This window comes from Muscardinus avellanarius, assembly GCF_963383645.1.
Source record: "Muscardinus avellanarius genome assembly, chromosome: X".
Lineage (NCBI taxonomy): Eukaryota > Metazoa > Chordata > Mammalia > Rodentia > Gliridae > Muscardinus > Muscardinus avellanarius.
In genome coordinates this window covers 115,273,661-115,345,749 of record NC_137792.1, presented here as the reverse complement: position 1 = coordinate 115,345,749, position 72,089 = coordinate 115,273,661, and the positions used below count along the sequence as shown (strand labels likewise).

Here is a 72,089-nt window from a genome sequence, read left to right as displayed (position 1 = left end):
TTTGTGTCCCTTGTATAGTGCAAGCGACTGCTTTAACTAGATGTTCTGGTCTAGTCCTTTCCAAACAACATATTTTTTCTTTTGTGGCAATTTCTGAATTACCTCCCACTGTCAGACTTAAAAGTCCTATATAAACAGAGATCTTGAATGCTTTCTGACCATTCCCTAACATCAAATGAATGACAAACATTAAAAATGCTAAAAAAATTGATTAATTTAACTTTAGGAAACTAAAATTGAAAGCATTCATTGAATATTGTTTTTCTCAAGATCATAGGGTTATTTCCATTGCTCATATCCTTAACCAATAATGGCAATCTCTCCATTACCACAATTTCCTGTACTTTATTCTATAAAAATTTTTGTTTTTCTAGCTCTTATATTTTAGTTCTCCAATGCTAGCATTACTATGCCCCCACTGAATTCATAAATCATAAATCGATACGACCACATTTTCATTGTTTCTCACCTTGTTTGTATCATCCTTCTCTACTCACTCAGCTAAAATTTCAGTCATAATTCGCACCTTACATACACACTCAGTTTCTCTCTCTCTTTCTCTTTCTCTCTCTCTCTCTACATATATATATGTATATATATGTGTATATATATATATATATATATATATATATATATATATATCCCCTCTCTCATTCACTCATTCACTGCATCATACCTCTACCCCATCTAAAGCCATGTATTTGCCTAATCACCTCTCTAGCACCATCTACTTTCTTTCACCAAAATATACTTTATAAAATCAGCTGCATGTATTGTCTCCATTTTTTTCCTTGCACCACTGCATTGAACGTTTCTCATATGACTTCCAAGCTGCTAGATCCAACAGTCATTTCTCAGTCCTCCTCTTAGTGGACCTATTAGCAGCATCTGGCACATTTGATAACTCTTCTTTTAAGCACATTTTTCTTTATTTAAAGGACCCACACTCATTTGGTTATCCATTAACTTTATGGTCACCCTCTATATATCTTTGTTCTCTCTGTTTTGCTAAATTTGGAGTTATCTTAGCTCTGGGATTTTTATTTTATGCTACACCTACTGTTTTGGTGCCTTTCGTTTCATAGCTTTAAATACTAAATATGTAATGATGATCAATTAATTTTGTGGTACTGGGGATTGAATTCTGGGAGGCCATTCTACCTGTAAGCTATACTCCCAGCGCTATTATTTTTTATTGTCAAACAAGGTCTTGCTAAGTTACCATACACTGGCCTGTGATCCTCCTGGATGACTCACTAATTTAAATATCCAGACTGAGCCAGGCATGGTAGCACATGCTTAAAATCCCAGTACTTAGGAGGTTGAGACAGGAGGATCACAGGTTCACAGTCAGTCTCAGCAACTTAGTGAGGCCCTCCGCAACTTAGTGAGACCCTGTTTCAAAATAAAGAAGAAAAAGTAAGCAGGCGTGGTGGCTTATGCTTTTAATCTCAGCACTTGGGAGGCTGAGACCCGAGGATCGCGGTTCGCAGACAGCCTCAGCTACTTAGTGAGGCCCTCTGCAACTCAGTGAGACCTGGTTTCAAAATAAAGAATAAAATATAGGGCAGGAGTTGTAGCTTGGAGGTCAAATGCCTCTAGGTTCTATCCCCAGACCCGCCAAAAAAAAAAATAAAATAAAAAGAATATAAGGTAGGGCTGGAGGTATAGCTTAGAGGTAGAATAGCCCTGGGTTCAATCCTTAATAATGCCAACAAATAATAATAATCCAGGCTACTTGGGTGTATTCATTTCGAGTCACCCCCCCAGTGGGGGCTGGATTTCTATTTTCTGTATTTCTTTCTAATAAACTTCCTTAAATCTTCAAAAAAAAATAATAATCCAGGCTAAACCTCTTCCCTGAACTCTAGACTTGTATATCTAACTGCCTACTTGGCATATCTACTTTGATGGTGAATATGTTTCAATGTTAATGTTTACAAAACTGAGTTCCAATACATATCCTTGTGAAGTTTTCCCACATCTTAATGAACTAAAAAAAAAACAGAAAACAATTTGGATTTATCATATAACATTCTTCATTGGATTTTTTTTTTTTTTTTTTTTTGGTGGTACTGGGGTTCCTAGAAACCAATCTACCTCTGGGCTAACTCCCAGACCTATTTTATATTTTTATTTGGAAATACGGTCTCTTAAGCCAGAGAGGCTGGCTTCAAACCTGCGTGATCCGCCTGTCTCTGCCTCCCAAGCGTGAGGATTACAAGCATGTGCCACCACGCCCGGCCCTTTTCATTGGATTTTATTTTATTTGATAAATTTTTTGGTACTGGGGGTGGAATCCTGGGGCTTTCTATCCCCGGGCTACACTTCTAGACCTATTTTATATTTGGAAACAGGGTCTCACTAAGTTGCTGAGAGCTTCACTGAGTAGCTGAGGCTGGCTTCGAACCTGTACGATCCTCCTGTCTCAGCCTCCCAAGCGCTGGGATTACAAGCATGCGCCACCATGCCCGGCTTTTCACTGGATTTTATAAAGTGTATTCTAGGAAATTTCTAGATATTGTTATTCCTAATAGCTCAAATTAAACACTTGAAACAGGGTTGGCCATTCTACATTTATCTAAAGTACGGGCAAACATGTGTTTGAAATTTTAAAAAAGATTCCAATATTTTCAAATACTATGTTGGTAAACTGAGAAATAAAATTTCCCCTTTTATTTTTTCATACAAATACTTTATAATAAACTTTAAAATCTAAAATATTCATAGTAATATTAAGAGCGGTAATGTTTTTTACTTTCTAATTTTCTAGTTTCATAGTTTCTAGTAACTTAGCCTACTTAAAGGTTCTATGAGTTATATTTGCATATGTAATTTTTTTAAGGTTAGAAACTGGAGAGGGATTGCGTGAAACTGAAGAGCTTCTGTTCAGCAAAGGAAACTATCAAGAACCTCAATCGAGAGCCAACAGAATGGGAGAAGATTTTTTCCACCTACACCACCGATAGAGGACTAATATCTAGAATATAGAGAGAACTCAAGAAACTCAACACTAAGAAAACAAAGCATCCAATAACAAAATGAGCAAATGAATTAAATTGACACTTCATAAAAGAAGAAATTCAAATGGCCAATAAATGCATAAAAAAATGCTCAACATCACTGGCAATCAGAGAGATACAAATCAAAACTACCCTGAGATTTCACCTAACTCCAACTAGAATGGCAATCATTCAAAACACAAACAACAACAGATAATGGTGAGGACGTGGAGAAGTGGGAACTCTAAGACATTGTTGGTGGGATTGCAAATTAGTGCAACTACTTTGGAAAACAGTATGGAGAATCCTCAGAAGAATGGGAACAAACCTACCATTTGATCCAGCAATACCACTCTTGGGTATCTACCCAAAAGAAAAGAAACCAAACTGCCAAACTAATGCATGTGTATCTATGTTCATAGCTGCACAATTCATCATAGCCAAACTATGGAACCAGCCAAGATGTCCATCAACAGATGAATGGATTACAAAACTGTGGGATATATACACAATAGAATTTTACTCAGCCATCAAAAAAAACCTCAATTACATCATTTTCAGGGAAATGGATAGAACTGGAGGACATTATGCTAAGTGAGTTTAGTCATTCACAAAAAATAAGAAATCCGATGCTTTCTCTAATATGTGAGAGTTAGGGAGAAATGAGTCATAGGAGGAACTCTAGATGAAAAAGGAGATCCTATAGAGCAAACAAGACAACCTAAAGGAGGAGAAAGGAGGGGGGAAGAGGAAAATCTCTAAAACACACAATGTACTTAAACATATCGAAGTCAATCACTAAGCCAAGCAAGGGAGGGAGGGACGGGGAGGGAATGGGGTGGGAATTGGGTAGGAGTTAAATCAGCGATGAGTACGTTTGTACACACAAGTTTTTACCCCAATAAGTTGTATGAATATAATGCGCCAATAAAAAAGAAAAAAGAAAAAAAGAAAAAAAAGAAAGAGGGAAAAAAAAAAAGAAACTGCAGAGGGAAAAGACTCCAATCCCTCTTTCTGTGCTAAACCTAGTTCTCACTACTCCCTTATTCAGGATGTTCAGAGTACAGAATCCAATTTATGTTAGCTATTAGGGGAGAGAAGGTCAATAAATTAGAAAATATCTGTTTATAAATTCCTACACAAATGCTTAACTCAAAGAGACATCATTCACATAGATTACTGCTGTAGATGGTGGCCCTTAAACTGAATGAAATGTTGAAGTCCTAGATGTGAGATCTCTACCTAGAGCTTCCTGCTTCAATCCTAAGTCAGACTTGCCCCCTTAAGATAGGCTAGGCAGGTCTTTTCTTTCTCCCTTTATACTTCTTCCACTCCTTGACAATTAAGTTAAACCAGAGTCTACTTCACATACCATTATTTATTTTTCTCTTTTGCTTCTGCCTGGCCATAGCCATAGGGTTGAAATATTAAACTGGAAGGATAGTCTAAATATTTTTAATCCAAGGATATAGAAGAGTCACTACCACCCCTACCCACTCTAAAATCTTTACCCTAAGTAATGCTATGACTTACAGATTCATACAAAACTGCATTAGGGTACTGGACGCCAGATGGTGAATAATAAAGTTAAATTTTAATTTCTATTCTACTTTGCTGCCTTACTGCAGAGAAACTTGGCAGGAAGAAGACATGAATGACAAGAAAGAATGCTGGAATTTCTGGGATTCTGCCTCTTATATCAATCAACAGAAATATAAACTTTTACCTCTATCAGAAATTATAATTAGTTGACTACAATGCACCAATAAAAATTAAAGTTAAAGCACAAAAAATGAATAAGATAAAAAAAGAAATGATCATTGGCTTCCCTATAATAATTCATCATTCAGTAATAGTTTCTCTAAAAATAGATTAGGATTCTAAAAAATAATTAAACTCTAGGTTTATTTGCATCTTATTGAATAACACTGCAATTATTAAAAATAAATTTCATTGTGTTTTACATAAACAAAGCAAAATAAATCTCCACAATATAAAATGCCTCCTTGAGCCAGTAAAGCCAATGACTACCATTTAAATACTTCAATATCTAACTTTGTACTGCCTTTCACTATATTCTTACCACTGAATAAGGTCATTTGTTTAAAAGGTGATTCAAAATATATATAAAAAGAAAGAAATTCAGGGAATAAAATCGAAAAATCTCTAGGAAAAAGATTACATGCCTGTAATTTCAGTACTTGGGAGGCTAAGACAAGAGGGTCACAGGTTTATGGTCAGACTCAACAACTTACTGAGGCCCTCCACAACTTAAGTGAGACCCTGTTTCAAAATTTAAAAATAGTAATATAGGGCTGGTCATGTAGCTCAGAATGCTCTTGGGTTCAATCCTCAGTAAAAGAAACGGTAAGGCAATGTTGTAAATAAAATGAGTAACAGATGGATAGAAGGCATTTAACAAGAGCAATAATAAATCCTGTGTAACCCTGTTCATTAAGAATTGTTAGAGGAAATGAAATTAATATGTTTCATACATTCTTTTTATGGGAAGCTAAAACAGAATATGTTATTAGAGACCAAGAATAGTAATCATCTTTCATAGGATTAGTATAAATTCAACTAAACAATATATGAGTCATATGTCAATGATTCTGAGAATGTATGAAATCCTTTAATGTATTATGAGTTACTATTTCAGTATAACTGATATCTTCAAAAAATGGATGAACCATGAATGGTATCTGTGGCAACTAAAAGTTAACTACAATATTTCATTTACCAAAACACCTCACCGCCTAACATTCTAAATATCTGGGATTGACTGGACACAAATTAAATATAGCAAAACAAGCCTCAAGTTTCAGTGTTCCACTTTCAATATATTTGATCATGACTAAAATATCTAGATTCTTCACTTGCCTATGTGATGGATAGGATAGCCACTGCCATGTCACTATGATAGAAGGAAAAGGAAACCAAAAATCAGACCTGCTTATTAGGAAATGTCTTCTATTGAATAGGAAGACTGGGGTTCCAGCTGATGTGAGCTAAGAGTGAATATAGATCAATGTATCTAATAGATGTGTCACTATGTTACCCCGCAGCTAACATGGTAGTAGTCCTTGGTGTGGTATAATGGTTTATGAGTAGAACCTTGGGGTACTGTCCTTCTGAGATATATTCCTATCTCTTTTTGATCTTGAAACAGGTTCTCCCTAGTTTACTGTGCACTAGATTTACTTGCTATTCTCCTCTGTCAGCCATACAAGTCCTGGGATTGCAGGTGAGCGCCACTACACCAGTTCTCATGTTCTTTTAATTATAATTATCTAATTTTTCTCTCTTTTCATTATAATCATCTAGAATTTTCAACCAAGTTATCTTTGCTAGCAGCTTTCATTGAGCACCTGCTGCATCATGCACCTTAGGAGTTTTAAAAGGTACCCTATGAAGTTGGGCCTACTGTTCAGGGTACTATCAGAAACCTTCCACATAAATTTTACAATATGAAAAAATAGCTCCCAAGCAACCTAAGGGGCATCACATACCTCACAAATTGTGTCCAAAGCATTTTTTAAAATTGTACTTGGGATGGAACACAGGTGCCTTCTACCTCTGAGCTACATCCCCAGACCCCCAGCCCTATTTTATTTTTCATTTTAAAACTAGGTCTGGCTCACTTACCATGTTCTGCTGGCCTTGAATGTGAGAGCCTCCTGTCTCAGCCTTAGGAATACTGAGATTACAGGCTTGTGCCACCATATCGGCTCCCAGGTTCTATTAATTATAAATCATCTATCCTCTCAGGTTCTTTTCATTATAATCATATTTTCTTTTCTAACAAACTAAGCTTTCTAGAAGCTTTAATTGAGCACCTATTGTAGTAATACTTGAGCAGCTTTACTGTTTGATACTGTTTGAGACTGTGAAAAATGCCCTATGAGTTGGATCTGCAGCTAGAGCCAGCGACCTCAGGGTACAGTCAGAAACTTCCTATATGCATTTGAAAGTGTGGAAAAATAACTCTCAAACAACCTAATGGGCATTGCACACCTCACATAATGAATCCAGAGCTGTTTTAACCAGGTAGGAATGCTGGTCTACTCCTTCCAATGGGAAACAAATGAAGGTCACAAAGAAAGTGGCAACAAAAAGTGCCTTATAAAGTACTACAAAAATAAAAAGTTTACCAGACCCTGGACTAGGACATTTTTTTTTGCCACTGAACTAAGAGACATCCAGATCAAGATACAAAACATTTTCAAGGAGAGGAGAAATGGAGTAACAGAATAACCCATAGCATCATAGCAAGTACTAAAAATCAAACTGAATGAATATTTCTACAGCAGCAAACTAAATTACGATGTCCTTTGGAAGAGCTGGTGGGAATTTTGGAACTAGCAACCAGGTAAAAACCCTAAAACACTGGTTTCTACAATCGAAAGACAATTAATCCTATTCTTGTTGGCCCAAATAATATTCACCAGCGTTTTTGGCTTCAGCACTTACGCAAAATGATTATTATAGAAATTTACCACATGAAACAAAAAAGTATTAAATACTGATCATCATTTGTTTTTCTGTTGCATTAAGATTGGAGACAATTTCTATTGAGTAATAACTCTAATAGGAATTATTATATTTTATTTACAAATTGAAAACCAATCAGATTTACTTAAGTTTCAGAGACCATGTTTCTATAAAATTAAGTGAATGTGGCAGCAAAGCTGTGTTTTATTTACTAAATGGGAAAAAGTGTTAATAAAGGAAACAGACAACAGTGGTCTGGTAAGCAGCATTGTACACCAGGCTCGGCAGCAGCCTCTAAGATTGCATTGCTGTGTCTCAGTAGAGGAGGGGAAGCTCCCTCTAAGTAGTCAAAAGACAAATTTGCCCCCAGCACCCCAAGATTTAGAGAAATAGAAACGAATCAACTTGCCTGGGTTCCAAAGGGAAAGTGGGATCTGAAGAGTTACACTGGTCATGCCAAGTTTCAAATACACACTAGTTGGGGGAAAACACTGCATTTCCTAAGCAGATGTAATTGGATTCTGAAAAAATACCAACAGCTGGAAGGGACTCTGATCCTTCCTAATCATCAGCAAATTGGGATTTCCTGTATAGTGCTGGTTTTCATTTTTTTTTGTTTCCCTCTTTTGGCAAGAAAGGGCTCATCCATTAAAAACAGATTACCTATCTTTTGGAATAAGAATAATGGCCAAGGAGACTGGGGATGATTAGATCAGAAAAGATTTAAAGTGAAATTTCCCCATAATTTATCTTAATCCCATATAAGAGAGGATAAAAATACTAATTTCAAACTCCTCCCAAAGGAGGAGAATCGTGGAGTAAGAGTTACAATCTGATTCAGATAAAACTATGAATCACAACAAATCCAAGTTGAACATAAAATGTACTCCTGACGTAATTCCGAGCTCAACATACCCTTACTCCAGACCCAGTGGAAGTGGTCAGGTATAGAAAAAGTATAAAATGACTCACTTAAAATGATATTTGAATCATAGAAGCTCCTGAATATTAGGGGGTGCACCTCAGTGTTTCCAGAAAGAATTACACGAGCTAATTAATATTAACAAATTTATTTTATTACCCCCAAAATTTGTGTTTCATTAAAAATCCATTTAATTATGTTTTGTTAATTAGATCCTTGTAACTCCTCTTTCACTCCCAATTTCCTCCCCCACTCGCACCTCTGCTTCTATTTTATGCCTTACATTTTCCTGTGTTTCTCCATTGATTTATACATCTGTTTTTATGCCAATACTATGGTGTTTTTGTTACTATACTTTGTTGTGTAATTTTAAAGAGGTATTAGTGTTGTATTTAAGAAGTGAATTAAAAAGCAGTATATAGGGTGTGAAAGAACATCTCATTTGAGAAAATAAAACTCTGAAAGGAAACAAGAAATCCTAAGTGAAAAATATAATAAATGAAATAAAATTTTTAAAAAAAGTATCACTAATATACTAAACCACATAGAAAACATTCTCAGGAAGACAGAATTAATGTACTTGAACTCTCATACACAAGATTGAAAAAGAATCATTCTGTGCCACATTATAATCAAAATGCCTAACACAGAAGTAAAGAACAGAATCTTAAAAACATGAAAATAAAAGTGTCAGGTCACACACACTCAGAGGTAATCCAGTAAGAATTACTTCTGATTTTTGAACCCAAACTCTAAAACTCAAGAGGACTTGAAATGATGTATTCCAAGACCTGAAAAAATAACTTCTAACCAAGATTGCTATATCTATCAAAAAGATCCTTTAAAAACAATAGAGAAATAAAAATCTTCCAAGATAAGCATAAACTAAAATAATTAATTACTTCTAAGCCAGCCTAAAGAAAACTTAATTAAAACTAAACTTCAGAGCCATAAAAAGGATAGATCACATTAGGAAACTAAGGAAAGGATAACTAAAAATAAATTTAAACAGTAGATATAAATTACAGTCAAAGGTTCTAACATCTCTCTATAATAACAATGAATTAAAATGGTCTCAACTCTGCAAAGGTGAAAGGATGGCAAAGGTATTTCATGCTAATGGAAACCAAACATAATTCAGAATAATTACTTTCATATCCAACAAAGCAGACTTCAAGCTAAAGCTTATCAAAAGAGGCAAAGAGTCACTTCCTACTGATCAAGGGAGAAGCCCAAAATGAATATTTAATGATAATAAATATTTACACCCCAAAGTATCATCATACAGCAATATCAAATCTGGTAAAACAATACATTCAGAATAGCCTCAAAAATATCTAGAAATTAATCTAATCAAGAGGTAAAAGACTTCTACCATGAAAATTATAGAACATTAAGGGACAAACTGAAGAAGTTTTAAGATGGAAAGACCTCCCATGTTCATGGAAAAGCAGAATAAATTGTGTCAAAATGGTTATAAGACCCCAGGAAATAAAGCCAAGAATCAATAAATGTGGTGGCATCAATTTAAAAAGCTTCTACACAGCAAAGGAACCAAACACATGAAGAGAGAGCCTAAAAAATAAGAGAAAAATTTCTGTCAGCTATTCCTCTGATAGAGGACTAATATCCAGAATATATAAAAACTCAGCCGGGCGTGGTGGCGCACGCTTGTAATCCCTGCGCTTGGGAGGCAGAGACAGGAGGATCGCGCAGGTTCGGAGCCAGCCTCTCTGGCATAAGAGACCCTGTTTCCAAATAAAAAATATAAAATAGGTCTGGGAATGTAGCCCGAGGTAGAAGGTCTTCCAGGAACCCCAGTACCACACACACACACAAACCCCCCCCCCAAAAAAAAATCACACCAAAACCCAAATAACCCAATAAATATGTGGGTAATTGTGCTAAACAGATACTTTTCAAAAAAAAGAAATATGAATGGCCAACAAATGCATAAAATATATTCATTATCATTAGTAATATGATAAATGCAAATCAAAACTCTACTGAGATTTCATCCAACTCCAGTTAGAATCGCTAACATCAAACTTAAAATCAATAACAAATTCTAGCGAGGATGTGGGGGGAAAGGAATACTTACACATTTGATGGTGGGATTATGCATTGATAAAACCACTATGAAAATCAGTATAGAGGTTCCTCAAAAGACTAGAACTGTATGACCCATCCATAACAGTCCTCAATATGTTCCCAAAATAATTGCCAGGCATAACTTGAGAGGCTGAGGCAGGAGATTCACAGATTTAAAGCCAGCCTCAGCTACTTAGCAAGGCTCTCTGCAACTTAGTGGACACTGTTTCAAAATAAAAAATACTGCTGGAGGGGTAGTTTGGAGGTAAAATGCCCCCGGGTTCCAAAAAAATAATTAAAGTCAGAGTACTATCATGATACATATTTATAGCAATATATTTCACAATCATGATACATATTTATAGCAATATAATTCACAATAGCCAAGTTATATAACCAACCTACACGTCCATAACATATGAACAGATAAAAATGGGATATATACACACAATGAAGTTTTACTCAGCCATGGAGAAGAACAAAATTGTGTCATTTGAATAAAAACAGATGAAACTAGAGAATAATTTGCTAAGTGATACTAGCCAGAATCAGAAAATCAGCCAGACATGGCACATGCCTATAATCCTGATACTTGGGAGGCTAAGACAGGAAGATCAGATCACAGGTTTGAGTACAATCTCAGCAAGTAGTGAAACTCTCAACAACCTAGCAAAACCCTGGTTACAAAATAAAAATAGAATAGGGCTGGGGGTATAACTCAGAGTTAGAATGCTCCCAGATTTAATCACCAGTAGCACACGTACATACATACACACACACCCCAGAAAATCAAGAACCACATGTTTAAATAAACACATTTTCTCTCACATGTGGAAGCAAGAGAGAAAAAGCAAATAATTGAGATGTCATAGGAATTTTAACAGAGACCTATAGAGTAATAGAAGTGGACTGGGGAAGGAGGATAGGGAGAAATAAATCATGGTAAGGAAAATAGAACAAATGTTATGTGTACATAAGAATTTATCACTATCAATCTCATGGTCATGTAAAATTACAATGTACCAACAAGTAATTATATAAAATATATTGATGTTTGGGTAACTTCCAAAAGTCTGAACGAATTGTCCTGGTCACAGAAAGTGGTAAACTTTCCTAGGTTATTCTAATATGCAGTCAAATGTCAAATGTGAGAATCACTACACTATATACTCATCTAATTTTCTGGGACCAATGATTTGTGAGAAAAATAGTCTATTCTTTTCTTTATAATAGATATATACATGATATCACACTAAAAGTACAAATTCAATTTTAGAAAAACATTTATCATGGATTAAAGCCAAATATTTTTATATAAATGCACAAAATATGATACAAATGAATATGAAGTTTAGCTCTTCCTTAAGCTAACAAAATATTTACAAAACAGACTAATTACTAGGGAATTATATTAGAAAATGTATTCCCACTGTGATTTTTTAGTTAGTTCCCCTATGAAGTTAAATTATAATTTAACTAAATTTTTCCCATTTGTGAAAGTAAATTACTCAAGTTGCAAATGAGGCAAAACTTACACCTGGCAATGATGTAAATCCAATTAAAAAGCAACCAAAAACGAACAAAGTAATAAAGCACTAAAAAGTATATAAATAATTCATGAAGGAGCATTTAGAATTAAGACGGTGTTTATCAGGGAATACTTCCTAGAAAATGGGAATTTTGATCTAGTGTTGCATAAAATGAGGAAATCAGTTCAAATGAGAGAAAAGGGAATAACATTACTGATACAAATCAAAAGAACAAACAAGAAGAGTGGGGAGAGTAGAGATTAGGAATAGAAAAAAGGGTAGTACATTCTGGATTTTGTAAACAGATTAAAAATAAAGAAAATAGGATTTGGAATTCAGTGAGTAGGAGTCAGAGAAATGGCAGATTGGCAGAGACCAGAGCAATGTAGCAGGTCCCCAAAGAGTAATGTAAACTAGTAGTTCCATATCACCAAAACGAGGGAGGAAGAATTTGAGAAAAATTGGGAGGCTAGACAATAATAACTAGGTAAAAATTAGTAATTTTTGTTTCTAGAGTAGCTGGATAGCTAATAAAAAATGTTTGCATCAGCACTGGTTATGCAGCCACTTATCCACCGTGGCTTGGAGGGAGAGAGGAATCTTTTCCCCCAAAGCCTAAAATCCAACCAGCCAACAAACAAGAGATACAGTAGATGAATGGATAATGGAAATGTAATCTTACTCAAACATAAAGAACAACAATATCATGTCATGTTTAGGAAAATGGATGAAACTACTGAGATCATCCAGTCTCAAAAAGTCAAGGGTCAAATATTTTCTCTCATATGTGGAAGTTAGAGAGAAAATAGGAAACGAAATGGATTTGAGGAGAATAATCACTAGAATAGTAAAAGGGGATGGGGGAGGGAGGTAGTGAGGGGTAAAGTAAGAACTGATTAAAGAGACAATTCAAATTATGCTATAGCCATGTATAAATATATCACCATCAATTTTACTATTATGTATGGGGATAGGTGAGTAGTGGGTTGGTACCTGAAGGGAAATACACAAAGACACATGTGCATGTTTGTTTAAATGGTTTTGAGTCTCCCTACGATATACAATTACAATATACCAATAAAAATATAAATAAAAAAGACAAAAACTGTTCAGTGTACCTGCAGTCTAGGCAGAGATCTGCCTTGGGAAAAGTCAGCTAAGCATGAACAACAGGGAGGGTGCTGGTCCCTTGAAAGAATCATTGAGGGAGTCTCAGGCAGAGAAAAACACAGGAAAGAGTGCCTGCAACCAGGAAGCTCATAAACATAGAAGAGACTCTTGGTTCATACTTCTAGCCAGCAACAAACAAGAAATTCATAGAAAAGTCTTCTTATTCATATTTTTCCTTATTTTATTCAGCTTTTTCCTCCCTTTTATTTTTGTGGCAACAAAGCAAATCCCCATTTAGATCTGAAATTTTAACCTTTGGAGTGTGAACAAAGGTGAACAGGGCCTAGATTGTGAATCAGAGAGGGGCAAGTAGGAAATTCTGACACATCCCACATACCTTCCTGTGGTTGGTCACTAAAGATATAAAATTTGGATATAATTTACACCTGAATAGACAACTCCATCCCATCCCCTTGCCCTGCTTGGAGGCCAAGAAAAGGGAAAGGCTGATAAATTTCTGAGTGACCAAAATTATCATTTGCGTCAAAGAAGTTCTCTCAAAGTACAAGATGCCTCAGTATCTTCAGAATATTTTTAAGAACTAATAAGAGCTGGGTGTGGTGGCGCATGCTTGTAATCCCAGCATTCGGGAGGCTGAGACCAGAGGCTCACAGTTCGAGGACAGCCTCAGCTACTTAAACCCTTCGCAACTCAGTGAGACCTTGTTTCAAAATAAAGAATAAAAAATAGGGCAGGGGCCAAATGCCCCTGAGTTACATCCCCAGACCTGCAAAAAAAATAACTAATTACAAAAATGTTTATGATAAGAAATATAAGAACTGTTTGATATTAAACAACTTCTATCTTATACCACAATTTGTGCTGTGTTAAGAGTTAGACTGAGCCGGGCATGGTGGCGCACACTTGTAATTCCAGCTTTTGGGAGCTTGAGACAGGAGGATTGCATAGGTTCAAAGCCAGCCTCAGCTACTTAGTGAAGCTCTTAGCAACTTAGTGAGACCCTATTTGCAAATAAAGTATAAAAAGAGGTCTAGGAGTATAGCCCGGAGGTAGAAAAGCCTCTGGGTTCCACCCACAGTACCACACACACACACACACAAAAGAGTTAGACTGAACTCTGGAGTTGTGTCATTTAATGAGATCATCCCAGAGTCTCTGCTTTCTTATTCTCACCTCAATTTCCACTCCCCCTATATAAAACAACGTACTTTTTCATTTCTGTCCTCCATTATCTTTATGCCTTCTCTCCTATGTTTTCTTATATTTTCATTACTTTTTATTCTGTCTTCCAATTTAACATATACTCACTAATGCACAATCTACTCAAACTATTCTAGATTATAGCTATCATTTCCTCTTGAAAAATTGAATGGTAGAAATTATTAGCAATTATTTCTACAGTGTAAGCTGAAGTTTGTTTTGCATAGGAAAAACACTTTAAGGCTAGTATGTACCCACAGCCCAGGACCTATTATTATTTATTGGATGCTTTGTAATTTACATTATATTGGAGTACAGAGTGTCAGAAAAATACATGTACACAGAGCTTGTTGACCTCCCTACCAGGTCATCCCCTCCAGCACCTTCACCATAGAATTATCACATAAAGAGAAAGAGAAAACCAACGCAACAGAGACTGAGATCTAAGAACCCTGAAAACATGAGAAAAAGTTCAACAATACAATATATCCTCACAACTCCATAACAATGAAAGGCACAGATATAGAGGTACAGAAAATGCCAGAAGGAAAACTAAAATTAATATGATGTGGTAGTGCACACCTGTAATCTCAGTACTTGGGAGGTTGAGACAGGAGGATTTCAGACTCAAGGTCAGCTTCAACAACCAAGCAAGATTTCCAGCAACCTAGTGAGACCCTGTTTAAAAAAAAAAAAACTAAAAAGGGCTGAAGGTGTGGATCAGTGGTATAATGCCAATGGGTTCAATCCCCAGGATCATTAAAAAACACAAAGAAGAAACAAAAATAAACTCCAGAAGCAGAGAAGGGACAAATTCCATTAGAGGAGTCATTAGGTAAAAGAGAACTAATGCTGAATCAAACAAAATCAAAGGAAATAAAAATCACCTCTATAATAGTAATGAATGTAAATAGTTAAGAGATGTACACTAGCAAAGTGGATTAGAAATCAAAATTCAACTATATGCTACTTGTAAGAAACCCACTTTATAGGGAAAGATTCACTGGCTAAATGTGAAAGGATAAGAAACAATATTCAATGCAAATGGAGACTAAAAGCAAGCAAGGTTAGCTACTCTCATATCCAAGGAAGCAGATTTAAAGCTAAAACTTATCAGAAGAGACAGAGAGTGTCATTTCTTACTGATAAAGGGAATAATCCAATAATAATAATAATAATAATATATAATAAAATCAAACATTCACAAACAAAACTTGAAATTGAGACTTAAATAGATACTACTACTAGTAATACTTGGAGAAGTCAACACACCTCTCTCAACATTAGAGAATTCATCCAGACAAAAGATTAATAGATTCATCAGACCTAAAGAATATTATAAATCAATGTATTATAAACCAATGGACCTAGCAGACATTAAACATAGGATCTAATTCAACAACAGCTGAATCCACATTCTTCTCAGCTGCTCATGCAACCTTCTCCAAATAGACCACATTATAGGCCACAAAGCAAATATATATAAGCAAACTCAAAGGAAAACTGGAAAGCCGGGCATGGTGCAGCACACTTGTAATCCTAGCATTTGGGAGGCTGAGACAGGAGGATTGCAGTTCTCAGACAGTCTCAGCTATTTAGTGATGCCCTTTGCAACTCAGACTCGGTTTCAAAATAAAAAATAAAAAAATAGGGCTAGCTAGGGGTGTATCTCGGAGGTAGAATGCCCCTGGGTTCCATCCCTAGTACCAAAAAAAAAAAAAAAGAAAAGAAAAGAAAAAAGAATGAAAACTGGAGCCAAGTGTGATGTCACATGCTTATAATCTCAGTACTTGGGGGCCAAAGAGAGGAGGTTACCAAGCTTGAGGACAGTCTCAACAACATAGTGACACTCTCAGCAACTTAATGATACCCTGTTTCAGAACAAAAAATAAAACAAGACTGGAGGATAGTTCAGAGGTAAAATTCTCTTGGCTTTAATCCCCAGCACCATAGAAAATTGTTATAATTCCTTGCACCTTTGCAGATCATAATGAATTGAATGTAAAAATCAATAGGCAAAAGATTGAGGAATTATATCAATATAAGGAGAGTGAACAATACACTTTTGAATGAGGACTGGGCCATAGAAAAATAAAGGGAAATATCAAAAAATTTGATAGAAACAAATGAAAATACAGATACAACTCACCAAATATTCTTAGGACACTATGAAGGTGGTTCTAAGAAGATACTTTATGGCACTGATTTCCCTCATTAAAAAAAAACATAAGTGTTTCAAGTAAGCAAACTAATGATGCATCTCAAGGCTCTATAAAAGCAGGAACAAAATAACCCCAAAGTCAGTAGAAGGGAAAAATAATTAAAATCAGAGTAGAAACTAATAAAAGTAAGAAAAAATGGAAAGGATCAGTAAACAAAAAGCTAGTAACTGAGAAGGCAAGCAAGATGAAAAAAACCTTAGTCAACCTAACAGAAAAAAAAAAAGAATTGACCCATTTATTAAAATGAGAAATGAGCTGGGAATGGGAGCACATACTTGTAATCCCAGCATTCAGGAGGCTGAGACCTTAGGATCATGGTTTGCAGGCAGCCTTAGCTACTTAGTGAGGCCTCCGCAATTTAGTGAAAATCTGTTTCAAAATAAAGAATAAAAAATATGGCAGGGGTTGTAGCTCAGAGGCTAAATTCCCCTGCGTTCCATCCCAAGACTCGCAAGAGAGAGAGAGAGAGAGAGAGAGAGAGAGAGAGAGAGAGAGAGAGAGAGAAAAGTACATAAGACCACAAAGTATGGAAATACAGAAGGTCAACAGAAACTGTTTTGAAAACTTACACTCTAATTAATGAAAAATCTAGAAGAAATCACAAATCTCTAAACATATAAACTTACCTAAATTAAACCAAGAGAACATAGAAAATTTAAGCAAAGAAATTGAAACAGTAATAAAGAGTCTTCCAACAAAGAAAAGCTCAAAACCAGACAAATTCACAGGTGAATTCTATAATATCTTTAAATAAAAAATAAGACAAATATTCTTCAAATTATTCCATAAAATAAAAAGAGATGACGTATTCCAAACTCACTGTATGAAGCCAGTACCACCTTGAGCCCAAAACCAAATAAAAAGAGTACAAGGAAAGAAAATTACAAAAAAATTCTTGATGAATCTAGATTCAAAAATTCTTTATAAAATACTAAAAATATCATTCAAAACTGCATCAAGAAAACTGTATAACATGGCCAACTCAGTTTCATTCTAGGAAAGTATCAACAAATGCAAGTCAATAAATATAATTTATTACAAAAATAAAGCCACAGAAAAAAATTACATGTTCATCTCAAAAGATGCAGAACAGGCATTTGACATAATCTAACATTGATTCATGTTAAAAACATCTGATGTTTTCCTGTTTTTATTCCAATCTTACTCTTCATGGATGAATCTGGATAAGCTCATAACCACGTCTGAATATTTATTTGTTCACCTACTAATATCCTTATCTTTGATGTTTTCATTGTTATTGATATTTTAACTGTAAGTGGATTCTTTTATTTCAACTTGAAAATTTAAAATCATTTTATCTATCTAGACATCACCATTGTTCCCATTATTCTTTGACTATTTCTAAGCATACAAAAGTGCCACAATATGTGAATAAAATATTTATTTTCCCTAATTAATATGGTCTTATTTTAAATATCAAGTATGTCCTTAAACGTCTGCTATCCTCAGCCTTTCACTGACACTTCCTGAAAGCAATTCACAGTAAGGGATAATTAGAGCCATGCTCTAATATAGAAAGAAAAGCTCGCATTTAGTCTGGGGATCTCTTTTAGCTACTATTGTTTTTAGTTGTTATTATTATGTTATTGTCTTCATATCACAAGAATTCACCTCAATCAGAAAATACAGAATGTCAGGAACTTAATGAATACCTCCGTGACCATCTAACTTTGATCATTTTTTTATGATTTGAAATTAAATTACTGGGCAGGTTAAGGTTGGTTGGAACAAAACAAAAACAAGTAGATCAGGAAGGCAGAAAGTATGACATTAAAATATGTATCAAGGCATTAAATATATTTTGGCATTTTAAGTTGTTTTGGCTTGGAAGATTTCCAGTGATCAAAAGGAAAGAGTTTGAAAAAGAGTTTGATTTCTTAGAGGTGTTTTCAAACATTTAATGTTTTATGATTTAAAAATTCAAGTCCAAGAGAGATATTCAAGACATTCTATCATTTTTATAATAAGCTGACCTAATGGGTATTTGGCAGGCATCAGGTTATGCACTAAGAGTTATACTACTATGCAAAACAAGTTTAGCAACACTGGAAAGTAATGAATAACTTTTAAAATTAACAAAGTATTTGTACATCAAAAGAACTCAAAACCCTTAATATAGTTAAGAATCATTCTGGAACTATTTTATGTCATAAAAAGATTAAGCTTTGTACTATCTCAAAATAAACTGAGGCATCTAAAATCAAAATTTTAATTAAAACTGAACTGTTCACTTTCAGACAAATTTCAAAAAAATCCTAGTAAAAATGATTATGTTATGGTATGATTAGTAATATATGAGAAACTATTGGATTGTGGTCATTTCGTATGAACTACCTGGACTAAAAGAGGAATGGACTATTTATAGTTTCAAATAGTTCTATCATTTAATACATATGCAATCATGGGTGAATGATTTAAATTAACAAGGCACCAAACCATTCACCCCCAAAATGTATGTAATATCTAGCTCATATTGAGTCTATGAAAATTAAAATGAGAGAAGATATGATATAAAGGTTCCAACAATGTACCTCCAAATATCATACAGTATTCAACAAAGATAGAAAGCAGCAATGTATTATAGAAAAGAGGTTATTCTTGGTGTTCTATTATATCTAGACTTTAACCTGAACTCTCTAATTTATTTTTGTTATCTTTATTAGATGCATTATAATTTTACATCACGTTGGGGTACAGTGTCAGAAAAATACATATACAACTGCCCTCCCCACTAGATCCCCCTCTCATCCCTCAAGTCTTTGAGATTGGAATTGGCATGTTTATATATGTTCATACCATTGCTTCTACTATTGTATTCTTTATGAATTTGTCTCCCCCCTTCCCTAATCCCTGTAAATAATTCCTCTAGAGTCTTAGCTCATCTATATGACTGAACATCTGCAATTTAAAAACTGTTACCATGAATAAGTTACTTAATATGTGTACCTTCGTTTTCTGTACAAATGGGGGCAATAATAATATTATTCATATGACTATTTGATGACTAAATGAGAAAATGTACAATGAGTATTGAATAAACATTTATTCTCTTGCCCCTTTCCTAAAACTCAAAAAGAGTATATGACTTTTTGTTTTAAAAATACTTTACCTGCTTTTAAATACTTTACTTTAAAAAAACCTTTCAATGTGCATGTATGCTTATATCACTGAAATCTCACTGTGATGTATAACTACAATGCACCAATAAAAATATGAAAAACTTTTAGTGCTTGTACCTTCTGTGAGACAAAGAACTATGAATGTCTTTATTAAAAAGGTGAAATATCACTTCTGGGAAGATGGCAACTAAGGGAAGCAGCATGTATCAGTACTGCTGATACTGTCTCCAGTACCATGAAAACAGTGTTCTGACAAAAGAAACCAGCAAAATTTTTTAAAAAGCACGAATAGAGAAAGCCGACAGGAAAATAACGCTACAGGAAATGATGGAACTGGAGAACATTATGCTAAGTGAGATTAGTCGTAAAAATAAGAAATCAGATGTTCTCCCTAATAGGGGTAGGTTAGGGAGGAACGGGGTCATAGAAGGAACTCTAGATGAAGAAGTAGAACCTACAGATGAGTAAATAAGGAGACCTAACTGAGGGGGATGGGAGGGGGAAGAAGAAAATTCCCTAAGGTACATGATATACATTGACAAATATATCAAAGTCAATTACTATGCGAAAATGGTAAGGGGAGAATGGGGTGGGATTGGGTAAGGGCTAATTGAGTGATTTGTGCATTTATTCTTCTATTAAGATGTATGACTAAAATGCACCAATAAAAATTTATAAAAAAGGTGAAATATACAAAATCAACTTATAAAAATCAATAGCTTTTCTATACAACTATGAGTCCATTGGAAAAAGAGAATCAGAAAACTATTCTACTCATAACAGCCTCAAAAAATAAAATACTTAGGAATAAATCTAACCAAGTAGGTAAATGATCTCTACAATGAGACTCTAAGCAATCGAGCAAGAACCTGTTTCAAAACAAAAAATTAAAAAGGACTGGGTATATATCCCAGAGGTACAATTATTCTCCAGGGCCACAAAAGAAAAAATATTTTTACAATGACAATTATAGAACACCAAAGAGAAAGGCTGTAGAACTTATAACATACAAAAACCCTGTCATGTTCTTTGATAGGCAGAATAAATATTGTCAAAATGGCCATTCTACTACAAACAATCTACACCTTCAATACATTCGCTATAAGTAGCCGGTACTTGGGAGGCTGACACAGAAGGATCACAGGTTCTGCGCCAGCCTCTGCTACTTAGGCTCTTTGCAACTTAGTGAAACCCCCTGCTTCAAAATTAAGAATAAAAAATAGAGTTGTGGGTGTAACTCAGATGTAAAATACCCCTGGGTTCAATCCCTAGTACTGCCAAAAAGAAAATACCAATTTATTCATCATAGAGCTAGAAAGAAACTCCTAAAACTCCTATAGAAGAACAAAAGATCCAGAAAAGCCAGAGCCATTTTGAGTAACAGGAATAATGCTGGAGGCATCACAGTACCTGATTTCAACTTACACTGCAGAGCTACAGTAACAAAAACAGCATGTTATTGACTCAAATACAGATAAACAGATCAATAGAATGGATTAGAAAGTACAAAAACAAATCTGTACACTTATAACCAATTGATTTTTGACAAAGAAGCTAAAATATATGTTGGAGAAAAGACAGCCTTTTCAACAAATGGTGCTGGTAAAACTGAATATCCATATGCAGAAACATAAAACTATATCCCTACCTCTCACCCCACACAAAAGTCAACTCAAGACAGATTGCAGCTGGGCGTGATGGCACACACTTGTAATTCCACCATTCAGGAAGCTAAGACAGGAGGAACGCGGTTAGAGGACAGACTTAGCTATTTAGTGAGGCAAAGTCTGTGAGATCCTGTTTCAAAAATAAAGAATACTTTTGTTCTCCTTTATGGTTGAATAAAAGTACATTGTGTACATATCCCATGGTTTTGTAATCCACTCATCTGTTGATGGACATCTTAGCTAGTTTCATAATTTGGGTACGATGAATTGTGTGCAGCTATGAACACAGATATATCTGATCAAGTACAGTTTTTCTCTTCCTTGGAAGTCCTTCTTTTATTTTCCACACTGATCCCCATTTGCTGAAATCCTGACTGCCAGAAGGTAAGTGACTCTGACGATATGATCCAATAAAGGAGAACAAAATGATTGTATCTACAAGGAAATGTCACAAAAAATAAAAAATCAGATGTTTTCCCTAATATACAAAAACTAGGGAGAAATGGGTTATAGGAGGAACTCTAGATGAAGGAGATCCTATAGAGGAGCAAATAAGGGGACCTATCTGAAGGGAAGGGAGGGGGAAGAGGGAAACTCTCTAAAGCACATGATGTACTTTAAACAAACATATCAAAGTCAATCACTAAGCCAAGCATTGGAAGGAGGGATGAGGAGAGAATGGGGTGAGGATTGGGTAAGGGCTAATTGAGTGATGTGTGCATGTATATCTCCACAAGTTTTTTATTGCATTAAGATGTTTGACTACAATGCACCAATAAAAATATATTTAAAAAAGATGTATGACTACAATGTACCAATAAAAATACATTAAAAATAAAGATAAAAAATAGGGCTGGGGATATAGCTAGGAGATAGAATGCCCCTGGGTTCCATCCCCAGTACCATACACACAAAAAAAGATAGATTAAAAACCTAGAAGTTAGACCAGTAACTTTACAGTTACTCGAAGGAAACATAGAACAAACACTTCAATATATAGGCACTGGGAGAAACTTTCTCAGACCCCAAAAACTTAGATAATAAATCCATGAATTAATAAATAGGATGACAACAAATTAAAAAGCTTCTATGCAGCAAACACTCAAATATCTAAGGAGATAGTTTACAAAATGGGAGAAAATATTTGCCAGCTGCTTTGCTGATAAAACTCTAATACCTACAATATATAAAAAAACTCAAAAAACTTAATACTAAAAAAAACAAATAATCCAATAAAAAATGGGCAATCGACAGGCATGGTGGTATATGCCTATAATCCCAATACTCAGGAGGCTGAGGCAAGAGGATTGCAAGTTCAAGGCCACCCTCAGCAATTTAGCAAGATCCTGCCTGTTTTAAAATATAACTGAAAAAGACTGGGGGTATTCCCTCTGGATTCAAACCCTAGTCTCCCCACCAAAAAATGGGCAATTGAACTGAATATATACATCTCAAAAGAAGAAACACAAATAGCCAATGAATGTATGACAAATGTTCAAAATCTCCAGCAATTAGGGAAATACAAATCAAAACTACACTTATATTCCATATAACTACATCCAATAATAAATACCAACGTAGATGTAGGGATATAGGGAGTCTTATACACTGTTGGTGGAATTGTAAATTAGTAAGGGACTGTAAATAATATGGATAGAGATTTCTAGAGCAGTAGTAGATTGAGGGGAGAACTTAAGGAAGGAAAGAGGAAGGCCTAGGGAAAGAAACACAACTATAGACAATATGTGAAATATTACTACGAATTTAACTAAAAATGTGCAAGGAAAAACAAGAGCAGAACAGGGTGAAAATATGGAGGGAAATACCCCAAGAGCTGTGTGCATGTATGTTTTTATTCCCAGTAAACCTTATTATGATGTATAGTTGTGGTGCACTAATAAAATAATTTTAAAAACAAAGTAAAATTAATTTTATTATTGCTTTAGACACATGTCCATGTACTGTATCTGTAAAAGCATCAAACTCATTCCAGTTATTGTGAGGTTTTTTGAACATAAAGTATTTGATACATCAAAAATATTCTGGATAAAATGATCATCAAAGAACAATTTTAACCTTAGAAGATAAAGTATATAGTGAAAGAGATAATTCCACAGATGTACTGAAGATTCAGAGGATGTACTTAGCACTGATTACCCAGAAAGAAAAAAATTAAAAAGCATACAGAAAGGAAGACTAATTTACTATCATATTACAACTACAGTACTAATATAAAATATAAATTATTAAAATTTGCAATACTTATGGTTTTATGAAACAGACATAAATTAGTAAATACTAAGCCATGGCTCCTAGGGGAAATACATGATTAGGTCACTTTAGGTGCCTGATCATAACATTTGCATCAACCCATTAATATATAACCAAGTGTACTTCTGCTTAAAAAATCCTTAGTTAATATAAACATTATACACTGATTTATTAACAATGAAATCACAGGCCACAGTAATACAACCCAGGCCTGAAAAAAGTTTATCTAACATATGTATTTTCCCATAAGTAACCTCAGAGTATTTCTGTGCTTAGAAACCCTATACAGCACTTTAGCACTGTCTAGGTTTCACTTTCAATAGCAATATTACCAAAAAAAGAAGGCACAAAAAGTATGGAAAGTGTAGCATGAGTAGTTCATTAAAGAAACATCTATTTACAGCCTGAGAGTTGAAACAAATGGCAGAGAATCTTCTTGCTCAACCTCAGTTGGAAAACAAGCACACTGTGTGACCAAATATTTCACTTCTCTAAGCATGTTGGTAAAGGACTACTAAAGCATTGTCAAGTATTATTTTGGTGTTACAAAAAGATTTTAGTCAGAAGGAAGGTTCACATATATGGAATCTATGAATAATTCAAAATATGGAGGATATGAAACACATGTCGGTGTTGATATAGAAAGGAAAAAGGAGAGGTTGTGTAGTGGTTTGTGGAAAGAACAGATTTGGGACGGAAATTACCCTTTGGTATCTCTTAAGGCAGAGGAATGGGAAAGGGAAAAGAGCAATATGTAGAAATGGGAAGTGGAAGCTGTTTAACACTGAACACATACTTTATTTGGAGAGAGTAGTGTTTTTTTTTTCTTTATTGGCGGTACTGGGGATGAAATCCAAGGGCACTGTACCTCCGAACTACACCTGCAGCCCTATTTTTAGTCTTTTCATTTTTTTTAAAACAGGGTCTCGAATATGTGTAAAATTATGAATAAGGCATGGTCACCCTGGACAATCATTGGTGGGAGGGGGGAAGGGAAAACGGGGGTCGGGGGGGAGAGGGCACCAAGGATAGTTTAAATGTATACCATTTATGTTCAATAAAAAATAAAAGAAAAAAGAAAAAAAAAAAAACAGGGTCTCACTGAGTTGAAAAGGGCCTAAGTAGCTGACGCTGTCTGTGAACTGCAATCCTCTGATCTTAGTCTCCAAATGCTAGGATTACAAGTATGTGCCACCACGCCTAGCCTGAGAGAGTAAAAAATTTTAAGAGGATAAAAATCAGATCATGAGCCATTTGAACAACCAAATAAACACTTTGATAATAAGCATTGACAAAAGGCACATTTTGCTTTTTACAGGCCCTTTGGTAGGAGGTTTGAGCAAAAAAAAAAAAAAGGAGATGCTGTACACTGAAATATATAAGGACATATGATTGTTTTTCAAGCAATTTAAGTAAATGATACTCAAATATATAGGACTTACTACTGAAGAAACTACCCAAACAGCAGAAAGACTACGTTCAGAATTCTAAATTAAGCATGTATTTGAAGTAGCTGCTTGCTATTGAAGAGCCAAATTAAGTCGTGCACGCTGGTGCATCTCTTTAATCCTGGCATTTGGGAGGCTTGACAGAAAGATGATACATTTGAGACTAGCTTCAGCAACTTAGCGATGTCCTCAGCAATTTAGTGAGACCCCGTTTCAAACTTAAAAATAAAATTTCCAGAGAGTGTAGCTCAGTGGTCCCCAGTACATCCTACCAAAGAAAGGGCCAATTGTTGGATTATCTACCTATTGAGTTAATGATAAGGAGATCTTATTGTGGCATCAGTGATTTTTGTTATATTAAATAGAATATGAAAATGATAAAATAATGAAATAATTATAGGTAATACAATAAAATCTCTAAAGATTTGTGTTTGCTTATGAATTAAAATACCGTGATTCCATCATTGTCAACTGAGGGTGGCACGGTGGTGCATGCTTGTTATCCTAGTACTTGGAAGGCTGAGACAGGAGGATTGCAGATTTGAGGACAGCCTCAGCAAGTAATGAGAATATCATCAACCTAATGAGACTCTGTTTCAAAATAAACACAAAAATAGGGCTGGAGGTGTAGCTTGGAGGTAGAAGTCTCCTGGGTTCGATTCCTAGTACCAAAAACAGTGTCAACTGATAAATTAGGGATAAGTGATATCTCTGTCATACTGATCTGGTTCTAACAACCTGTAAATTACTTTTTCTCTGTGTGTAGTACTGGATATTAAACCACTGAGCTATACACCCAGCACTTTTTAACTTGAAATAGGTTCTTGCTAGGTTACCATGTGCTGGCGGAATGTGTAATCCACCTGTCTTAGCCTCCCAAGTACTGAAACTATAGGAATGTGCCACCAAGCCCAGCACCTGTAAAATTCGTAATATCACACAGCTCTGAACTTCTTGCCATTTTAATGTAGCTATACTACACAAAAGAACGTCAATAGGGATTGATTCCTAAGATAGCTTTGATATATTTATTTAATTTGTACTGTTTTGTCAGTGAATATATGCCAAAAAATATAAAAGACACATGCCATTTTATTACATATAAAGAGCAGAGTTTCATAGTCGACTTCTTTGTAATGCAAGCATATTTCTAGAGTATAAAGAGGTAATAATGACTTCCTCTATGCATTTGATGTAGTTGTTGTACCTACCTGAAAATACTTTCCTTTTCCCATTGGCTGGCCTATTTAAATCTTCTAAGTCTCTTCCATGATAACTCGAGCAATTTAGTCAACACTATTATTTTCTACTCAGAGCCAGTGATGCAAAGTTAATACTGAAGGTTCTTTAATTGCTTAACATATGCTAGTTTGAGCTGTACAACCAACCTGAAACTTCCTCAAAGACAGGATTCATTTCTTACACTTCTTTTTCACAAAAAGTTGTGGAAAACCAGGAAGTATCTGAAAGTATGCACTGAGTAATAATATTTAAAAAAAGGTATCCCCTGGTATGATATTAGTACAAGAATACTATATGGAAAAAAATAAGCATCTTGTATGGAAAGAAAACTTATATAAAGAAAACTTTCCAGAAAGAAATTAAACCCATACATCTGCTTCATGAAGATACAGATCTATCGATGGAATAAAATCTGTATATTCCCTGTCAAATATGTGATATCAACTTTTCCTGATTTCAAGCTTCAAAAATATTTTCTATTCCATTTTAGAGAAGTCACTAACTTTTAAAGCTATTTTATATATCTATCATTAAAATACTTCATAGAGTTAAAAAAATAAGAAACAGAACTTTTCTGTTACTGTGGAGTCTTTTTTATTCATTCATAACGTAAATTTTTGTATTGCAGGAAAACATATTGGCCTCATAAAAAAATCTAACAAGAAAAGTACTCTAACATAGTCAATGACTATGAAACTGCAGGATCACTAGTCAAGTAATTTATAATTTTACTAATCATAAAAATATCAAAATCATAAAATTAGAAACAATTTGCCAATAATAAAGCTAATTAGTTTATTATTATTAGCCCCCAAACATCTATATTTCTATAATTTTGTTTGAAGTTAATTCATGCTGTTACTGATCGTTAAGAAAAATATTTAATACACTTAAATATAAAGACACAGATAGCCAGGTAGAGTGGGGCACACCTATAATCCCAGTACTTTAAAGGCTGAGATAGGAGGATCATAAGCTCAAGTTCAGCAATTTAGTGAGATTCTGTTTCAAAACAATAAAAATGTCCCTGGGTTCAATCTCCAGCACTACAAAAGAGAGACTCTGCTCTTTGGTTTAAGCAGTCAGTTCCTGGCTTTAGATATATTCACTTTAAGAGAAAAATGATTTTAAGTGACATTTTTGGCTGTTGAAAATAACTGAACTTCTTTTTTTAAAACCATTTATCTCTTTAAATCTCTTACTGCACATCTGCACATCTCTTCTAATTATATAAGTGTAGTTAGATATAAAGACAGGTCTCTGAATGAAAAGGTATGACTCTAATTTAAAAATTGATGATAATATCGCAGAAATATTAAAAGTAAAATAAGTTTCAACAATTAACAAGAACTCTGTTGACTCCATGGGTTCAATTCATAAGGAATATGCAATTAGCTTGACCTAAAGAAGGTTATAATCTAATTGAAGAGTGCCACACATACAAAAATGTAATAATAATTTGTGTGGTAACTAAAGTTGTTTCCTATGTGATGTTACACTGATCATACCATTCTGAATGTCCGACATCAAATTTCTAGATGGCTCACTGTCAAAATTTTTTAAGGCTTCTAGTAAATATCAAGAAACATGTGATATATGAACATTAATGTACCCAATGCCCCTGGTTTGACTCCTCTACGTATTATATAAAATATCAATATTAACCAAATATTTATCTTTTTTGTGGTACTGGGGCTGGAAACCAGGGGTATTCTACCTCCAAGCTACACCCTGATTCCTATTTTTTATTCTTTATTTTGGAACAGGGTCTCACTGAGTTGCAAAGAGCCTCAATAAGTAGCTGAGGCTATCCACGAACCGTTATGCTCCAGTCTCAGCCTCCCGAATGCTGGGATAACAAACATGCACCACCATGCCCGGCTCCAAATACTTATTTTAATTGTACTACTTTCTACAAATTTCAGTAGACTCTCTTTTGAGTCTAAAGTATAGAAAATATATTTAGCTTGAGTCTGAGTCTACCTGTCAGGTTGACTTTTAAAATCTTCAAAGAATTAGACTAAGTATGAGTACAAAAATTAGTAAAAAAAAAAAAAAAGATAATTTAAGAAATACTAAGAAAGAGAAAGAAACAATAACAGAAATTTATTGGTTTGAATGAAAGAGAAAACATGTATAATATAATGCAGAATATGTTTATCAAATACACCTCCATATCTTTTTTCTCCTACTTTCCAAAGCTGAACAATATTTTATTAAAACCATACTTTATTTATTAATGCAACTATCAAAGGGAATTTTCAAGATGACGTTTTCTACTCTGTTCATAAGTATATGTTAAATGATGAGTTATATGAAGACTGAAATAAAAAATGAGTATCTTAATTCACATCAACCTGATCTATGGTTCTTATCAAGTTAAGTAACCCCCTTTCCCTTATAATTTACAAATGTATGTCTTGCTAAACTTTTTCTCTGACCTGCAGGAAATGAAACTGCAGTAAAGTAGGCTTGAAGGACTTGACAATTTCTTTTTAAAAAGAAATCTGAAAAAAGGAGGAAATCGTTATTAATTTTTGTTATTCTGGATCATTACCTCATTCTGATTAAACTTTTACCTTAAGACCTGACTTAGAAATAGGGCAGTTGAACTTAGTCATAATAGAAATTCAATGTTTTGTTTTCAGGTAACTAAGATACACAACTCCTTACAAAATACCATTTAAGTTTTTCTTGGCCAAATATAGAATTTGGATATTTCATAACTCTATTAAAATTTCTAGGAAAGTCGGCTAAATCATATTTGACTATGTTGCTGTCATCTAGGGTCAAATGTACCCATGAGTTGACTTCTCACAGTTTCACATTTTTTATAAATTCTCATTCTGAATCTTTTATTTCAATATATTTTAACATTATAGTAGGGTAAACAATATATATACACACATATATATACACATATATTTATACACACACACATACACACACACACACACACACACACACACATATATCTTCCCTCTATATCTTCACATGTCCTCCCTGTTACTCATTTAGAAAAAAGTTACATATGAGGAAATGTCAACTTTTAGTAAAACTGCACCAACTGAAAAACAACAGTCTTTAAAATTTTGAGGTTCTGAAAGGATGAAAACATATGAAAAATATCCCAGACTAGGAATATGCAAATCAAATAGGCAATTAACCTGATATAATTTGTAGACTTTTGCCTGATATATCCATTTTGTCCTATGGATAGTCTTTCCTGCTGACTGAAGATCTTAATAAAAGACACTCTGCATCAGACCTATAGTCTATCTAGCTCAGTATTCTTCTTCTGTTTGTTGTGCAACGCTGAAGACAAGGTAGGTAATCAATATTTCACTGAACTGTTCCTGAAACAAGCAAACATGAGCAAGGTGTGGCAGTGCACACTTGTAATCCCAGTACTTGGGAGGCTGAGACAAGAAAATCACAAGTTTAAGGACAGCCTCAGCAATTTAATGAGACCCTGTTTCAAAATTAAAAATAATAATGCATGTTCAAGGACAGTCTCAGCAAGTAGTGAGACTCTCATCAACCTATTGAGACCCTGTTTCAAAATAAAAACTAGGGCTGGGGTGCAGCTCAGAGGCAGATTGCCCCTAAATTCAATCCCAGTACCCTCAAAAATAAACTAGTCAAAATTTAAAAAAAAAATAGGTCTGCAGGTGTAGCTTGGAGGTACAATGCGCCTGGTTCCAATCCCCAGCACCACAAAAAAAGAGAAAAAAATAAGCAAGCACATCTGACACCTAAGTTACCAATTCCCTGCAAAAAGGCAGCTTTTCTATAAAATGCATGGAAATTTAACTTTTAAACATTCATTGTCAGTGCACAAAACCTTTTAACACCTAAATAGTAATTCTTTTATTTATCTTAAAATAGCTATTTCTACTCTATGTTCCAATATTTTCACTTCTAATATATGACTTTTGGGTTTGCTACAAATATGCACAGTGTATGACACACTGTCAGCTTCACATGTAATTTTAAAAAATGAAAGCAATCCAAATGGGATATAAGAACACAGAACAGTAGTTTTGTAAGAGAGCTGTTATTAGTTCTTACCTTGCCTTTATCCACCCTTCTGGTGTTTTATTTTTGCTTATTTCCCCCTTAAGAATTTTCTTCAAACAGCTCCTAGATGGTAAAATAAAAAAATAAGTAAAAGGCTTATTTAAAAATTAGTTTCTCATCTAAGGTGACCTAACTGAGAAGGATGGAAAGGGGAAAAAGGTAAATTCCCTAATGTACATGACATACATTCATAAACATATCAATCAGTAAACCAAATATGAGAAGGAGGGAGGGGGGAAGGAAATGGAGTAGGAATTGGGGAAGGGCTAAATGGGTGATTTGTGCAAGTATGCCTCTACCATCTTGTACTCCATTAAGATGTACAACTACAATGCACAATAAAAATGTTTTTAAAAAATTAGTTTCTGCTGGGCATGCTTATAATCACAGTACTTGGATGGCTGAGACAGGAGGATGGCAGGTTTGTGGCCAGCCTTAGCAACCGAGTGAGGTCCTCTGCAACTTAGTGAGATTCTGTTTCAAAATAAAGAATAAAAAGTAGGGCTAGAGTATAGCTCAGAAGTAGAATGACCCTGGGTTCAATCACCACAAAAATAAAGAAAGAAAAATAAATAAAATTTAGTTTCTCTGAGTACTTAAGCCTATATATACAAAATAAGTCATATAACCTCCAAAACTAATTTGGAACCATTCCAAAGTGAAAATTATGTCTAACAATAACAAATGCATCATTCCTTCTTACTGTATCATCCTTTAAAGATCAATCAACTTAGCTAATAAAAATTATAATTTCACTTTGATTATTTAAGTATTAAAAAGGTTTCCTAAAGGGGGTGGTGGCTGGCACACACTTGTAATCCCAGAATTTGGGAGGCTGAGACTGGAGGATCACGGTTCATGGACAGACAGCCTCAGATACTTAGTGAGGCTCTCTGTAACTCAGTGAGACCCTGTTTCAAAATAAAGAATAAAAAAAAGGGCTGGGGTATCGCTCAGAGGTAGAATGCCCCTGGGTTCCATCCCCAGTGCTGCAAATAAATAAATAAATAAATAAATAAATAAGGTTTCCTGACACAAGGAAATTTTAAAGTCTTTAGTGCTCTGTTAAAATCAAAGGTTATTTTTAGACAAATGTTCTTTCTTATAATTATATATCATAAGCACCAAATATCCACCATTTTTTACCTTAATAAGGATGAAATTATAACACTTATACAAATGGTAAACGTGAAGAAAGAATCCTCTTAATCATGTAAGATCATTTTTCATTTTTTTCTGTTCATTTCTATATTCACCTTTCATTTTTTTCTCAGTTCCTAATTATAAAATGAATAAATTTTCAGGTCAACTAAAGCAGCCACTTAAACCCATTCCTTTTGGTTTCAAACTACTATTTCTTCAGCTAATAGACCTTTAGCACTTCTATGGCTGTAATCTCTTTCACCAGTCATTTAAAGAGTTCTTTGATAATTTGCAAAAGAAATCCAAAAACAGAAGAACAATGAACCAGGCAAGGAGTTTTTTGCTTATCTAGGAAAAAGGTGTTTTTCTGTTATGAACATGAAAGATCTTCAGTTTATACTTCTCTAAAATTTCTGGGAAACTAAACTTATTTCCTCATATAGAAACCAGAAATAGTGACTGCCAGCTGAATGCTGCCTTGTTTTACTCTTATACTAAATGGTCATCTTAGGTAGAGAAAGCAAGAAACAGAAGTAGTCTTATTTTAATTCCTCCTTGCCAAACTGCCATATATACTCAAAAGGACTTAACTGGAAACCAAGAAGATCTGAGCTGAATGCTAACGCCATACGTATACAATTTGCTTAGACAAATCAAATAATATGAGTTTTTCTGGCTGTTGTTTTTTTTATAACTGGTAAAAAGAGGATAATTGAACCTTCTCAGGTTACCTAAGAATATTAAATATCAGATAAAATGATATATATGTGACATTTTGTAAACTATTAAGGTCAATCCAAATTAACCTATTTCATGAAATAAATGATTTCTGACTATAGTAGAATATTTATTTCCATTTTGCAAACAGGCAAAATATAGACTCCCAGGTCCCACTCCAAATTTACTCTATCAGAATCTACATAAGCCCATACATTCTGTATTTTTCATAAGAACACAAAAGTTTGAGAAATACTATATCCATCCATCCTTCCTTCCTTCCTTCCTTCCTTCCTTCCTTCCTTCCTTCCTTCCTTTTTGTAGTACTGGGGGTTGAATCCAGGGAATCCAGGAACATTCTGCCTCTGAGCTATACCCCCAGTCCTATTTTATTCTGTTTATTTTTTAATCAGGGTCTCACTAAGTTGTCGAAGGCCTTGCTAAGTTGCTATGGATGGCTGAAAACCTGTGATCCACTTGTCTCATTCTCCCAAGTACTAAGATTACAGGTGTACCACCACACCTGGCTACATCATTAATATTTCTGGTACACTCCTTTATTTTCACTTCAATGGGAATTTGTAATGCACTATTAATTTTTTAATCATTTCAAAATTATTTTCTAAGCAATGACAAAAATATGTTGACACAAACAAAATAATATTAAAAATAATTATTTATACCAGGCTATAATAATAATATTTTTTGTGGTACTAGGGGTGGAACCCAGGGGCATTCTACCTCCAAGGTACACCCCCAGCCCGAATTTTATTCTTTTATTTTGAAACAGAGTTTTACTAAGTTGCAGAGGGCCTAAATAGATGAGGCTGACTACAAACCCAGATTCTCCTATATCAGCCTCCCAAGTACTGGGATTATAAACTGTGCTACCATGCCTGGCTTAAATTTGTTTTACTAATGTCTTAATTTTTAAAAGTTTGTTCTTTGTAACACACTGGATTGCAGAACCAATCATGATTATAGAAACAACTCAATTTCCTGAGGGATTATTAGCATCTATCATATTACCTTTGCTCATGTCAAACTTTAACATACAAAATAGCTGATAATTTAACTTAAAATGCTCAATTGGTAATTTACATTTCAATTATCCCAGTTAAAATTCACAGATATAGTTCAATGTGGTAATGCTCACCTGTAATCCCAGTACTTGGTAAACTGAGATGGGAGGATCTCATGTTAGAGATCAAGCACACTATAATTTAGCAAGACCCTATCTCAAAATGAAAAAATGATAGAACTGTAGCTCAGAGGTAGGAAAGCTCTGGGTTCAATTCCCACTACTGTAAAAAAAATCACAAATCTTAAAATATATCGTTCCCACCAGCACTTAGATAGCTGAGACAGGTGGATGACAGGTTCGAAGCCAGTGTGTGGTAACTTAGCAAGAGCCTCTTTCAAAGTAAAACTAAAAATCATACAAAGGTGTACCTCAGTGAAGGAATACCACTGAATTCAATTCCCAGTAACACACACACACACACACACACACACACACACACACATGCACACACGCACACGCACACACACACACTATAGCCTTCAAAATATAAATAGGTAAAATGTACCATTTACTTAAGGTTCCATATTTATAATTAACTAGGTCCCAAAAGTACTGAAGTATAAAAGAAGGTGACTGCCTATTTAGGTGAGATAGGATGGGAGAAATTGCTAAATCTGGGAGAAATGAAGTAACAAAATCCTTCAGTAATCCAAATTAATAAGAAATATGAACAATGGCTGAATATTTGTGCCTAAGGTGAGAGAATAAAATATATTTAAAGCTAACATCTGGCTTTTTAAAAGGTATTAATTATTACTATGATAAAAAATAAGCACATCCATATTTCACCCTAAAATGCTTAGGGAACTAAAATAAGTTATTGAACCTAAGTGTTTATTCAGAGTGTATGTTAAAACTACATTGTTCTTATAGACTAATTGGCCTGGAAAAAAACCAAATCTCTATCATTAGGAGAATGGATAAATTATGGTAACCTCATATAGTGTAATACACTAGAATAGAGAAAATGAATAGATCATGGCTATAAATTATAATAAGGACTGGAGAATATTCTGATGAATTACAACAGCAAGACACAGGGGGAAAAAAACATTACAATATGCCGGGCGTGGTGGCGCATGCTTGTAATCCCCGCGCTTGGGAGGCAGAGACAGGAGGATCGCGCAGGTTCGAAGCCAGCCGCGCGCGTTGGTTTAGGAGACCCTGTTTACAAATAAAAATGTAGAAAAATAGGTCTGGGAGTGTAGCCCGGAGATAGAAGGGCTTCCAGGAACCCCAGTACCACCAAAAAAAAAATTACAATATAAAAATGCGACCCTAGTACTATTTTGATTAGAGATGCAAATGTTATGGCAAAACTATAAACAAAAACAGGGGGATCATAAATTCAACACAGAGGCTGCTTTTGAAGAGGGAAGTAAAGGAACAGGGCTAGAAATATATACACAAGGAAATTTATAGAAAATATCAATGTCCTTTGCTATTTTCCTTTTGTTCATTTTGTACACATATTTTACTACCATTTTATAGGCATAAATTATTTAATAAAATATATAAATTTTATATTGTCCTTTTTACTTTTACTTTAATAAAAAGGGTTTATAACATATATTTCATGTTTTAATAGCAACGTTTATAAGTGGATATACATTGACTTTAAGTAGTTCCATTACTGTGACTAAGTTAAAAAAATTCTAAATCTAGTTTTAAGAAATCAGATATACAGGGACTGAGAATGTGACTCAGTGGTAAAGTACAACAGTCCCTCCCATAAAAAAGAAAGAAAGAAAAAAGAAATCAGATATTCAAGAAAGAATCTGAGTGTAATTTTAGAAGTTGAATTAGCATAATACTCATAAAAATAAAAATTATTCTTCTAAGTGTTTAGCATAGGCTATGTAATCATATTTAAGATGGTTATGAGTAATAAATAGTCTGACCAAATATTTTGACCTTAGTTTTCCTCAAAACCTTGATGCAAACTGGGCATGGTGGCCCACATTTATAATTCCAGTACTTGGGAGGCTGAGACAGGAGGATGGTAGGTTTGCAGACAGTCTCAATAAATAGTGAGGCTTTCATCAACCTAGCAAGACCCTGTTTCATAATAAAAAATAAAATAGGGTTGGGGATATAGCTCAGTGGTAAAGTGCCTAGTATGTATGATGTCCTGGGATTCATCCCCAGCAGCCTCCCCCACCACCAAAAGAAAATAAGAGAAAAAAGGAAAAAAGAAATCAGGCATTCCGCACAGAATCTGAGAGTAATTTTTGGAGGTAAAATTAGTAGGAAAATAAAACATTAATTTTCTTTTTTTTTTTGCGGTACTGGGGATGGAACCCAGGGGCATTGTACCTCCTAGCTATTCCCCCAGTTCTATTTTTAGTCATTTTATTTTTTGAAACAGGGTCTCACTGAGTTGTAAAGGGCCTCCCTAAGTAGCTGAGGCTGTTTCTGAACCGCAATCCTCCAGTCTCTACCTCCCAAATGCTGGGATTACAAGTGTGAGCCACCATGCCTGGCTAAAACATTATTTTTTAAGTGTTTGGTATAGGCTATGTAATAATTTTTAAGATGGACATCAGTGGCCGGAAGTGGTGGTGCACACCTGTAATCCCAGCATTTAGGAGGCTGAGACAAGAAGTGGAGTTTCGCAGACAACCTCAGCTACTTAGTGAAGCTGTTTGCAACTCAGTGAGACCCTGTTTCAAAATAAAGAATAAAAAACAGGGTTGGGAATGTAGCTTAGAGGTAGGATGTCCTTGGGTTCCATCTCCAGTACTGGAAAAACAGTGGGCTGGGGGTATCACTTGGAGGTAGAATGCCTCTGGGTCCCAATCCCAGTACTTAAAAAAAAGGACATGGGTAGCAAAAAGTCTGACCGAATACTTTCAAACCTTAATTTTCCTCAAAATCCTGATCCGAAGCCAGGCATGGTGACACATGCTTGTAATCCCAGCATTTGGGAGGCTGAGACAGGAGAACCATGGTTCACTGACGGCCTCAGCTACTTAGTGAGGTTCTTTGCAACTCAGCAAAACCCTATTTCAAAATAAAGAATAATAAATAGGGCTCGAAGTATAGCTTGGAGGTAGAACCCCTGGGTTCCATCCCCAGTACAAAAAAAAAAAAAAAACCAAGAATAAACCCCACAAAATACCCTGATGCAAGCCACCATGCTTGTAATCTTAATACTTGGGAGGCTGAGACAGGAGGATCGCACAGGTTTGAAGCCAGCCACACTGGCTTAAGAGACCCTGTTTCCAAATTTAAAAAGTATAAAAATAGGTCTGGGAGTGTAGCCCGGAGGTAGAAGGGCTTGCAGGAACCCCACTACCGCCAAAAATAAAATAAAATAAAATAATCATAATATAAAATAAATAAAAATCCTGATCCAAGCCACCATGCCTATAATCCACTTTGAGGCTGAGACAAGAGAATGGCAGGTCTGCAGACAGCTTCAGCAAATAGTGAGACTTTCATCACCCTAGGGAGACTCTGTTTTATAATACAAAATAAAATAGAGTTGGGGATATAGCTCAGTGGTAACGTGCCTAACTAGTATGCATAATATCCTGAGATACATCCCCAGCAGCCTCCCCCTTCACCCCAAAAAAGAAAAAGAAGGAAAACAAGAAATCAGGTATCCAAGATAGAATATGTGTGTAATTTTAAGGTAAAATTTGCATAAAAACCAAAACACTAATTTTCTAAGTGTTTAGCAAAGGCTATGTAAAAATTTTTAAGATGGACATCAGTAGCCAGACATGGTGGCGCACACTTGTAATCCCAGCATTTGGGAGGCTGAGACAAGAGGATTGCAGTTCCCGGACAGACTTAGCTACTTAGTGAGGTCCTACGCAACTTAGTGAGACCCTGGTTCAAAATAAAAAAAATAAAAAATAGGAGGTGTAGCTCGGAGGTCGAATGCTCCTGGGTTCCATCCCCAGATCTGCCAAAATTAAAATAAAAATAAAATAAATAAATAAATAAATAGGGCTGGGAATGTAGATAAGAGGTAGAATGCTCCTGGATTCAATCCTCAGTGCCACAATAAAAAACCCAAACCAAACCCAAAACAAAACAAAACTGATCTCATGTGAAGGATACATATCTTAAATTGTGCCATTTTCAAAATGCATTATTAAATCTTTTAAAGATCTTATTTTACAGAATACTAGTTAGGCAAGTAACTACAAGAATTTAGCCGTCAAACGTGTGTGTGTGTGTGTGTGTGTGTGTGTGTGTGTGTGTGTGTTTTAGATATTATAGTCTAGATAGATAGATTTATTGAAAGGGCTATGTTAAAATACTGTCTATGAGTTATCTTTTTTTTTGTGGTACTGGGGTTCCTGGAAGCCCTTCTACCTCCGGATTACACTCCCAAACCTATTTTATATTTTTATGTGTAAACAGGGTCTCTTAAACCAGCGCAGCTGGCTTTGAACCTGCTTGCGTGATCCTCCTTTCACCGCATCCCAAGCGCGGGGATTTCAAGTGTGTGCCACCATGCCCGGCTTCAAGGAGTTATCTTTTAAAATATATTCTTGCCAGGCATGGTGGCACGCTTGTAATCCCCGTGCTTGGGAGGCGGAGACAGGAGGATCACGCAGATTCGAAGCCAGCGCTGGCTTAAGAGACTCTGTTTCCAAATAAAAATATTAAAAAAAAACAGGTCTGGGAGTGTAGCCCAGAAGTAGAAGGGTTTCCAGGAAATATATATATATATATATATATATATATATATATATATATATATATATATATATATTAGTTTCTAGTATAGAAACTAATAAAATGACGAAATTTACTGTTTTGTATTTCTATAAAGTAATTCTTATGTCTAAAATATAAAGTGTGATTAAAAATTAAAATAAGCTTAATACAGGTACCTGGAAATTATTTCCAGGCTGTACGTTTCCAGAACCTTGTATTAAAGCTATTGATTTTTTTTTTCTACCAGCATCGAGGGTTCATAATTACGTACTAGTCTGAATGCTACCAGCAATCGTTAACACAAAGAATAAAACAGTAGCTTTTAGGACAATTTTGTCTCAAAAGAAAATCTTAAGAATAAAAAGAAGCGTAACTAATTATACGCTTATTTCTCCTCTGTAAATGAAATTTTAGAGGTAAGAATAAAACTTTAAAACCAAATTTATAAAACCCCTCAATAAGAGAACGTGTGGTATTTTTTCCAAATTAGCGTCTTAGTTCCTTGAAATTTCTTAAGAGATTTAAGTTGAAGTGTAGCAAAATCAACGAAAATCTTCCATTCCGTAAAGCTAGAGATGGCGTCTAAAAATTATCTTCGGGTATTTTAATAATTCGGCGTCTACGAAATTACCTTCAGACATTTTAGTAATTCGGCGTTTAGTACTCGGCGTCTAATAAATTCCCTTTGGACGTTTTAATGTCACCTATTAAACGCCGAATTATTAAAACCACTATTTAGAAACGCCGAATTATTCAAGCCACTATTTAGTGTTTCGAGTACCCTCCGAACCCATTATAGAGATTTCGTAGCGATTTTTGCATCTTACATCCACTATGATAAAATCAAACTCCACGAATAGGTATTTCTTAGCAACCTTAACTTTCAAGTTTACAACCTGAAGGGTCGGTACACTTTTCAAAACCTCAACTAATCTTCGCAATTCAAAATGACCAAACGTGCTAACCCTTACGCCCTTATTTTATGCTACTATTTTTTTTAAAAGCATTTCAAAAGCCCTATACCTTTTTCCTTCATCCGTAAAGACTTTAGGTTCTGGGAACTTCAGACGTGAGAACCACCGTCGTGAGGGCCCGTGGGTTGTGTGAAAAGTGAGGGAAGACGTGGGCGGCGCACGGGTAGAAGGGTTCGGGGGTGTGACTCAGGAAAGAACTAGAAGGTTGGAAGGCAAACACCGTTAGGCTCTGAGTTAGACTTCTGTACGTGAAGGACCTGAGGGGGTGGGCGTAACCTTTAGCCCTCGTGTAACCCGTGGTTCCTAGACTACTGGAGGCATCCTAACCGCCACGCCCTGCGGCAGCCATCTTGGCGCGGCGCCGCCCCTCCCGTCGGGTGCGCGTGGCTCCGCCCACGCGGGTCCAGAGCAGAAACAGGAAGTGCGGCTGGAAACCTAGGAGCTGGGCGGGGGATCCCTGGACTGACGCGGGATTCGCAGCGACCTCCGGTCCAAACGTCCAACCCGTGAGCTCTTGCACCTGCTCCAGGTGTCGCTTCAAAAAACAAAACAAAAAAAACCGTGCGACCATGTCGAATATGGAGAGTATCCTTTCCCGTCTGAAAAGATGCTGCTGGCCGCCGGGTCTAGACAGGGGAAAGGGCTGTCATCCATCGAGTCGTGGAAGGCGCCTGGCGGCGACCTTTTGGATACAGTTGTGGAGGAGCGGGGATGCTAGTGCAGTTTGGTGGGCTCTAATAGCTTGGCGATTGCTTTTTTTTTTTTTTCCCCTCATTATTTCGAATAGCCGCCGCCATCCTAGAATCAGGGAAAGTTGTTCTGCTTAGGGAAGAGTCAGGGGAGTCGCCAGACTGGGTTGAGATTATGGAATGCGACCCCTCTGTTGTCACCGGCGCTTTCAGTAAATTTGCCCTCTTTTGAAATTTTGGGGGAAGATTGTGAGAACCAAGGCTGAGCGGCGAGAGGTTACCGAAGGTTTGGGGCGGTGGTGTAGATTTTGAATGTACTATGAGAGCTGACTGCTTTTGGTAAACTACACTTACCTTTTCGGAGTGTTGATTGGTAACCAGGTAACTGCTTCCCTAGCCCTTCAAGCTGAGTGTTTGTTTCCTAATAATAGTGCTTGTTGATTCAACACAAGAGGGAACTTGCCATAAAAATCATCAATTATAGCTGTTTTTACGCATAAAAACTTAGGTCGGGACTCAGAACCAAGGTGTGTGAATTCCTGAACTGAAGGATTTTTTTCTCACAAATAAAATGCCATCATCACGTGTGTTGCTGTAATTCCTTCTTACTCTAGGCGTTGGCTTTAGAAATAGTTTGGTGTCTTGCCCTTGAATGAAGCTTGGCAAAAAGATAAAATGTGGATAGTCATGATAGTTTGATAACTCTTGTTATATAGCTCTTTTTCCTTCATTAGTGATTCTGAAACATAGAAGAACATTTGGAGGAAGAACTAAATTATATTAGTCATACTGAGAATATTGTTAACATTATACCATGTGCTGGGCAGACTAAGATAAACCAAGAGTAAAATGTGAACCCTTTGAGGATGGTTACAGATGGATCATTTCATAAACAAAGTAGATGACTAAAAAGGATCTACTTTTACTCTTTAAACCAGAGTAATAGTGTTTATTTTGAGAGTAATAGTGTTTATTTTGTTTATTTCTTATTTATTTATTTATTGGTAGTACTGAGGATGGAAGCCAGGGGCTTTTCTACCTCCGGGCTATACTCCCAGACCTATTTTCTATTTTATTTGGAAATAGGGTCTCACTAAGTTGCTGAGAGCCTCACTCAGTAGCTGAGGCTGACTTCAAACCTAAGCGATCCTCCTGTCTCAGCCTCCCAAGGGCTCAGATTACAAGCATGAGCCACCACACCCAGCCTTATAGTGTTTAAAAGTATAAAAAGAAGTGTAATTGTACAAGGGTCATAAATGCAAGAGCACTGGACTATGAGTCAAATCAATTTTTAATCCCACTTTCTCTTAATAAATCTTCAGACTGTTATAGCCTGTCATGCAAAGTGGATTCATCTGTAAAACAGACTAGATGAACTGCCAGCTTTACAAAGTTGCTGTGAAGATACAATGAAATGAAAGTGCCTACCAGGATATAAAGTGTTTAGCATGTTAGTAAGTAGAACTAGCTTATAGATTATTAACTCTTCTTCTAGAACTTTTGGAAGGATTTGAGGTATTAGCTCCAAAAGTGTTTTTTGTTTCCTGCCCCAGTAACGCAGGATATTTTTGCTGTACCTTAACCTTCCCTATTTGGTTTCTAAAAACAAGATAACTGGTTACCAAGTTTCTTTCATTTAAAAGCAGGCCTGGCTATAATCAGAAATAATGGTACTATATATTAGGTGTATAACTAAGGAAAATAAACTGCCCTTCAGTCTGTCAGATGAAGTGAAGAACTTTAACTTGATTCATACCACCTGGCTGTGTTGTGCATTCCAGCCCTTTTCTTTGCAGCCTAGAAGAGAATGGCGTGGTCTCTGATCTAAAATTTGAGTAACAGTTTCTACCTTTATGAAGTGCAAGCATATTATTGTTGTAGTATATAAGAAGACTATGCTAATATAATTCAGTTAGCATGGGAATTTTGACTTTTACTTTTGGACATTTAAATGGTGAATTTACCTTTGTGGCTGATGGTAAATCTCACTTTAAAAAAAACTGGATGGAGCCAAATGGTGGTGCATGCCTGTAACCCCAGTACTTGGGAGGCTGAGACTTGAGGAGGCAACTTAGTCCCCCAACAACTTAGTGAGGCCGTATTTCAAAATAAAAAATAAGCCAGGCATGGTGTCGTATGCTTGTAATCCCAGCATTCGGGAGGCTGAGACAGGAGGATTTCGGTTAGTGGACAGCCTCCGCTACTTAGAGAGACCCTCAACAAATTAGTGCAACTCTGTTTCAAGATAAAGAATAAAAAATAGAGCTGGGTATGAAGCTGGGAGTTAGAATGCCCCTGGGTTTCATCCCCAGTTCCACAGAAATGAATAAATAAAATAAAAAATAAAATTGGGCTGGGGGTATAACAGAAGCTAAATACCCATGGATTCAGTATCCAGTACCACACACAGAAAAAAATGTGATTCATTAATGATGTTATTTTCATTTTCACTTCTATGCAGTTTTTATTGTAAAAATATACCACAATTTAATTATCCATTTTTTGTCTTAGTGATAGACATTTAGATTGTTTCCAGGGTTTTTGATCATCACAAGCAATATTGCTATGATCATTTTTGTACATATTTTCTACATAGAATGGGGATAGTTTGGGGGTATATAGTTAGGAGTGGGGTTGCTGAGTTAGAGATGTATACTTCTAGTTTTCTTTGTAGACATTTGTATTATCTTAAAATGATGTTGCTCTGATTATTTCCATTGTAGTCAATATATCTTTCCTTCCTTTGTTCTTTTCTTTAACCACTATATCATTTCTTCCTTCTCGTACTTGATAGGACACCAGAACAGTGTTATAATTTTTAAAAAATTAGAGCCAAATCATTTCATGTTACTGATTTTAAGAGGAATTTATTCTCTATTGGGATGATGTTGCTATAGATTTTGTTAGATATAATTTTTTAGATTAAAAACTGTTTTCCAAGCTGGGCATGGTGGTGCACACTTGTAGTCACAGCATTTGGGAGGCTGAGACAGAACGATCCAGGTAGCCAGCCTCAGCTCTTTAGTGAGGCCTTTTACAACTAGTGAGACCCTATTTCAAAATAAAGAATAAAAAGGAATGGGGGTGTCACTTGGAGGTAGAATGCCCCTGGATCCCATCCCCAGTACCACAAGAAAAAGAAAGAAATTTTCTTCCATTTCTGGTTTTGCCAAGCAATTAGTCATAAACCATTCCTCTGAATGTTGATTTAAAGTATCCATCAAATGTTGAATTTATTTTTTTATATATTGAGATTATCATTTACTTTTATCTCCTAATGTGGAGGTGGATTTTTAAATGCTAAACCATTATTGCTTCCTAACATAAACTTATGATTATGACATATCTTTAGTGTATTGCATAATTGCTAATACCGTGTTTAGTATTTTTGCATCTCTGTTCATAAGTAAGTTTGGTCCTGTAACTGTCCATTGTATATTCTGTAATTGACATTGTATATTCCTTTACTGATTTAGGTGTTCAATTTGAGAAGTGCTTCTTCTTTTTTTTTTATTCCTTGGAAAAGTTTGTGTAAATTGGGAAATGCCTTTTTCTTTTCTTTTCTTTTCTTTTTTACACACTATGGTACTGAGGGTTGAACCCAGGGGTGTTCTACCACTGAGCCACATCCTCAGCCCTTTTTATTGTTATTTTTGAGATAACTTCTTGCTAAATTGCCCCACTGAATTTGCAATCCCGCCCCTCAGCCTCCCAAGTTATTGGGATTAAGGAGTGTATCAATCTGCCCAGCTATATAAGAGTTTAATTTTTATTGGTCCATTGAAAGCATACATCTTAATGGGATAAAAGACTTATGGAGACATACATGCACACACCACCCCATTAACCCTTACCCAATCCCCACCCCCTTTCCATCCCTCCTTCCCATGCTTACCTTAGTGATTGACTTTGAGATGTTTAAGTACATCATGTGCTTGAGAGAGTTTCCCTCTTTCCCCTCCCATCCTCTCAGTTAGGTCGCCTTATTTGCTCTTCTATAGGATCTCCTTCTTCACCTAGAGTTCCTCCTGTTGCCCATTTCTCCTTAGCTTTCACATGTTAAGGAAAGCATCCCATTTCTTCTTTTTTTGTGACTGACTAATCTCACTTAGCATAGTCCTTCAGTTCCATCCATTTCCCTGTAAGTCATGTAATTGTGTCTTTATGGCTGAGTAAAACCCCATTGTGTACATATCCCACAGTTTTGTAATCCATTCATCTGTTGATGGACATTTTGACTGTTTCCATAGTTTGACTATGGTGAATTAAGCAGCTATGAACATAGATAGGCATACGTTAGTTTAGTAGTTTGGTTTCCTTTCTTTTGGGTAGAAACTCCGCACTAAGAAAACAAATAACCCAATCAAAAATAGGCAAGTGAATTAGATACTTAACAAAAGAAGACATTCAAATGGCCAATAACTGCATGAAAAAATGCTCAACATCACTGGCAATCAGAGAGATGCAAATCAAAACTACCCTGAGATTTCACCTAACTCCAACTAGAATGGCAATCATTCAAAACACAAACAACAACAGATGCTGGCGAGGATGTGGAGAAGTGGGAACTCTAAGACATTGTTGGTGGGGTTGCAAATTAGTGCAACCACTTTGGGAAACAGTATGGAGGATCCTCAAAAGAATGGGAATGAACTTACCATTTGATCCTGCCTTTTTCTTAAATAGAACAATGCATTAATACAACCTCAGGGACTGTTATTGATATTATTAATTCATCAATTTATTTGAATGTTATTTTTTGTAGTACTGGGTATTGAACCCAGGCACATTCTGCCTCTAAGCTATACCCCATCCCTAATTTTTTATTCTTTATTTTGAAACAAAGTCTCACTAAAGTAGCTGAGCCTCACCACAAACCTGTTCTCCTCCTGTCTCAGCCTCCCAAGTACTGGGATTACAGGTATGTACCACAACACCCAGCTAAATTTTCAAAGTGTTAAGGCACTGGATTCAGAATTCAGAATTACACAGGTTTTTAATTTCTTTTTGACTCATAACTAACGTTTGAGATGTTGCTGCTAGTTTAGAAAAGTAGCTAGTTTAGAAAAAATAGCCAGAACTACACTGCCGCAAGCTGCTGCAAAGTTTTATTATTAAAAAGGTAGACAGAAAGGACAATCATAGCACTATGTCAGAGGGATGCAGTGGCATGCCTTGAAAGTATGTAATCTCTAAACACATTACATTTTTTATAAGAATTCATTATCTCCTTCCTCCCATCCTGCTTAGCCAGTCGTCTTCTTCCCATCAAAAGCAGGTTCAGGCCTGCCAGTTATCTCTGTTGTGCAAACTTTTGTTTTGTTTTTGTTAGCCTCCTTTGCCCACATTCACAGAGACAGACAGGTCTCACATCACTGATCAAAATATGTTACTTAGTAAGGTAGGGAGCTGCATGGTAGTAGCTTGCTTTAATTTTGGTTTTATTTTAATTTTGAAAGCATGTGTTATCCACCTGTGTCCTTGGTGATTTCTCAGCTTTTTCTTATCTCTGTCTGCTAGAAGTTACTTACTGTGTTGAACACTTGTTTTATAATAAAAAAGACACAAGAATAGAGTCTTTTAAAAGTATGGAGTTTTGGGAGCTATAACTGTTTTGTGTTATTAGTAACTAATAATGGGTTAATATAGCTTGCTTTTTATCTTTTTTCATATTTTATTTATATGTGGAACATGTTGAAAATGACATACATTCAGACTGTGCTTGGTGCCCCTCCCCCATTCTCTTCCCCCACCCAACAATGAGTGTTCAGGTTAACCACGCTATATTCGTACTTTTACACATATCCATTAATCAACCTCAGCCTCCTTCCTCTCCTATCCTTCCATTCTAGCTTTGCTGAGGTTTCACCTCCATTATCTGGAGTCTCTGGTATTCCCACTTCTCCCTAGTTTGGGTATTTTAGAGAAAACATATGTCTCTCCTCTTTCTGTGCTTGACTAATCTCACTTAACATAATATTCTCTAGTTCCTTCCATCTTCTTGCGAAAGCTATTATTTTATTCTTCTTTATAGCTGAATAGAATCCCATTGTGTACTTTTTATTTTTAACTAGTCTAAACTATTGTGAGTCTATATAATTATTTTTTTGAGGTACTGGGGATTGAACGCCGGGGACATTCTACCTCCAACCTATACCCCAGCCCTGTTTTTTTTTTAAATTTATTTTGAAATGGTGTCTTACTAAATTGAAAAGGACCTCACGAAGTCACTGAGGCTGACCGCAAACCACAATCCTTCTGTCTTTACCTGGGATTACAAGCATGCACCACTATGCCCAGTTTATAATTCTTTTTTTTTTCTTTTCTTTTTTTTTTTTTTTTTTTGGTACTGAGGATGGAACTCAGGGGCATTCTACCTGCGAGCTACATCCCAAGCCCTGTTTTTTATTCTTTTTTTAAATTTATGTTTTTGGTGGTACTGGGGTTCCTGGAAGCCCTTCTACCTCCGAGCTACACTCTCAGACCAATTTTATACTTTTTTATTTGGAAACAGGGTCTCAAGCCATCATAGCTGGCTTCAAACCTGTGTGATCCTGTCGCCGCCTCCCAAGCGTGGGGATTATAAGCATGCACCACCACGCCCGGCTTATTCTTTATTTTGAAGGAGGGTCTCACTGAGTTGCAGAGGACTGGACTGTGAACTGCTATCCTCCTGTCTCAGCATCATGAATGCTGGGATTACAAGCATGCGCCACCATGCCCAGTTGTAATTCTTCTTTTTAAGAGTAGGTGTTTGTGTTTTAACATTCAGTTTTCAGCTGGGCTAAGAAGCCAACATTTAATTGTAGCTCTTAGCTGATAGCTTAGAGACAGAGAAAATAATTTTATTGTTCTGCTTAAGTATGAAAGCTTATTTTATTAGCAGTTAATACTGCCCATATTAGCAATCAATATTGTCCTTATTAGCAATCAATTCAGGCTCAATCCCCATAAATTCACATAATTGTTCTGGGATTTTCCATTTCTGTCTAAGACTTTAGGGGATGGAACCCGGGGACATTTTACCTCCAAGCTACACCCCTGCCCTATTCTTTAGTCATTTTATTTTTGAAAGAGGGTCTCACTGAGTTGCCAAGAGACTCGCTAAGTAGCTGAGGCTGTCCATGAACCGCGATCCTCCTATCTCAGCCTCCCGAATGCTGGAATTACAAGTGTGCACCACCACGCCTGGCCTCCAGGTTTTTAATACAATCTTCATAACATATTTTAAAACATCTCTACTATATTTGCAGTATTTCTTCTTTTTTATTTCTAAACTATGCCTTCTCTTTTTGTCTTGATTAGTTTCTGAAGTTTTTGATCCAATCTATGGTATCTTTGTTTTTTATTATCAGTTTTCCCTCCAATTTTCCTCTTTTTCTGCTTTTTGTGAGTTTATTCTTTTTTCTGACATTCTAAGGTTAGAGGCTTAAAATATTAATTTTCAGCCTTCCTGTCTAATGTGAACCTTTTAAGGTTAGAAAATCCCATCTGCATATGACCTTAGCTACATCTCACAAGCCAAGTTCCACTCATTTCATTTGCCACTCAGTTCTAAATATTTAGCATATTTATTACATATTTTCTTTATGTGTTGATACAGTTTCCTAAATTTCCAAGTATGTATCTTAATAAAATCTTTTATCTTAGAACAATTTTAGATTCTTAGAGAAAAATATGAAGGAAATTTACATATTAATTATTGAGTTACAGTTAGACAGCAGGGTATTTTTCCCCTGATACTTCTTTTTTAACATTTGCTTTATGGCCCAGGGCATACTAAGTTTTCTTAGTTTCACATACTTGAAAATACCCTCAAATTATTTGGCAGGGCTGTCTATAAATCTCCATGTAATTATTAAATTAAGCTTCATATGGTCTTCTATAACTTCTGTGTCCTTAACTTTGTGGCTATAGAAGGTAAATGATTGTAATATCTTAGTACTGTTGATGTCAGCTTTTGTTAAGGTGATATAAAGGTATATTTATCTTTATAATTAGTATCTTTTAATTTTATTTTAATAGAAAACAAATATAGAACAGATCCAAATTGTTCTATTTGTTTAAAAAAACTGCAATTAGTTGGATTTAATAGAATAATCTTACCGATCAGTTTTGTTTTAACATCATGCTTTCAGGTCGTTATATTGTGAAAATGAATAAATAACCTTAACCTACATTTTCAGAACATTTATTTAACTTGAAGTTTGCTGCAAAAGAACTTAATAGGAATGCCAAGAAATGTGATAAAGAAGAAAAGGCCGAAAAGGCCAAGATTAAAAAGGTAAAGCACTTTTAATATTTTTACTTTATTTTTACTCACAAAATGAGCACAATTAATTATAGGTTAGTTAATTTTATACAGTGTATTTTACATTTAAAAAAGATAATTACTATCTTTAGCACTTTAATACTAGTATTTATTTAAATAATTATCTTTCATAGTTAATAATGGCTATATTTACTATGCTTAAATTTCTGTTGCTATTTATATGTGCAAGTATAGTCTCCAAACTAGAGCATCGTTGTTCTTTGTTACCTACATCAAAAGATTATTCTTTGGTTTATATATAATGCCACTCTAATTGAGAAGTATAACATCTTATAGGTAAGAATAACTTTTTCAGATTTTAATTTCTACATTTTCTAAAGATTTCATCTAAATATTGCATAGCATTGATCGATAATGTGGTGTGTGTACTTGATAGGAGGATTCCCAGGACTCAATATATAGATGTATTCAGGGCTATGCTTTATTTCAGTCAAAGGATAAAAAGCAGAATCAATAAAGGGAAAGGGCCCATGATTTGAATCTGGGGGATTCAGTCTTAAGCTTCCCAAGTGTCTTCTGTCAGTGGAACCAAACAGGACAAGCTTAATTTCACCAGCTAGTATGATAACACTTGTGAAGTATTATCCAACAGGGAAGTTCTCCTGGGCCTACAAATCTGGGGATTTTATTGGCAGTCAGACACGTTGGCACATTCTGCCTAGCACATGCCAAAATTCCAGATTCCCAGAAGGAAATCAGATATTTGACACAAATACCACTATATGTACAAACAAATGTAGGTAGAGCAAGCTACACAGATCTAGGTACTCTCCCCAAATCCAAGTTTCTAGATGTGAGCCAAGTGCCAAACTTAAATGTAGGTCTTTCTAAGGATAGTATCCTAGCCTGTTATGCTAATGATTATGGCACATATATATTTATATATCTGTTTTAATATTGTGTTACATTTGATATTTAGTTATTTGATACTAGCATATATTCTTTCAGTCCTTAAGTTGAGTCAAATTAGATATTTTGTCTATATTTTAATTGAGAGAACTGTACAAGAAGAAAACTTATAGAAATGATAAAATTACTAGGAGAAAAAGCAAAATTGATGTATTAAGATTATCCTTTTCTAAAACATATGTCCAACTATTGTAAGGAAAGAGAAGCCCCGAAAAGATGCTTGGTCTAATATTTTTCTATTATTATAGTAAGGAACATAGAAATAATTAAAAATAATTTGAAGCCTCAAATCTCAGACAGCCACAGCAATATTAAAATGCGCAAGTTATTCTACCATATGCAATTCTAATTAGTAGTCTATTAGGTAAGCCTTTGACTGACAGAGTAGTGCTTCCTGACCATGTATCTCATGCGTTGTAATTCTGTTATGGCAAAAAATTTCTTCTCAGTTTACTTTGCATTTCCTCCATGTTCTACAAGTTTTTTAGTTCTAATTTTCCTTTATTTTCCCAGTCTAAACCAACAAGTTGATTTAAAATAAAAATGTTTACAAATCATTTTCCATTACAATTTACACAGAAGCAATTTGATTTTAAAATGTGCAAGTCCATATGCCAAAAATGTTTCATGTGAATTGAAAATAGAAACTCTTGGGGAAAGAAGGGAAAGTGAAGAGTGGAGTTTTTATAATCTTAAAACAGGACTGGAAAATACAAAACCTAACAGCCAAAAAAGGGAGACTGATAAATTTGATATGTTAAAACATTTTATATCTAAATATTCCATTAAAAAGTCAAAAGACAACTCCATGAGACCCTGTTTCAAAAAAAAAGACTAATATTCAAAAGCAATGAGGGGGAAAAGGAATGCTTATACATTGTTAGTGGAATTGCAGATTAGTCTAATTAGTATAAAATCAATAAGAAGGTTCCTCAAAAGACTAGGGATAGAACCACTGTATTACTACTCCTCAGTGTATTTCCAAGAAAAGTCAGAATACTACAGTGATACATGCATCTCATATATATATAAAAAGCAGTTGACTGACAGAGAGCAGTGCTTCCTGACCAAGTATCTCATGCATTGTAATTCTCTTATAACAAATTTCTCAACTTACTTGCTTTTTCCTAACTCCTAGTATGCTGTAAGGCAGCACAGTTCACAATAGCCAAATTATGGAACCAACTTAGGTGTCAATCAATAGATGAAGAGATAAAAATATGGTATATATACACAGTGGAGTTTTACTCAGCCATAAAGAGGAACAAAATTGCATCATTTACAGGAAAATATATGGCATAGAGAACATCCTCCTGTCTCCACCTCCCAAGGGTGGTGCTGGAGCCAGCCGGCAAGAGTACGGGTTCTAAAGTGAGGCGTGAGGGTGGAGAATTTTAAATTCTAATGTGGGGGAGCCGCCAGCCTACTATCTCTACTGGTCGACCCCTGTTCATGGGTCAACATTTCCTACAGGTAGACGACTATGCCTGGGTCAGTATTTTCTATTGTGCCAACACTCCTGGCCAACGCATCTTCTGGGTCAATCTCATCTTTATTGCAACAACGCAAACCCCGGGTTTGTTTTTCCAGAGGTATTTATACACAGCCACAGGTCAGTCAACATTCTCGTGCTACTACCACCAGAATACAATAAAGACCAATACAAAACACATATTTCAGATAGGTCAACCAGTACCCTCGTGTCATCACCACCTGATCTTCTCTCAGACCTTTTTGAACTTTCCATAACCTCAAACCTTGTTGACTCTGGGCGAAGGACAGTCAGCTGAGTCAGAGACACCAATCTAGGGGAAGGCCTTAATGGCTCCCAACAGGGCGGGGTTTACAAGCATGTGCCACCATACCCGGCTACATGATTTCTTTTTAAAATGTAAATAAGATAGTATTATTTCTCAGATTGATAAAGATCAAATTTTTTTTTTGGTGCTGAAATCAAACCCAGCACCTCATGCATACTAGGCAAATATTATACTACAGTCCAAATCCCCAGTCCAAACAGTTTAATAATGTTTTATTATGAAAGACTTAAGGAAAGAGCCACTGATACTTTATTCATGAGAATAAAAAATAATATAGATTTGGAGGGCAGTTTGACAGTATCAAAATTATGAATTCATGTATTTCTTGATATAGGAATTCCATTTCTAGGATTTTTGTCCTGAATATACATGCAACTTATATGCATGAATGTGTCATATTTACTCTTTATGTCATTTATCACACTACAAAAGATAAAAATAGAAGATACAACCTACATTCTCATTAATAATCAATTTGTAAAATTATGGATAACACAACATTATGGTGTTAAGGTATTACAGGGTCTCACTAAGTTGTGGAGGGCCTCACTAAAGTAGCTCCTCTTGTCTCTGCCTCCCTAATACTGGGATTGCAAGCATGTACTACTGCACCGCCACACCTGGCTCAGTATTACAGTATTTTGATTTGCATTCCTTGAGAATAAACTTGAACAGCTTTGTACAGTTAGACAATTCTATTTCCTCATTATATGCATATGTGACCTATTTATTCAAAACCTTTGTGTCTTAGCCGGGCGTGGTGGCACACGCTTGTAATCCCAGCATTTGGGAGGCTGAGACCAGAGGATCGCGGTTCACGGACAGCCTCAGCTACTAAGTGAGGCCCTCTGCAATTCAGTGAGACCCGGTTTCAAATTAAAAAAAAAAAACAGGGCAGGGGGTGTAGCTCGAAGGTCGAATGCCCCTGGGTTCCATCCCCAGACTCGCAAAAAAAAAAAAAAAAACCTTTGTTTCTTTTCTGTAATGATGTTCAATATTTTATTTTTATACTGATTTGTCTGAAAATCATAAATTTCATGATTATTAAAATGGTGCTTTAGCTGGGCATGGTGTGCATGGTTGTAATTCCAGCATTTGGGAGGCTGACACAGGAGGATCTTGGTTTGCAGACAGCCTCAGCTACTTAATGAGGCCGTTTGCAACTCAATGAGACCTTGTTTCACAGTAAAGAATAAAAAATAGGGCTGGGGGTGTAGGTCAGAGGTAGAATGTCCCTGGATTCCATCCCCAGAACTACAAAAAAAGTGATGCTTTAGCCAGGAGTGGTGGTTCATGCCTTTAATCCTAGTACTTAGGAGGCTAAGAGAGGTTTAATGTCATATTCAGCAACATACCTAGACCTTTATCAACTCAGTGAAATCCTGTTTCAAACTAAAAACAGAATAAAATAGAGCTGAGGATGGTGCTGAGAGGTAGAGCACTTCTTGATTCAGTCTCTCGTATCCTTTCCCTCCACACACACAAAAGTGATGCCTTTAGTCCACTAACTTCTGTTCTCCTGCCATGGAGATTGTGTCCACATGGGTCTGATTGTGCCTACCCTCCTTAGTTCATATGTTGAAACCTAATCACCAGTATGATGGTTTTGGAGATGATTTGGTTATGAGGGCAGGACTTTCATGAATGCTATTAGTGTCCTTCTAAAAGAGGCCCCAGAGAGCTTTATCCCTTCTACCATATGAAGATTCAGAAGGTGCTATCTGTGAACCAGCAAGTGGGCCTTTATCAGAGGACACCTTCTTAGACTTCACAGGGTCTGGAACTGTGAGAAATTTCTGTTGCTTGTAAATCACCTGTCATAGTAACCTAAATGAACTGACCCTTCCTCACAGAGCATATTATCTTGCCTTCTTGAGAAAAAAATAATGAGGCATCAGAAGTACCTCAGCGCTGGGCATGGCGGTGCACACTTGTAATCCCCGCGCTTGGGAGGCAGAGACAGGAGGATAGTGCAGGTTCGAAGCCAGCCGCGCTGGCTTAAGAGACCCTGTTTCTAAAAATAAAATAGGTCTGGGAGTGTAGCCTGGAGGTAAAAGGGCTTCCAGGAACCTCAGTACCACCAAAAAAAAAAAAAAAAAAAGAAAAAGAAGTACCTCAGCTTTCTACAGTTACTTCTCTAAAGCCTGCCTGCAACCCCACTATATTCTCAATTAAACTATATCTCTACACCTTTGTTTACTTTTTTCCCTTCTTGTTTCAAAAGTTAACACCTGCTTCCTCCCCTGGGCCTTTTTTCATGAATATATATATATATATATATATATATATATATATATATATATATAGTCTTCTACCTCGCCATCTTTACTTGTTCTCTCACTTTTGCTATTATTCTGCTTTGAGTTTCTTCAATCCTGAGAAGACTGTCCTTTGACCACTAGGTATCCCTCTAGTTTTCATACATTTGTCCTCCCTGAAACTCCTCTTGAGAATAGCCACACTGATTATGTTTTCTCTTCTTAATAACTTACAAGGCCAAACATGTACTGTTGCCCCTATTTTCTTGAAATTGCACTGAACAGTCATAGTTGCCGCTAAAGATCACTTTGCCAAATAATTTGTTAGGTTTCCATAACCAAAGGCTGACTTTCAGTCCTTTTTCTGCTCTATTCAATAATATTGATTTTTCTATCTTTCAACATATCTATTTGTTTTTCTATTACATTGCAGGCTTTGGTATCCCTGTTACTTTTTGGCCCTCTCTTTTGGATCTATTTCCTATTTTTCATTTTCTGTTTTTGTTAGAAAGATTTGTATGCCTCAGAACTTTGGCTTCATCTTGTTTGATTCCTTCTCTTCTCCTGCTCTCTACTTTTCTCTCTATTCACCTGGGCTCAATTAATGTGTCTGACGATTTATCAATCCTTTCTATCCAACAATAGACTAGAGTATCTGGCTACATGCTGGGAAGATCTATTTTGGAATTCCACAGTTTGTTTGACAAGTCCACAGTGAAATTCATCATTACCCTCCCTTCCCTAAAACCTAATTTGTGTTCAATTTTAATTGAACAATGAGGAAATAAGACTGAGGGAGGGATATAAAAGTGCAAGACACAGGAAGAAACCACAAGTTGTTCAGTACCACATGGAGTAATGCAAGTTATAATGGACCTTGTATGTCATAAAAAAGAGTTTTGATTTCATCCTGAGAATGAAGAAAAATCAGTGAAAAATGATGAGGAAAGCTGAAGAAAATACTTGTGTTTTATTTTAGCTCAGCATGGTGAATCATTCCTGTAACCCAGGTAGTTGGGAAACAGAGAGGAAGACCACAGATTCAAGGCTAGCCTCAGCAAATTAGCAAGACCCTGTTTCAAATTAAAAAAAAAAAGCCTGGGGGTATAGCTCAGGGTAATAGCCCTTGGGTTCAATCACCAATACCACAAAATAGAAAAGGAAAATGCTTTTTAAAGATAAAATGTTTTTTCAAGAAGAGGTTATAGCAGAAATCAGCAAACTAGAGTTTGTAGGTTAATTTCAGCTTCCTGCCTGTTTTAAGTGAAGTTTTATCAAAGCATAACATAGTAGTTCATTTACATGTCTGTTGCTTCTTTTGTGCTAACATTAGTACTGTTGAGTATTTACTAGAGTTCACATGCCCCCCACAATCCAAAGTATTTATTGTCTTATGTTTTGCAGGAATATGTATAGACTCCTGTGTTAAAGGACTCTAAAACTAAAAACAGGTTTGCTGGTTAAAAGGTTTATAGTAGTATAGGCAAAAGCTAATGAGTTGCCTCCATTAGGGCAGTACTTATACAGATGGAGAAAAAACCATAGATTTAAAAGCTCTTAAGGTGGCAAAATCTGTATTTGATGACTGGATTTGAGAGAGGGCTCTATCAAGAATGTCTCCTGATTTCTGGCTTTGGTAGTTGATTGGATAAATGGTAGTTTTCCCTTTAAATGGGGAAACTCTAGCAGGTTGCTAGGGGAGAATGTTGAGATTTTGATATTCTGAGAAGTTCATTTCCTGATGTAGTTATCTAATAGGAAATTAAATCTTCTGTGCCACAGCCCAAGATGTAGTCTGGGGATGAGAGATTTGAGAGTACCTGGTGAGTGCTGTAACCATGGGCATGGCGATGGTTGAGATTGATCTGGGAGGATAGTCAGTGAAAATCATATGAGGCCAAAGAAACCTATCAGGGAACATCAGAATTAAGTGGAATGAGAGCGAAGAGGTCGAGGAAGAAAAATCAGCAAAGATCTAATAGGAATGACTGGAGAAGTAAGAAAGGGGAAAACTATGAGGGAAAGAGATATGTTGGAAGTCTAGGGGAGAGATTCAAGGAGAGAATGATTAGCAAAGTACTGCAAGAAGAAGATTAAAAACTGCCTATATGTGGTCAGTTGAAACACAGTGATGACCTTAGGAAGAGCAGTTTCAGTGAAGTAAAGTCCTGGCTTCAGCAAATAGAGGTATAAATGGGAGGTGGAAGATAGTCTTGTAGCCCTTATTTCTTATTCATGGTCCAGACTCCCATATCTACCTATCATTTAATCATCTCTACTTGGATATATCTAACAGGGATTTCAACCATAATGTTGTTCAAAACTAGAATGCTTGATGCACTGCTCCATTTATTCCAGCTAGAAGCCTCAGAGTCATCACTACTTAACTCTTTTAGCCTACATATTGCAAATCTACTTTCTAAATATGTCCTAAACCTGACTAGATCCTCACTCACCACCTCTGATTATATTGTGAGCATTTCTTTCAAGTTATGGGTGATTTTTCTGAAATATTTTTATATTAATACATATCCTGCCATATGGACATATTATAATTTATTTAACTATTTATTATTTTATATCTAAATGATAGCTAGTAATAAGCTTTTCTTGTATATAAGTCATTGTGGTCATCTCTGATTGCATCCTTACAATGAATTATTAGAAGTAAAATTTCCGGGTTAGAGAATATATTTTAATGTTTCTCATATCTTGCCAAGTTTTCTGACTTAGACTTAGGAGAGTCACCATGACTTGGTGATAGATTAAAAAATATTTCCCAAACTCACTTATTTTAACACTTGCTTAAGTTACATACTTTCTTTTCTCTTTTTAAACTTGAAAACACTCACAATAACCTATGCCCTTGCTTCCTATTTCATTGAGAAATCTTTGACTATCATACCTACCTGTGCCCATGCTCATAAATTGTTCTATCCCTTCTCATAATATATGGACTGTCCATGCATCTAGTGAAAGCCAGCTCCTCCCCTTTTGTACTAGATCCAGTCCCTCTCTCCTACCTATTATCATTTCTCTAGCAGTTCTCTTCTACATCGTCGGTTTTATTTTCAACTAAATATATAAGCACACAAACATCCTTAAATCCTTAAAAATATTCTTTTGACCTTTTCTTGCCACTTGGTACACTCCCATTTCTTTATTTCCAGAAATCCCTCTTGAAAGAGTTTTCTATATAAACTCTTCTAATTCCTTTTCTCTCATCTTCTACTATATTCAGATCTATTTAGGTACATATGCCAAGCTCCACAGAAACTGAAGACCTAGGATTTGATCCAGTGGTCAGTTCTCAATCCTTATTTCCCTGGAGCCACCAGCAGCATTTGTCACAGTTCATTGCTCCTTCCTCTTTGAAACATTTTCTTCTTTTGCCTTCCAGGATAACACGCTTACTAGTTCTCAGGCTTTAGGCCTGATTTTTTTCCCCTTAATTTTCTACCTATAGTGACTTCAGAAGTGAAATAATCCTCTTTTCATTTTAAGTGCCATTCGTAAACAATATACATCTCTAGCCTTGTCTTTTCCCTTGAACTCCCCACTGCTATATCACATTTCATATATCTCCACTTGGATGTCCAAGTAGTAAATCAAACTTAAAAATATATCTTTTTACACCCCATTTATACAGTTTTCCTTATGTCAGTTAAAGACATTTATAGAACTGGCAAAAACTACTCAGTGTCATGCTTAACCCTTATTTTTTGTTTCATACCCTACATCTGATTCATCAGCACATCTTCTCTCTACATTTAAAAGATATTCGGAATATGATCACCATCTCTAATGCTCCTACCTTGATTCAAGTCACCATTATCTTACCTCAGTCATCACAATAAGCTTGTAATTGGTCTCCTTGTTCCTGACCCTTTCCCCGTAAATATGATCTTAACACAGCAGACAGATGGAATATTTTAAAAACATAAGTCAAATCATATAGGTATTCTGTTCAGAATTGTTTCTTGGTCTTTCAAGTAAAATCCAGAATCCTTAAAATGGCCTGTAAAGCCACGTATCATCTGCCAGTTACCTGTCTGACTTCATCTTTTATTCTTTCCTCCACTCACTCTGCTTCAGACACCTTGTCCTGTGAGCCATGTCAGTGTCATTTCTGCCTGCCCTGCAAAATAGCCATATAACTAGCTCCCTCTCTTTTCTAACAGAAATAGAAAACTTTTTTCAGGTGTTCACTCAGATGGATTCTTCATAGTAAGCTTCCCTGGCCATTGTCTAAGCTTTCAATAATTAAAATTCTAACTCTTATCTTGCTTGTCAGACTCTCCAATCAGAATGTATGCTCTGTAACACAGGAGTTTTTATGTTTTGAGTTCACTTGCACAATAAATATATTAATAAATGAATATATCTATATTATGACAGTTACTTCTAGGATCTGAGACAGAGTGACAAGGGTTGGAGGAAATGCCTTTTTTTATTATGTATTCTTTTCTGATTTTGTATACTCATACAATTTATAGTGTTCATTTTAAGACTATCAAAAATGAACAAAATATTAGGCCCCAAGCAAAAAAACAATATCTTAAATATTTTGAAGGAGGAAATATGAAGCATATTATTTACTAAAATATTTTATTGCTGGAAAAAATAGATATCTACATGATAACTGTAGTAAATAAAGACCATGTTTTAATTTAAGTGTAAGAAGTAAAACCACTAAAATACCAGTATGAAAATACCTTGAGGGACCTAAGCATGTATTCTAATTTATTAAAGTACTGATGAATGTGTATTTTCTACGTTTTAAAATTAAAGAACTGTAAATTATTTTCTAATAGTTCAAGGCATGATCATTTCCTTAAAATCTAATTGTAAAAGTTCTTACAGATTATAGGGAAATTTGGGATTATGTTCTTTTAAAATATTTTTTCTATGATGGGCATTGTGGCACAGCTTTGTAATCCCAGCTTTCGGGAGGCTCAGATCGGAGGATCGTGGTTCGTGGGCAGCCTCAGCTACTTAGTGAGACCCTTTGCAACTCAGTGAGATCCTATTTCAAAATAAAAAATTAAAAAGTAGGGCTGGGGGTGTAGTTTAGACGTAGAATCTCTGAGTTCCATCCTCAGTACCGCAATAGTACTCAGCCGGGAAAAGTATGGGTTCCGAAGAGAGGAGTGAGGATAAAAAAAATTCAATTCTAAGAATTTGATTCAAAGAATATTTCTATCATGGAAGGATCGCCAGTACACTCCCGGGTCGCTATCTCTACTGACCAATCCCGGATTTATCACTCTCGTCCTATTTATACAGCTCTGGGTCAATCAACCCTCGTGCCGTCACCACCTGTGCGTGTAATAGTCAAGTCAATCAATCCCACCTGAGCTTCTCTCAGACCTTGAACTTTCCATGACCCCAAACTTTATTGACTCTGAGCAAAGGACAGGCAGAAGTATTCTTTTAAGGGAAAACCTTAATGGCTCCCCACAATTATTATTTTACTTTTTCCTTTATCTTCACCAATATTTACTACTGCTCTTTATCTTCAACAACTGTTTTTATGGTTCTTTTTACAACAGGCCATACAGAAAGGCAATACAGAAGTTGCCAGAATACATGCTGAAAATGCAATCCGTCAGAAAAATCAAGCAATCAACTTCTTGAGAATGAGTGCTAGGGTTGATGCTGTGGCAGCCAGAGTTCAGACTGCAGTAACAATGGGCAAGGTAAGACTTAATATCTGTAAATAAGAGGAACTCTTGATTTAAATTTAATGAAAGTAGTAAGAGTTGTCAGATAGAAATCTAAATCTATTGCAAGGTGATTTTTTTTTTTTTTGGTGGTACTGGGGTTCCTGGAAACCCTTCTACCTCCGGCCTATACTCCCAGACCTATTTTTTATATTTTTATTTGAAAACAGGGTCTCTTAAGCCAGCACGGCTGGCTTCGAACCTGCGTGATCCTCCCATCTCCGCCTCCCAAGCGCGGGAATTATAAGCCTGCACCACCACACCCCACTACAAGGTGATTTTTGAACTAAGTTCTGATTATTTGTCTTTTAGTGAAGTGAAGTATTAAATATATAAGGTAACTGGTACCTAGAGAAGAATACATTATATATTTTACTGTTAAGGAGGAAAATATAGACAAATTTCATAAGTTGGTGAGTAAATAATATATATCTAAGAAACTATAAAACATTTTGACATTGTTTTTAATATAGGATGCTAACTCTGTTTTTATGCCACAAATAGGTAACAAAATCCATGGCAGGTGTAGTTAAGTCTATGGATGCTACACTGAGGAGTATGAACCTTGAAAAGGTAAACAAAAAATGAAAAAAAAATTTTGGAGGTTTATATAACGTTTTTTCAGTGTAGGCTTTACTTATGAGCATATTTTTACAGATTTCTGCTTTGATGGACAAATTTGAACACCAATTTGAAACGCTGGATGTTCAAACACAACAAATGGAAGATACAATGAGTAGCACTACAACTCTAACAACACCACAAGTAAGAATAGTTTCTCTATTTAGAATAACTTCTTATGATCCAACCTCAGTACATAATGGCTTTGTGAATCTGCATCATCTCTCTATTACTAGGTAAACATACCACAAAATGCACATAGGAAAACATTTCTCTACCCCCAGATTCTTGAGGCATTAGAAAACTATATTCCCTCACTTGCTGTGGAGTTTTGGGAATTATGCTGGACTCCTTTTATCTTAAATAAATTTATTTCAATAGATACATAAAAAGTAATGACCTCTTGTGATGTTCTAATAGATGTATATATTGTGTAACATTTAAATCAGCTTAATCATCCTTTTAAACATTTATCATTTCTTTATAATAGAAACTGTTAAAATCTTTTCTTCTGAATTGTGAAATGTATAGTAAAATTATTTTTATCTGTAGTTACCCTACTATACAGTAGAACACTAGAACTTTTTGCCACAATATAATTGTAACTTAGTATTTATTTAATTATCTTTACCTATCCCCCCTCTAAACTCCCCAGCCTCTCATAAGCATTATTCTATTCTCAACTTTTATGAGATGAGCTTTTTTGGATTTGACATATGAGTGAAATTATGTGGGCCGGGCGTGGTGGCGCACACTTTTAATTCCCGCGCTTGGGAGGCAGAGACAGGAGGATCGCGCAGGTTCGAAGCCAGCCGTGCGCGCTGGCTTAGGAGACCCTGTTTCCAAATAAAAATGTAAAACTAGGTCTGGGAGTGTAGCCCGGAGGTAGAAGGGCTTCCAGGAACCCCAGTACCACCAAAAAAAAAAAAAAAGAAATTATGTGGTACTTGTCTTTCTATGTCTGGCTTATTTCACTTAACATAAATATTTCTAGTTCCAGTCGTGTTTTCACAAATGACAGAATTTCTTTTTTATGGCTAAATAATGTTCCATGATGTATATGTTCCATGTTTTCTTTACCCATTCATCAGTCAATGGACACATAAGTTGTTCCATTTCTTGTCTATTGTGAATAGTGCTGCAGTCGAGGTGGGAGTACTGATGTCTCCTCGGCATGCTGATTTCATTTCCCATGGATATACTCAGGAGTGAGATTGCTGACTTATGTAGTAGTTCTATTTTAATCTTTTAAGGAAGTTCCATACCATTTTCCATACTGGCTATACTAATTTATATTGCCACCAGCAACCAGGGTTCCCAATTCCCCACATCTTCCTTATGTAGGTATATTATGAGATTGCCAGATGATGTTATGATCAGTTAAGTTTAGTAAACAAGTCAATTGGAAAGATGACTTCAGTAAAGATGCTTATAGTTGTCATTCCTGTTCTGCCATTAACTTTAAAATACTCACTACCCAAGGCCTCCGTTTCTATTACTAAAGTATAGGAGTTGAAAATAAAAAAAAAATCAGAGGTTTATTCACCCAACATATGCCAAATATGTTCTTCTTTTTTGGGTATTATGCCACGTGCTAGAGACATTAAAAATATACAGTATTTTCTTCATAAGAACTCAACCAGAGTTTAAAACAGAAACAGAGGGATTTAATACACTTAATTGCCCAAATTCTCACACTCTGTTAACAAGAAATTCAAATTTAAATTGTCATAACCACTTTGGAAAAACAATTTGGCAATATCTAGTCTGTTCTCAATGTAGGAACTGGATGATCTTGTGATAATAAACTCACACGTCATACTTCTGCTCAGAGACTTGCACTGGCCTCACATTACCCTCAAAGTAAAAGCCAGATTCTTTTTGAAGGCCCATAGGGCACAGTACGTCTTGCCTTACACTGATTTTCTCACCTGGTTTACTGCACTCAGGTACTTGGCTTTCTTATCTGTCAAGTACATCAAGCACATTTGTGTTTTCACAACCATCCCCTTTGCAGTTTCTCCTCCACTGAGTGTTCTTCCCCCGCAAATTCTCCTTGCTTATACCCTTTTTTTCTTTAGTTCTTTGTTCAACTCATTTTCGTGGTAAGACCTTTATTTTTTTCATCTTGCGGTACTGGGGATGGAATCCAGGAGCATTCTATCTCTGAGCTACATCCCCTAGTCCTATTTTTTATTCTTCATTTTGAAACAGGGTCTCACTGAGTTGCAAAGGGTGTCACTAAGTAGCTGAGGCTGTCCTGGAACCACGATCCTCTTGTCTCAGCCTTCCCAAATGCTGGGATTGCAAGCGTGCATCACCATACCCAGTGTGACAGTCCTATTTAACATTGTACCAGTACACCACTCCTCTATTTCCAAAAGAATTAAAGTGATAATATTACAGTGGTACATAAATACCCATTTTAACAGCAGCATAATTCACAATAGCCAAATTATGGAAATAGCCTAAGTATCCAATACCAAACGACTGTATAATGAAAATGTGGTAGATGCAAACTAGAGTTTTACTCAGCCACAAAGATAGACAAAATTATGCCATTTGCAGAAAAACAAAGGAAAAAAACCTCGAGAACATAATGCTTAGTGAGGTAGACCAGAATCAGAAAGCCAGAAGGTTGCATGTTTTCTCTCATATGTAGAAGCTAGAGGGAAAAAGAGGAAAGAATGAGAGAGACCAGTGGAATACTGGAAAGGGATAGAGAGAAGGAGAAGGGAACGGGAAGCTTTGGGCAAGAGACCAAATAATGTTATGTTGATATATACATTTATACTACCATTTGAATTAGCATGTAAGGGGAGGAAAGGAGACGGACTGGGATGCAGAGGGAAACGCAGCAAACGATGTTGTTTTCATATATGAATGCATCACTTTGAATCTTACAACAATATATAATTACAGTATGGGAATAAAACTTTAAAAAATATCTAGGCGTGGTGGCACACACTCAAAACCCCAGTACTTAGGGGGCCAAGACTGGAAGATCGCAGATCTTAGTGAGGTTGGCCACCTCCACAAATAAGTGAGACCCTGTTTCCAAATAAGGAATAAAAATAGGGCTGGGGACACACCTCAGAGGTAGAATGTCCCTGGGTTGAATCCCCAGAACTGCAAAAAAATTTTAATTGCATCAATAGTATATCTATCATATACTGTACACTCCATTTATCTTCCTTTCTTTATTTTTCACCATAGTACATATTGCCTTCTAATAAATAGTATACCTATTTAACAATTTTATTCGCACCCCCTGCACATGCCTGTACTAGAATGTAAGCTTAATGTAAGTTTATTTTTTAGTCTTTTTATTTTTGAAACAGGGCCTCACTGAGGTGTGAAGGGCCTCGCTAAGTAGATGAGGCCGTCTGCAAACTGCTATCCTCCATTCTCCGCCTTCAGAATGCTGGGATTACAAGCTTGCACAACCATGTCTGGCCTTCTTGTTGATAATTAGTTGGCAAACATTTTTTCCCATTGTCTTCACTTGCTTGATTGTTTTTACTATACAGAAGCTTTTTATTTATTTATTTTTTCCCAGTGGTACTGGGGTTCCTGGAAGCCCTTCTACATCCGGGCTATACTCCCAGACTTATTTTATATTTTGGAAACAGGGTCTCTTAAGACAGCACCACTGGCTTCGAACCTGCAAGATCCTCCTGTCTCCACCTCCCAAGCTCAGGGATTACAAGCGTGCGCCACCACGCCCGGCATACAGAAGCTTTTTAGTTCAGTGTAATTCCATTTATCTAATTTTGCTTCATTTCCTATACTTTTGGGGTTGATAGCCCCAAATAATTGCCCATATGAATGTACTGAAGTGTCCCCCTGTGTTTTTCTATTACTTTTATAGTTTCAGGCCATCATAGTTTGGTCTTTGATCCATTTTGAATTGATTTTTGTATAGGGTGAGAGATCGGAGTCATTTCAATCTCTCTGTGTGGACATCCAGTTTTTGCAGCACTTTACTGAAGAGTCTGTGCTTTCTTAGGTGTGTTTTTGGCTCCTTTGTCAAGAATTAGTTAACTGTAGATGTATAGGTTTATTCCAGGATCCCCATTCTGTTCCATTGTGCATTTTAGTGCACGTGACATAACTGCTTAGGGTAGTATGATACTGTAGTATCTCTTGACATCAGGTATTGTGATGATTCCAGCTTTGTCGCTTTTTATTCAGGGTTGCTTTGGTTACCTGGAGTCTTTTGTGCTTCGGTATGAATTTGATGATAGTGTTTCCTAGTTCATGAAGACTGTCCCTGGTATTTTGAGGGGATTACCAACTCATTTATTTTGCTCCTTTCTGTCAAGTCCTCCCTCATCTGCCTTTTAAGCTATATTTTAATTATAAAATTAATTCATTCTTACTACAGTTAAATCATATAAGAGCGATAAAAATGTATTTCTGCTTTTTTCCCCTTCTCACTCCCTACTGGCATTAATCTTTGTGCATTGATTCCTCTGCAGCACTTAAAGGAATATCTAGCATAATGTATTTTTATGGAATATTGTTAAATGAATTGGAATATGTGAAATGTACATAACCTATGACCTGTTCCTTCTACTTTCATATTTATGACATTTATTTATTTATTTATTTATTTATTTATTTATTTATTTATTGGTGGTACTGGGGTTCCTGGAAACCCTTCTACCTCTTAGTTACACTCCCAGACCTATTTTTATATTTTTATTTGGAAACAGGGTCTCTTAAGCCAGTGAGGCTGGCTTCAAACCTGCGCAATCCTTCTGTCTCTGCCTCCCAAGCATGGGGATTACAAGCGTGCACCACCAAGCCTGGCTTATTCTTTTTTTTTTGAAACAGGGTCTCACTGAGTTGTTGAGGGCCTCACTAAGTAGATGAGGCTGTCCGCGAACCGGGATCCACCGGTCTTAGCCTCTGAATGCTGGGATTACAAGTGTGTGCCACCACACCCGGCCTCCACTTTAAAATTTATCATGAAGCCTTTACATGTATATATAAAGATATATACACAGTCACAAATATTTATTGTACCATTGTCTATGATATGTTAAGACAAAATTTCAGTGTCCTGAAATAGAATGTATAAGACTGAGTATATTTCTATACTATGGTATTTTATTGGAATTAAATTGAATAAACTAGATCTCTAGACATCAATAAAATTAAACCTCATTAAGTTTATTAAGGAAAGAAAGTTGTATAATATAGTACCATTTAAGGAAAATTGTAAATACAAATAGTGCTATTTTAGATATGAAGTAAAAATGACAAAAGTATGAATACACAAATATTCATGATTTATTATTTTCTGAGCTACTTCTGTATTTTGGCAACATTTTTAAATGAATCAAAGAGAAGAAAAACAAGCCCAACAGGAAGATTAATGATTTTTTAAAAAAAAATCATACATCTCCTCCTATACTGTGACCACATTTTAGAATGCCCTCTTACATTCAAAATATTTTGAAAACTCACTAAGTTAAAAACAAGAAGACGGGAGTGGTGGCACACACCTGTAATCCCAGCATTGGGGAGGCTGAGACAGGAGGATCACAGTTTGAGGACAACCTTAGCTACTTAGTGAGGTCCTTTGCAACTCAGTGAGACCCTTTTTCAAAATAAAGAATAAAAAATTAGGGCTGGGGGATGTACCTCAGAAGTAGAATCCCCCTGGGTTCCATCCCCAGTACTACAAAAATACATAAAATAAAGTATTTGCATATAATATATGCGTGATTTCCTGTATAATATAAATAATTACTTATAATACCAAATACAATGCAAATAGATTTTATACTGTATTATTTAGGGAATAATAACAAGAAAAGTCTGCACATGTTCAGTTCATGCCTAACTTTTTTCCAAATGATTTTGATCTGTAGTTAGGGTTAAATTCAAATGTTATGGACAGCTAAAGTTATATTTTCTTCATCTTTAGATATTTTTAAGTGTCATCATTAATATCAGATTTACATCAATTACAAGAGAGAACAGTTAAAATAATTCAGGTCTAAAATTGGAATACATTGCACTTTAAATAATAGCAAAGTGAGTTATAATGGAGCTTCATGGTGTGAAGCTATAGAAAGTCATATTTTACTTAGAAAGTCATATTCTGAAATAATTCAGCTCCCTCTGGTGGTAAGAAAATATGCTTCAAGAAGATTTCTTTTAAAAACTGTTTATCAGTTTCTTCTTATAAAAGCCAAACTAAAAGAAAAAAAATCAAAACCACTAAAAATACAAATGATATTAAAATATAAATTATCATTTTCTTATTCTAGAACCAAGTGGATATGCTACTTCAAGAAATGGCTGATGAAGCTGGGTAAGAAATTATTCAGGTGCTTTTAGATAATCTGGATTTAGTATCTAGAGGTTCTAAACTCCAGAGTGTGGAGAAAAGTATTTGTCTTTACAACTTTTGTTTCAAATTAGGTTCTTTGCTGTAGGGTTAGTGTTTCAAGGACCTTCTAATAATCATCCTTTTTTTTTTTTTTGCCATGCTCATAAAAATGTGACTTTATTCTTAACATCCTAGTGTTTTCTTTTCTTTTCTTTTTTTTTTTTTACAAATTCCTAGAACTAGCCTCATTGCTGTGTTATAATAAGAGATGAAGGAAGATATCACTGAGTAGTAAAGGGCCTCACTAAGTATCTGAAGCTAGCCACAAACCTGCTATTCTGTAGCCTCAGCCTCCCAAGTACTGGGATTACAAGCGTACACTACCATGCCCGGGCAAATGTATGGTTTTTAAAAAAAAGAATTTTGTAGAAATTTCTGCGATCAGGCTGTTGATATACCTGACTTATGAAACCTATACATTGAATAGTATATGGAAAGTTCTCAAGGAATTCAGAAGACAGCAAAATTGCTGATGGTTATTTTTTCTTTTAAAGTAAATAATTGACTCACTTTTTGTGGTCCTGCCATTGGAAATAGGCTGTTTGAGATGGGCTGTTTCAAAGTCCTTCATGTTTAGGGGGAAATCATCTGACTGTGATATTTATGCTATAGAAATTAGGTTATATTACTGTTCTTGGGTATAACACTTAATTCAAGATAGCATAGTAATAAAATATTTTTAATAAAGACTAAAACTGGATAATGATATTTGAGAACGTGATTGATGTTAAAATTTTGCACCCTTTAGCTTTGTTAGTATCCTCATAGAGCCCCCCCCCACAGGGAGGTAATAAGAAATGTGATTTTTTCCTTTTGTTAAATATTATAAAATAAACCAAGGCATTATATATCAGAAATTCCATCTTATCAGAGAAACAGTACTTGTTACAGTACTTGTTACTGTTTCTACCAGACTAAAAGAGAGGATTGAGCATGAAAATCAAGAGAGGTCTTATAAAATCAGTGTTACCATATTTACAGTCTTATTGACCCTCAGTGACAAACCAAATCAGTAGGCAACTTCTTCATAAAGTTTACAGCAGTTATTTCTCAACTGTAGCAGTGTTGACATATGGTTTGTGTCACTAGAGATTGAACACGGGAACTTTATCTTTACCACTAAGCTATCCCCCTGGATCTTTTCTCTTTTTTCGAGACAGGATCTCACTAAGTTGCTATGGCTGGCCTCCTGCCTCCACCTCCCATGTAGGTGGCATTACAGGTATGCACCATCACACCTAGCAACAGTGTTGATATTTTGGGCTGACTAATCCTGGGTGCTGCCCTGTGCATTGTAGGATGTTTATCAGCATCCTAGCCTTTTAACCAGTAGATACCAGTAGCACCATCTCCCTAGGTTGTGTCAGCCAGACATGTTTCCAGATACTGCCAGTTGTTCCTTGGGAAAGTGAGAGGTGAAAATTGAGAGATTAGTTACGTCAGTAATGGGTGGCGATGGAAACAAAAGAAACAGGTAGAACTGCTGATATAGAAACACCATCCTTAAATATCCAATTATTCTTTGAGTTTGTGATTCTGACATCAACATTTTTGTAAAGCATATTTTTGCCTTTCCAGTAAAAATCTGTCTATAGCATCTCATAGTGACTTTTAAAATTACTATATTTTCTGTAATGCTCTCATACTAGAGTTAGCATATACTGGCTTATAGAGACAATCAGAAAGGACAGTTTATATCATAGAGGAATAGTACAATGGAGTTTAAAATGATGGGTCTTCAAGGCAACAAAAAAAAACTAGATACAAATTTTATCTGTATCATTAAGATGATCTTCCACAAGTATACTTAACTTTTCTAAACTTCAGGTTAGATGTAAGTAACAATTCCTACTAATGGCAGGAACTAAATGCTAAACTTGAAAATAACTCAAACATTAGATATAGAACCTGAGAATACATTTATCTAGCCTATTTTATATATTTAAAAATATTAATTTTGCTTTGCTGTAAAGTATACATACAGATTACTCTAGTAAATTGAATATATTAGATTGCCATTATTTTGGTCTTTTGCTCAAATGATCAGATCATTTCTCAGTCTTTTGTTAGCTTTTCTATCATAATATTACTATCTACGTGGATAACTTAGAGCTCAACAAAACTAATTTAAAACTATAGTAAATTCATTATCTTGAAATGGACATTCAGAAGATACCTAAGTTCTGTTTAGATTTAATTATAGAGTATTTTATTTTTACTTGAATTAAGATTAAATGTAATATGCTAAGCTCAGATTTGCAGTACCTCTTTGATTACTTTTTACAGAATACCTGTATTAACATTTATTTTTGCTAATTATTTTAAAATTAATTTTTAGCCTTGACCTAAATATGGAACTACCACAGGGTCAGACGGGTTCTGTTGGCACAAGTGTTGCTTCGACGGAACAGGTAGAAGTTGGATTTTATTTCGATTGGCATGTATTTGTTGTATATTTAAATAATTCAGGAAATAAATATTTTATAAAAAGTGGATGTTTATATTTATATATAAATAAATGTATACTCAACTTTTTCTCTTATAGAGTATATTCTGTAATATTACATCACTGTAAATTAGCAAAATATGATTAGCTTTTGGTTTTGTAATGATGAGAATTTTGTGTTTGCATGCACATTTCATTTATAAATTGACTTTGTTCCCCTTTGTAGCTTCTGTTTTGATAAGTGCTCCAATTACTTTGAAATGTTTAAAAATGAAATGTTTTTGAAAATGAGGATTGGACCCAGGGGCTTTCTTTTTTATTTTTATTTTTTGTAGTATTGAGGATTGAACCCAGAGGCATTCTACCTCTGAGCTATCCCCCAGCCCTATTTTTTATTTATTTTTGAAACAGGTTCTCACTAAGTTGTGGAGGGCCTCACTAAGTAGCTGGGGCTGGGCATGAACCTTCCATTCCCGTGTAATCAGCCTCCCAAGTACTAGGATCACAGTTGTGCGCCACCAAGCCTGGCTCCCTAGGAACTTTCTACATCTGAGCTGCACCCAGGCCTTTTTAAATTTTCTGTTTGTTTATTGCGGGGGAGATATCGGGGATTGAACCCAGGGGTGGTTTATTCTAAGCTACACCCACAAGTAAAACAGGGGTTTTACCTTTTATGTTGAAACAGGGTCTTGCTAAATTGCTGAGGTTGGCCTCAAACCTGCAGTCCTCCTGTCTTAGCTTCCCAAGTACTGGCATTAGAGATATATACCACCACATCCAGCTCCTTTATTGATTTTGAAACAAGATCTCACTAAGTTGCCAAGGTTGGCCTCAAATGTGTGATCTTCTTGTCTCAGCCTCAAAAGTACTGGGATTATAGGTGTGTACCACCATTCCCAACTAAAAAGAAAATTAATTTCTTTTTTTTCTCTGTGGCACCGGGTATTGAACCCAAGGGTATTCTGCCTCTGAGCTATATCCCAGGCCTAGTTTCTTTTTTATTTGGAAACAGGGTCTCACTAGTTTAGTGAGAGTCTTATTATTGCTGAGGCTATCTTCGAGCCTGCAACCCTCCTGTCTCAGCCTCCTAAGTGCTGGGATTACAGGCGTGTGCCACAACACCCAGCAGAAATTAAATCCTTAATATTGTTTTTTTGTGTGAACTTTTGAGACAAGATTTTAGATGTTACTTAGAATAATGTGAGTTATTTAAAATCGTTATCTCTATTTGGTAGAAACTTGATAACTTGGAAAATTTGCTTTCTCTAGGATGAACTATCACAGAGGCTTGCTCGTCTTCGTGATCAAGTGTAATTTAAAGGGCTGGTGCTTCTGTTTCCTTCACCTGCTTCTGAAACATTATGTGTATATAGATAAGTTGCACTCGAAATAAATTACACTAAGAATACCATATATGCCAGAATGCTTAAACACTATTTGCATATACAAATGCTTTCGTTTGCCTTTGCTGTACTTTCTAGTGCATTAAAATGCCAGGGAGCATCCATGTTGCTAAATTTTATAGTTCTGTATATTATGTGTAAAAGTGCAAGGGACATATTTTTGTAGACATCATAATAAGTTTCTTGTAGATTAAACATCTCTCTTAAATGCTACAAATCTAGCACCAAAGTTCTGAGTCAAATTCTTTCTACAGAATAAAATATAGAATAAAGATTTTGTTTTATTTTAATTCAAAGTCATTTTTAATTTCTTCTGTGACATATGATCTGTAAAAATAAAAGCAGGGAGAGCATGCTGACTTGGTATGTTTACATAGCCAAAAACAACTCATTTGGTTTCACACAATAGACGATAACATTTTCTACTTTATATTATCCAAGTAGAAATGCAGTTGACTTTTGTGGTATAACTTTTTAGTACTATTTTAGTTCTATGTTGAAAGAGGGTCTTGCTAGACTGATGAGAGTCTCAGTACTTGCTGAAGCTTTCCTTGAACCTACGATCCTACCGTCTCAGCCCCCACTTACTGGGATTATAGGTATGCACCCCCAGGCCCGACTTGCAGTTGACTTTTTGATTTGTGTTCATCAGCTATTAAATTTATATCATTAGATTTTGTTCACTCAGTAACTTAATGATTCTTGAATTCCTTAAATAAAAAAATTCATTGACAATTTTCCTATGTAACTAGAAAAAATAAGCAATATTAAATCAAAGAAATTCAAGTTTGTTTCTAAAACTGCCTCTCTTTTTTGTGGTATTATGGTACTCAGGGGAATACTACCTCTGAGCTCTACCCTCAGGCCTATTTTATTTTTGGAAACAGTCGTTTTAGGTTGCTGCAGGTCTTCCTAAATTGCTAAGACTGACTTCAATCTTGCAATCCTCCTTTCTCAGCCTTCCGAGTACTGGGACTATAGGTGGGCGCACCACAACCAGCTATGAAATTTCTTTTCTTTGTTAACGATCATTGTCTTTAATAAAGACTTGTAGAAGAATCTAAATTTTATGCTTTCAACTGAATGAAATTCTGCAACATATTTTTAATCATTCTCTTATTTATTCTCAACTCTTGTTTTGCTGTATTTTAAAATGAGGCTAATTTGCATAGTATTGATATCATGTAAGTTTTTTCATATGGTTTTCTCTCAATTTCCCAGAATCTTGGCCTATTTTTATGGTACTGGGGATTGAAGCCAGGGGCATTCTACCTCTGAGGCCACACTCCCAGCCCTATTTTATTCTTTATTTTGAAACAGTGTCACACTAAGTTGTAGAGGGCCTCACTCAGTAGCTGAGGCTGGCTGCGAACCTGCAGTCCTCCAGTCTCAGCCTCCCAAATACTGGGAGGACAAGCGTGTGCCACCACGCCTCACTTGGACTATGTTTTTAACACAGCAAACAAAATAACAAAAAGAAAACACAGTGAGCTAAAACTACCATAAGTTCTGGTGAAGTATGTTCATTCTTTTCTCTTAAAACGATAACTCTTTAATTACTGGAAGAAATGAAGTGGAAATGAATGAGCTAAAATGTTTTCCTCAGTCATGCAAATAATTTCCAGCCCATGGGAATTTGAAAGCACAACAGAGTACAGGAGAACACCAGTCATAATGTTGTAAAGAAAAACAGACTCTGGTAGGTAAGGATCCTTAAAGGAAATTATTTAATGACTAGCTGTACTACCCATCATCTCCCCAGGAATATCTATATTTTTCCCAACTAAAACGAACAAATTAGCATGTGCCTGCACTTTTTTAATACAGCAGTATCAAATGTGAAGTGAACAAGTTATGTTAGTAAGTCTGGTACTAATCTAGGGTAGTTTGATTTTTTCTCTTATTGCATGATTAATATATTAAAGAACTCCAATATTTCATGATGTTGTATTGAAGAGCAGATATGTCTAGAATATTTTTCAATTTTAAGTCATGAAGTAATTCAAAGGGCAATTATGAAGATACTTCTTTGCCAAACATTCAGTATTTATATGTTTCCTAACATGTCTCAGTACATATATGAGTAAATACTATATTCACTGGCTAATGAAATGAGAAATTACTCTTCTGTTAAATTTGGACTTAACCAATTAAACTTTCTTGGTATTTGAATATATGATAACATTAATGTTGGAATTTTTCATTTTCTTTACAATGTATGTTCTGTCCTTCTAATTAAAGGGTTAATTTGTTTGAATTGTAACAATTCTAGGGCATAGAAGAGATTATTACAGACTAAAATATCAATAAAATACAGAATTATATTTGTCATTGGTGGGAGTTATATAGCTATATAGCTTCGGTTTTTCTTTTCCTTTTTTTCTTTCTTTTTTTTTTTTTTGCGGTACTGAGGATTGAACCCAGGGACATTCAACCTCCGAGCTACACCCT

General features: G+C 35.6%; 1 protein-coding gene across 1 annotated transcript; it reads left to right on the top strand.

Annotated features, from left to right (window-relative positions):
- Nucleotides 1-39,600: 39,600 nt before the first annotated feature.
- Nucleotides 39,601-69,549, top strand: LOC308279270 (charged multivesicular body protein 1B2; the record flags this gene model as incomplete). Its single annotated transcript, XM_080719288.1, has 8 exons — nucleotides 39,601-39,616; nucleotides 47,907-48,004; nucleotides 58,592-58,738; nucleotides 59,267-59,335; nucleotides 59,420-59,527; nucleotides 65,668-65,711; nucleotides 68,128-68,200; nucleotides 69,505-69,549. The coding sequence occupies 8 exons, from the start codon at nucleotides 39,601-39,603 to the stop codon at nucleotides 69,547-69,549; spliced, it is 600 nt and encodes a 199-aa protein (XP_080575414.1).
- Nucleotides 69,550-72,089: the final 2,540 nt, after the last annotated feature.